General features: G+C 42.6%; 2 protein-coding genes and 1 pseudogene across 2 annotated transcripts; 1 reads left to right on the top strand and 2 right to left on the bottom strand.

Annotated features, from left to right (window-relative positions):
* The first annotated feature begins 40,266 nt into the window (after window positions 1–40,266).
* On the top strand, window positions 40,267–40,830 carry LOC147454524 (uncharacterized). The gene is made up of 2 exons (XM_086516449.1): window positions 40,267–40,568; window positions 40,690–40,830. Exons 1-2 carry the CDS (start codon window positions 40,393–40,395, stop codon window positions 40,790–40,792), a joined length of 279 nt encoding a protein of 92 aa, XP_086372575.1. The 5' UTR covers window positions 40,267–40,392; the 3' UTR covers window positions 40,793–40,830.
* Window positions 40,831–40,971: 141 nt separating this feature from the next.
* Window positions 40,972–61,624, bottom strand: LOC147454522 (AUGMIN subunit 8-like). Its single transcript, XM_086516448.1, has 6 exons — window positions 59,448–61,624; window positions 57,218–57,337; window positions 55,815–55,931; window positions 55,643–55,732; window positions 41,759–41,866; window positions 40,972–41,619 (listed from the first exon to the last, which is right to left on the bottom strand). Exons 1-6 carry the CDS (start codon window positions 61,293–61,295, stop codon window positions 41,515–41,517), a joined length of 2,388 nt encoding a protein of 795 aa, XP_086372574.1. The 5' UTR covers window positions 61,296–61,624; the 3' UTR covers window positions 40,972–41,514.
* Window positions 42,726–51,018, bottom strand: LOC147454523 (uncharacterized; annotated as a pseudogene).
* Window positions 61,625–72,089: the final 10,465 nt, after the last annotated feature.

The raw sequence follows: 72,089 nt of genomic DNA, 5'->3' as shown, positions 1-72,089 counted from the left end.
GAGGATTAGGTGCAATGGATGTCTTTTGAGCTAGTACATTCGCCAAGCTGGGTGTGAATCAACATTGTCCGCAGCTTGTTCTTTGACCAGTCTCTCCTTCACTTTGAAAATTTCATACTTGATCAGTGGGAAAGGGAGAGATTGCTGGTGCCAAGTTTTTGTGATCTGCTTGGAAGTGAGCTAGGCTACATTGGCAGAGTGGAGAATTCGATGCTTCCACACCATGGCCTCTTTCCATATGTCTTTTGTTTTTGTCTCTATATTGACTTTAAGAGCTTTTTTAGCCTTGACGGCGGTGAAGTTATCTATAGATCTTTAATCAGCCTCTAGATGTGCCTCTAGCTCGACTGTTGAGGATTCTAGGGCCACTATTGCTGGCTTTACTTCTTCTTCTAATTGTAAGAATTCCAGTGCCCTAGTTTTCTTTGGTAATGTTTTGGGCACCACTTCTTCTTGGACTTTATACTTTCCTTTCAAATGCTTTTGGGCCACTGCCAATGCTGCTTGTAGATGAGCTACCTGCTTCTGATACTACTCTTCTTTAGTCGAGAGAGAGAGAGACCTCTCTCATTGCATTTTCTCTAATTCCAGCTCTGTTTCCAGATCTTTAGTCCTCTTTTCTAGTGCTTGGTAGGCTAGGTTGGAGCCTTGCAAGGTAAGCACTTGTCGATTAGCTTTCATCTAAGAGCTCATTTTGGTCTTTCAATCTAGCTTTGGCTTGGGAAACTTGAAGATTACCAACCTGGAGTTGAGTTTGCAGCCACCACCGAGCATGTGCATTTGTATCTAGGATGGTGGCTTGGGCCTCTTGCATCTTTCTCTCTTGAGCTTCACTTGCAATTGTCAATTGTTCCACAAGCTTTGTTATCACCTTCAATTCCTCCAATTGTTGGTTGTTGGTATCTCCATTATGCTCAAGATTTCCCTCATCCATCGAGGGAGAGAGGTGGCATGTACCCTCTATTTGGTCAAGACTGAGGACAAGCACATTCAATGGTCAAAGGGAACAACAAGCAGTTGAAAATCAAGCGCCACCTGCTCCTCCAAGTAATGATGAGGTGCCTTGAGCTACCATTATTGGATTTGTCAATATTGTGGCCAACAAAAGGGCCATAGGTGAAAGGGAAACCGAGATGGAGCGGGAGACCAGAGCTAGGAAAGTGAACGAGAGTAAAGAGCAGCCAGAGTCAAGCAAAAGGAGACGACGAAGGAAGATCAAGTAGACAGACTTCCAATTACGGCACGATCATCCCAAATATGATCTGGTGAGTGATGTTCAAAACCAAAAAGCTAATATCACCTTTGAAAGGTTGCTTGCATTGAACCCCAGATTGAGGAGGCAATGGTAAACCGGTGTTAGTACAAGGCTACCCCGTGTAAGGGGTGATGTACGTGCTATGCAGAATCTAGCCTTAAGGGTGGGGAGTCCCACGGATGTGCTTCCGGTGGTGGAGGTTTTGGTGGAAAGGAAGAAGCAGGTGCCAGCCTATATCAATGGTGGTGCTCAGGTCTATGTGATAACGGAGTCTACTATGAAAGATATTGGCATCAAGTCTATGGTTAGATCTAATGCTCTAATGAGGATGGCCAACCACGTCAAAGCTTGACGTTTAGGAGTGGCCCAGGATATGAAGGTAAAAGTTATGGGTATTGAGTGCCTCATTGACTTCTTTGTTATGAAAACAGGTGAAAATGCTTATGCATTCATCTTGGGGAGGCCATGGTTGTTGGAAATTGGGGCCAAGTAGGATTGGAAAACTAGGGTTTTTACTTTGACAGATCGAGAAAATGTTGGGAAAATTGTGCTTGACTTTAAGATTAGAACTATCCGTTTTCATTCGGGGGCTAAAGATGATCATGAAGGCTTCGGTATCAGCTACAAGTCTGAGATGGAATCGACTTATGATGAAGGTTTGAGCAGTGTTAAAGAGGAGGAGAGTCATGAAGACCTGCTAAAGCTGCACATGAATTTATTTGGAGTCACGATGGATTCCACCAAGCCCATTGAAGGTATGCAAACTGCAATTTGTGGTCTAGAGGCTAAAGAAGTAGAGGATATGCTCGGAGAGGATCTAACCAAGCAGGAAAAGGAAATCTATGTGGAGCTATGTGCATAATATCCCAATTTGTTTGCTACGGAATACAAAGATTTGCGGGGAGCTAAAGGGGTGGAACATCAAATTCTACTCAAGGCCGAATGCAAGCCAAAGGCACAAAAATTGAGCAGGTTGGGAGATATTCAGAAGAATCTCTATGGAAGGAAATCAACAAGCTGTTGGAGGTAGGTATTATCTATCCCGTTAAAGAAGTTGAGTGGGTTTCCCGTGTTGTCATTACAACAAAGAAGAACGAGAAGTGGAGGGTCTGTGTAGACTATAAGCCATTAAATGATGATCACTACCCTTTGCCATTCAGGATGAGATTTTGAACCAGGTTGTAGGTCATGAGTGGTATTCTATTATGGATGGTTTTTTGGGTTACTTTCTGATTGGTATTATGTTGGAGGATCAGTTAAAGACTACTTTCATCTCACCATGGGGGTGCTTTGCCTATCGTCGGATGCTGTTCGGGCGGATGCTGTTCGGATTGGTGAATGCATATGCAACATTTCAAGGTTGGATGAATAAGGTATTCGAGTCATACTTGGGTAAGTTATTAGAGTCTTCATGGATAATATTAGCTCCCGAGCGGAGCATTTGTCCAAGTTAAAGCTGTTCTTTCAAATATTAGACGAGGAGGGAGGGTAGTTGAACCAAAAGAAGTGTAAGTTGGCAAAGTCGCAATCTCATCTTTTGGGCCATGTGGTCTCACAGAATGGTATTGAAGAGGATCCATAAAAAGTGAAGGCTTTGGTTTTGATGGAGCCTCCCACCAGTGCTACAGGTTTGGCTTCTATTGTGCATAAGCTCAAATATTTGGCCAGGTTTTTCTGGATGCTTTCATAGTATGTGTACCCCTTCAGATTTTAAGCCAACAGGTTCATGTATTCCAATGGACAGAAGATGCTCAAATAGCTTTTGATAGGGTGAAGGAAATCTTATGTCAGTTGTCTATGGTGTGTCCCCCTAACAATGAAGATTATTTTTATGTGGCCATGACGATGGGAATTGTTGCTATTGGTGCAGTGTTGATGCAGAAAGTCGGTAAGTGCTACAAGCCAATTTATTTTGATAACAAGGTGATTAGCCCGAGGGAGAGATCATATACGGAGGCTGAGCAGTGGGTGATGACCTTGGTCTTTGCCTGCTGCAAGTTTAAAGCACATTTGATTGTTTGAAAGTTTTATGTACTCACCTCTAACAATTTGTTGCTTGAAGTGGTGCTTCATCTCCAACCAGGGAGAAGGATAAGAAAATGGGTACTTGACTTGCAGGAGTTTGAGTTTGAATTCAAAATTTATCACACGAGTAGGTCTCATTTGGCACATTTTTTGGTCAACAAGGACGCGGACTTGCCCATCTATCCAAGGGTGGTGAAAGAGGATGCTACAAAGGAACTGGACTTGAAGGGAGCTTTTATCATGTGGTTTGACAGTGCTTATCAGAGGGTTGTGCAAAAATCAGGAGGAGGAGTGACCATTCAGGATCCCCAAGGTACGGTAATTTTCTCAAGAGCCTATGATTTGGAAGGTGTTCACACGAATAATGAAGCGGAGTACTTGACACTTCACTTGGTGCTCAAGCAGTGTGTGGAATTTGGCATCTCTAGGTTGGTAGTTAGGGTGATGCTCTCCTCGTTATAAAGCAGCTTTTAGAGCAATGGCAAGTAAAAAGGGATTCTCTCAAGAATTGGTTTTTTATTATAAAGAAGATGTTAAAGTTCTTTGAGGAAGTGCAGTTTAAACATGTTTGAAGAGAGAAGAATCAAGAAGCAGATTGGTTGGCTAGCAGTCGTGGGCATACTCAAGTGTCAAGTTTGTATGTGGCACCAGCTAAGTATGTAGGTAGGGAGACTTTGAAGGAAGTTGATGATTTATTGAATACATACCAATTTTCAAGGGGGGTGTCAGAACTACGAAAGAGGCGGATCATTCAAAAGGCTCAAAAGTTCACTATAATACGATAGGATTGAATGACATATGGTCGAGACGGAGTGTTGCGAAGGGTTCTTTACAAAAGAGATCAGGATGGTGCTAGAGCAATGTCATGAGGAAAGCAGACACCAAGGAAAAGATCAGGTATTGTTTCGCATTTTAAGAGGTGGTTTTTGATGGCCCTCCATTGTACAAGATGTGCACTACTGGTGCATAACATGCCATCAGTGCTAAACAATAGGTGAAAGATAATTGGTAGCTGAACCATAAGGGGCTATCATAGCTTAGGCTTTGTTTGAAAAGTGGGGATTAGATGCTATCGGTCCGTTGCCCAACTCTACAAGTGACAAGAAGTACATTGTGGTGGCTATTGATTATCTTACCAGGTGGGTTGAAGCAAAAGCGATGAAGGAGGTAAATGCTCATACAGTTGCCCAGTTTGTTTTTGATTGCATATGTTGTGGCTTTGGAGTGCCTTGGGTGCTCATTTTTTATCAGGGTCAAGGGTTTAAAAGCAAGCTAGTACGTGCACTAGTGGAGAAGTTGGGTATTTGGCACACGTTTTTGTCTCCATATCATCCACAATGCAACGGTCTTGTTGAAAGTGCAAATGGACAGATTGTCAAAATGCTCACCAAGTATATATACAAACAGGTTGAGGAGTGGGAATCTAATCTTGATAAATGCTTGTGGGCATATAGGACCTCTTACAAAGTGGCTACCAACTTTACTCCTTATGAGTTGGTTTACGACAAGGAAGCAGTGCTGCCTGTGCATGTGCAACTAGGTGCACTAAAAGGTATGTGGTGGATTGACAAGTCTCGTCAAAATGTTTTGCAAGATAAGATCACAAGTCTTGAAGCTCTATGGATCGGGAAGCAGCAACGGATTTTTATGTGAAGCAGTGGGAGAAAAGAGTGGCTAAATTCAACCAACATTTGCCGGAGAAGAGATAGAGAAGGGTGATAGGCGATGAACTATGAAAGTTATTTGGATTTCACCTTTTAGAAGAAGTTTAAGAAGAAGTGGACATGGCCTTACAAAGTCCATCAAGTTTTTTCCAATGGTACTTACCTGCTAATGCGGATGAATGGTCGTCTTCTCAAGAATCGAGTGAATGGTGTGTGTCTCAAGCTCTATTTTGACAGGGAGTTGATGCCAACATTGCATCACGTTTTGGTAGAAGGGGTTAGGCAACCAACCTAAACAGGATTTACATTTGCCACAAATAAGACATTGTACATACAATGGTTTGCTCACGGAGTTTATTAGTTTTGCACTTTCTCGGTTTCTTTAGTCATCTTTTGGCTGAACATTGAATGTTCAACAAGAGGGCTGGGCAATGATGGTGTAGACAAGTCTCGTTGGTGCTACAAAGGGTGCAAAGCAGCAGTGTACGGGCTCTCAAGGGTTTGCCAAAGTGATGAGGCAAATGTAGAGATCAAGGGCAGGCAAGAAGCATCGGCTATGTGTGTATTATATTGTTTTTAGGGCTAGGATACCATGCTATGGTGCCTACCTGAGGGTATGTTTAAAGTGTTGAAAATGTAGGGAAGAGAGTCCCAAGGGTGGCCCTCAATGTACTCTACAAGCATGTCCAGACGGCTCATCAAACGGAGCCACAGTGTGCAAGATACGGTGCTTTGAAGTTGGAGGTGTCTGCAAATCTGAGCCGAATAGGGCAGGAGATGTTAGGTGGTCAAAGACAATTATGCATGTGTAGTGCTCGAATTATGGAGCATGCCGATCTTTTTAGATCTTAGTTTAGAGTCCTTGATGCCAAGACATGGCCAATCAAAGTTTCATCGGAGGCCAGTTCTGTGCCGGTTTGGTCGCCCCGGTTGGTGTGCCATTTAAGGTTCTTGCAGCCTTGCTAGTGATTATATGTGTTCTATGTAGTATGGGAAGGCAAGAAGAAGTGACGGCACATCAAACGGAGTCCATATCAGAGAGATACTGCATGATGAAGTCAACAGATGGCAAACGTGAGAAATATGACAATTGTTTTTTAAATTCGGGCGCATCGTTTGAGGCCATCCGGGAGCCAATGTGCAATGGGAAATGTTCAATTTGAAGTCGGGGATTGGGACTCTCAGGTGGATTTAAGGGCTCAATGATCAGGCCCCCAAGCACTGAACTGCATGGGTTTAAAGCAAGAGGGGGAAAAAAGTGTCTTTTGGAGTTTTTGGTGGACTTTGAGGGGTTTGGAGGGTCAGCCATCTTGTGGGTGCCATGTGGTGCCAAACAAAACCCACATGCGGTGCGCAGATACTGGAACTTGAGTATACGGGGTAGGGCGTGGAGCCATTTGAAGCAATGAGTTGGTAGAGAGAGAGCTTGTCTCTTTCGACTATGGAAAAGCATCCAGGCGCTGCCCTAGTGGTGCGTGTGGTGTCCATTGGAGGTCGTGGGTGGCGCGCTTGTGCAAGCTAGCTGATGATAAGACGCCCGCATCAGGGATGTTCATGCGCCCTACGGGGCTCAATATTTTTGAAGGGAAGCTATAAGGGCACCGACGGTGCCGTCAATGCCTCACTCAAGGGGTGTATCACATGCAAGACTTGAAGTTGAAGGCGACTGTCAAAATTAGGGTGCTTCTCATGCAAAGTGGGTGCCAAAAATAGCAAAGGGAGCCAAAAAGCAGGGGTAGCTGCCTACGTCCATATAGGGATTTTTTTTTTGGTATTGGACGAGGGTGCGTGCACACACACACACACACACACACACACACACACACACACACACACACACACATGTTGGGGTGTAGGCCAGGTGGCCTTGGGAAACCACCCTTGTACACTTTATTTCACCTAATCAATATAGGGAGAAAAAGAGAAAGTGTTGACTCTTCTCCTTCTTCTCCACTAACCCAAACAAAGACTGTCTGTGTATCATCCCCTTCCCCCTTCTCCTGCCCTCTCTTGCACACACTTGCGCACTACGGACACAACAAATGGTATCAGAGCTACGTCTTGGATGTGAACCACGCGCACGACCATTTTTCGCCGACCGACTCGGAACCACGAAGCTCAGCTATGGCAACTTGAGCGAGGCGACAGCAATGGAGCTCGGCGCGTCACATCACCGCATCGGATTGGATCTGCACCAATTGCGACAAGGATTGAGTTCGTCGGCATCCCCGGCTATCGACCGCGTGTGCAGCCATCCCTATTATAGATTCTTCAAATAGCTTGAAGCTCTACACAGGGAAATCAAACTACGTGGACAACGAAGCAAGCATTGGCATCTTGGGGCAATAGAAAATTCCCATTGACAGTGGGTAACAAGGCTTTGCAGTCGCGAGTTTTAGAGGTGAGACGAGGGAACATGTGTTGCAACTACAAGGAGCTAAATCGACGAGCTACACATTTGGCATGTGAGCTTGAGCTCACGAGCAAGGCAAACTGTTGAGAGAACCAAGCAGAGCTTGAGACTTGGAGCTGAATCGACAGCAAAGTGAATTGAGCAACGAGCGCAGGGTCAATCTTCAATACTCAAGTAAATTTGCAATCGGCAAACAAGGCTTGGGAGATTGGGGGTCTAAATCGGCTGCAGAGAAGATATCCACAGCAGGCGAGTACAGGAGGTGTAACTAAGAACGCTTTTTCGTGGTGTGTGGTACACACACAAAAGGGAATGGTGTGTGGTGATGCACACACCCACACACACTCGGTTTACAACCCAGTGCAAACCGAACTTCGACAACAGACTACCTTTGAGACAACAATTGGGGGAAATCAAGCAACAAGTCACGAGTCAAAAGCCGAGCAGGGAGGCAGAATTGGCATTGAGGTCTCAGAGAGTAGGAGATTGGCGGTCGAGCAGTTGAAGCCAGCGTGGGTAGTGCAAATCAAAGCAAAGCAACACACACACACACACACACACACACACACACACACACACACACACACACACACACACACACACACACAGAGTTGTCGACTCTGAAGCTACAGGTAGTAATCGACAGACAAAAAAGAATCACCTCATTACACTATGTGTGTAAACCCCCATTCCCACCATACCCTTCGTCAGCCTCACACACAACTCGACAGTCCAACTCTCTTAAAGATAGATAGATAGATAGATAGATAGAGAGAGAGAGAGAGAGAGAGAGAGAGAGCTGTGAGAGAAAATATCGACTCATCCGACCCCGCTCACACACACCTCGTCCAACAACTTGAAAGTTGTGTGTGTGTGTGAGAGAGAGAGACAGCTTGATTAAGAGATTGGAAGATACTTTCTCGGAAAAAAAAGCAAGCTTGACACCGCGCTTGCGAACGAGCCCAACACTACTCATTGCGGCGGATCTCCGACATCCGACCCATACACCGGGCGTTTTCCCAGACGAGCGCATTCCCGCGATTGATGACCGTGCTTGCGACATGCGCGGATGAGGTACCTCTATCATAGAGGAGTGACACCGGGCATCGGCACCGAGCGCACCGATTGCATTGTACGATGCAGTTTATAGATACGACACCTTTGGCGGCTATTTGACTAGCATATTTTTTCCTGGCGGCAAAAATTGGCACATAGCGACACCGACATGCAGGTTACAGGTTACATGGGGTTTTTGAGCCGATTCACTCATGGATTCTCCAGGTTACCAGACAGCTGACATCTCAGGGCTTTAAGAATTTTGACGACGAACTCAAGTCTATATTCCTTTTATGCTCTCTACCCAGTTCATGGGATATCTTTTGCACAGCCATTAGCAATTCGGCTCTAAATGGCAAGTTAGAGTTCAATGCTGTCACACATGCGTTGCTCACTGAAGAGATTCGACGTAAATCTCTCGATGGTGCTAGTCATGGAGATGCATATATGGTTGGTAGTTCAACAAAATCAAGAGGCCATGACAGGAACAAATACAAAAGCAAAAGTAGAGAGCAAAATCCACGTAGTCCTAGCAAACACAAGGACCAAAGTAGAGACCGCACTACCAAAAATGTCGAGTGTTACTATTGCCACAAGAAGGTCCATTACAAAAAGGATTGTCGAGTTTCCTAAGAGATAAAAAAAATATGCAAAAAGATCATTCTGGCAGAGGCAAAAGTACGGTAAAGATCGAGGAGCTCAATGTTGTTGAGTCTCCTATACCTACCACTGTACTAGAGGATGCTCCTCCTCTAGTCATGATCATTATTCCCACAAAGATTCATGCCGAGGTGACAACAGATCACTCAGATGTTCTCATTTTCACTTTAGATCTCACTCCAAATGCTTTGGTTGCACAGGATGAGGGTTATGCACAGAATTGGATTCTTGATTCTGGTGCAAGTTTTCATGTCACACAGTGTAGAGAGTGGTTTTCCTCTTATGCATCCATGCATGGCATAGTCAAGCTTGGTGATTCCTATGAGCTTGACATTATTGGCATTGGTGATGTGAAACTTCAAATGCATAATGGCACTACTTTTGTGTTGCAAAATGTCAAACATGTGCCAAGCTTACAAAGAGCTTGCTTTCTATAGGGCAATTGGATGATCTTGGCTACACTATAGTTTTTGGTAATCGTTCTTAGATGATCTGCAAGAACAACCTTATCATGATGAAAGGTAGTAAAAATGGATCCTTGTACTCTTTGTTTGTTTTGAGTGTCGACAAACACTCTATCTATGTTGCCGAGCTGCCGTCTACTGAGTTGTGGCATAGCCGGTTAGGGCATATTAGCCAAAAGGGATTGAAAACATGTATTTTGGCTACTTACCTGTGTTAGATTACACGAACTTTCCATTGTGTGAGCATTGTCTATACGGTAAATAGACTAGGTTGAAATTTTCGCCATTAAACAAGAAACTAAGCGAGCCCCTAGACTTGGTGCACAGTGATTTCTGCGGTCCAATGCCACATAAAACTGTAGGGGGGCAAACTACTTTCTCACGTTCATAGATGATTCTACCAGAAAGGTGTGGGTGTGTCTCCTTGAGCGTAAGGAAGAGGTCTTTTCAACGTTGTAAAAATTCCTTGCCATCGTTGAGAACCAATCACGAAAAAAGCTCAAAGCTTTTCGCACGGACAATGGTGGGGAATACGAGATGGAGTTCCAATATTTTTGCAATAGAAGAGGCATTCGGCGACAGTTTACTGCTCCATACAAACCTACACAAAATGGGATAGTTGAACGAATGAATTGCATGATTCAAGAGCGAGTTGTCTTTATGATGTCTATGGCAAAGCTTACTCCAGAGTTTTGGGGGGAAGCTGTTCTGACAGCAGTGCACATCATCAACAAGTCACCTAGTTCTCCTTTGAATTTCAAAATTCCAGAGGAATTATGAACTAGGAAAACGTCAAGCTATGAGCATTTACGTGTATTTGGATGTGAGACATATGCACATGTGCCCAAAGAACTTCATCGCAAGTTAGATCCCAGGTCACACAGATGCATTTTTTTGGCTATGATGTAAATGGAGAGATGGGCTATCGTCTCTGGCACCCAGAATTCAACAGTCATTCGTAGCTCACATGTGATTTTTGATGAATAAAAAATGCACAAGAAGCCCATCAAAGAAGTTGAGTACATACGCGTTCGATTTGAGGATGTGGCCTCCGAACCAACCGAGTTCAGTAGTGTTGCACATAATCCTCAAGTGCAAGATACTACTATTGCTCCGGAGAGAGCCGAGTCCAGCAGTCAAGCACCGAGACGCTCTGAGAGAGTATCACGTGCACCCGAGTGGTTTGAGTCGGGTATACACCACATTTTGGTCACTGACAGTGGAGAGCCAACCTGCTACAAAGAAGCTTTACAAATGGGCGATAGCGTTAAGTGGGAGCACGCTATGCAATCCAAATACAATTCGATTGTGGCTGATGAGACATGGTATTTGGTTGAGTTACCAACATGCAAAAATGCTTTACCTTGCAAGTGGGTATACAAGAAGAAGTATATAGCGGAAGATCCTGAGCCTAGATACAAGGCTCGTCTAGTTGCCAAGGGTTTCAAGTAGCAAAAAGGTGTGGATTTCGATGAGATTTTCTCTCCAATAGTCAAGATAACGACACTTCGCACTATGCTTGGCTTGGTTGCTATCCTCAGATACTTGAAAGGTACAACTAGCAAGTGTTTACGCTTCAAGAACAACGATGCATCTACTGTAGGTTACACGGATGCAGATTATGCGTGTTGCGTGGATCATAGAAGATCCACATCTGGCTATGTGTTCATGTTTGTTGGAGAAGCTATCTCTTGGAGATCGTGTCTCCAAGATTGCACGTCTTCATCTACCACTGAGGTAGAATATGTTGCTGTGTCTGACGCCAGCAAGGAAGCCATATGGTTGGCTCGTCTAGTGGGAGATTTGGGCATTCATGGGGTTCCAGTACTGCATTGTGATAGTCAGAGTGCCATTTCTTTGGCAAAGAATCCGGTGTTTCACTCAAAGTCGAAACACATAGAGGTCAGATACCATGTCATACGAGATGCATTGGCTGGCAAGCGCATCGATCTTGTCAAGGTTCACATTGACGACAACCCCGCAGATGCTCTTATGAAGAGCCTAGCTTCGGAGCAATTTACACATTGTATAGAACTTCTGGGTGTAGGATGAAGCCTCGGTGATGCTTCATCAACTTTGTATAGACTAACTATACTAATGCCACTATTGGCCACCATAACCTTCAAGTGGGAGGTTGTTGGGTTGTACACTTTATTTCACCTAATCAATATAGGGAGAAAAAGAGAGAGTGTTGACTCTTCTCCTTCTTCTCCACTAACCCAAATAGAGACTGTCTGTGTATCATCCCCTTCCCCCTTCTCCTTCCCTCTCTTGCACACACTCGTGCACTACGCACACAACGAGAGAGAGAGAGAGAGAGAGAGAGAGAGAGAGAGAGAGAGAGAGAGAGAGAGAGAGCAGGAGAGCTTTGTGTCCTTTTGGAAGAAGAAGAAGAAAGCAAGAGTTCACCATCGAAGCTATGCTATCGATTCCCCCTTCCCCCCTCTTCTCTACTTTTCTTTGCTTCCCTTACCGGAGCCGTGTGTGTGAGTGTGTCGCCCTCGAGCCATTTTTTTCCTATGGTGTGGTGCAAAGAGAGAGGAAAGGAGTGGTGTTTGGGTGTGTGCAAGTGATGCAAGTTTGCATGTGCATTTGAGCTCTCCGATTTGTGTGTGTGCTTGCATTGCCCTGCTATGATCGGTGTTTTGTGTGGGAACGGCTTGAAGGTGATTATTAGGGGATAGGGGTGTTGTGAAAGCCTTGAGCTATTGAGAGGCAATTCTTTCATGTTCTGGGTGTTTTCCCACTTCCCCCTTTCTAACGTATAACATGTATTTCAATGACAAATCCATTGATCCTCCTCTCTACTTAAACTAGCAAGATATGACACCGACCAAGCTTGGGCATGGCTTCACAAAACAAGCTCAGATGAATGAAAATTCGAGTATTTGAGGGTTTGACTACCCCCGTTTTTGCTTAGTTTGATATAGCACAAGAAAGTATTCACCAACTAGAAAAAAAGGTGTTGATGTACAAAATAGCCCAAATGAAGCAAGATTGGGTGACTACGGATCTTCTTACCCCCCCTTTTCGCTTCGTGTAGGCTAGTGGCCTATAGATGCCTTTTTTTGCCATAACATCCTCTCCAGGTGTCCAAATGAGAAATGTAGCCAGCCATTCCTAAGGTATGTTGGGCGTTCTAAATGCATAGGTGATGTGAAAAGATTCAGATCTTGTTTCACTTCAAAGTTACAAATGAACATTATGTCAAGAGAGACAGAGCATTGGGAAAGCTAGAACAACGCAAAGAATTAGACAGTGAGACTATCCTACACAAAGAAAAAAAGGGGTAGATCTATGTATCCCCCTTTCTTGATACATGCAAGCAAGTGGTTGTTGGGAGCACACAGCTAGGGAGGATGTCAAAGGACGAGAATTACCATGGTTGGTGGGATGGCGTGTAGAGCAGAGAAAGGAAAAGCGAGAGGATAAGGTTGCACGAGTGAACACACTGAAAAAGAGAGATTGCATTAGGTATTTTTAGGCCTTCTATGTTGGGGTAAAGGCGCTCCGTCTTTTTCCCGCTCGGACATCTAGTGTTCGATCGCCCGCCCACGTGTGTACACACCCTTATTCTTCATTATACATGAGAATACGGAGCTCCTCATCATTAGTTCATGAGGTTGCTCCACCCACATCCTGTGTTCTTTCTCTCTCTCTCTCTCTCTCTCTCTCTCTCTCTCTCTCTCTCTCTCTCTCTCTCTCTCTCTCCGCACACGCACCGCATTCGCGCACTCACAATTGGTATTAGAGCGCATGGTGATCGCAGGGAGCACGACGGCTTTGAGAGCTTCGAGGCAATAGCTCACTCGCTTTTGTTGTTGGAGAGATCAAGAATGCTTGAAAGCTTTGTGAGAATGCAATGGAGCTTGTGAGCTCAGTTGAGAGTGATGTATGCTCTTGTGGAAGCTCAGAAAGGAGTGTGGAAGATTGTGTGTAAGTGAAGGTGCTGCCCTAAAAACTGTGTGCATAGCAGCACTGTTTTCAATTTCATTTTTCTTCTTTTAGAATGTAGATATGAGAATACTACCCATCATGCCCATCCATTTCGACGTGGTCTACAACTTTGCAGATGAAACTTTTTGCAAATTCCTCATTGTTTTGCTGATATTTTGCTCAGACTGACTGTATACAGAAATTGCAGGTTCTTTGTTTTTGCACAGTGTGCGAGTTTGATGCACTTTTGGAAGCACGGTAGGTGCTCAAAGTTAGGTGCATAAATTCTGAGCTGAAGATGCAATTTCACTTATGCGGAGCTTGTGGTTTGAGGGTTTTTGGTAGATTTGGGCAAAGAGTCACAAAGGCATTTACACATCGTCGAAGCAGTCTCTTGAGAGACACGGTTTTTGGAGCACACATGTGGAGCTTCTTTCACAGGCTTTCACAAGATACTTTGGCAGCAATTTTGTGCTTGGATTCATGTTCTTTACAGATGGTTTGCATATGGTGATGGCACATGATTGATGCCCATTATACATGCATTTTGGCGAGCACTTTCAAGTGCCGGTGAGCTCTCTTGAGAGCATATTTGTTTTTGCATTGATCAAGTTTCCAGATTGCAACTTTTTTGGCACTTGCTTATGCGCGGTCACTCCGTTGATGTACGTTGAGTGCGGATTGCCATTGTATGTGAAAATGTGGAGCCATTTTGGCATTTCTACTCATTGTCATTGAGTAGTGTTATGGTTTATGGTAGAGATTATACTCAAGTTTTTTCTCAATTTTCAGGGGAAACTCTGTCAGACTTTTCCCAGATTCTTGCCATGGTTTATGCGTATTTATAGTCCTCTCTTATGGTTTAGTGGTTGAGTTGACTCCCACTTTGGCAGTTATCTGCAATTTCTTGGCTTGTGGTTTGCGTTGAGTTTTGGCTCGTTATGCAAAGGAAACTCTGTTCGTTTTTCCCCGTCTTCTTGCCATAAAAGTTTGCAGTGTTATGCCATCTTGTGCAGTGGTTGATATATTCCCACTTTGATAGTGATCAAGTATGTACTCTCACTTTGACACTTACACATGTTTAGTGTTCTTGTATCCACTCTTGCAGGAGTGCAATTATGGTATGCTCGTAGTGGTTATAGGTTTCCTTTGATTTTGCTTCATGTTCTCACATCGACACATATTTCAAGCGTGAGACTACAACATGCAGGTTACATGTTTTCATTATTGAGCTACTGGTTAGTTTATGCTTGATTAGTGTAGTGGTTGAGTGATCTCCCACTTTTGACGCGTATGCATTGAGATGATGTGTGACACAATTGAGTCTACAATGAAGGCACATGAGAGACGAAGGTCTCGATCTTGCCAATAGTTGCGTTGTTGGCATTGTGGTCACACAGGGCACATTAGGCGTCGTTGTTTCAATCATATGAAACATCAGCAAAGATGTATGCGAGATGCAGATACGGCTTTGACACATGTTAGAGAGGCAGTTATAGTGGCAGTCTATGCCAGTGATGGTGATGTCACGCTTGCCTCTAATGTACCTCTTGCAGATTTGTCTATGGATAGCACACTTTCTCCACAGTGGTTACTAGATAGCGATGTTTCTTTCCAAGCCACACCGCATCCTGATTGGTTTAACACTTTTTCTATTGGGAGACTTAGCTGTATGCACTTGGCCAATGGTTTGGCGTTTGACATAGACGGTGTAGGAGACGTTTGTTTATCTTTGCCCAGTGGTGCGTCATACACGCTACGGCATGTGTGCTATGTTCCTCAATTGAGATAGAGCTTGATCTCAGTGAGACAATTGGTAGCTTTTGGTTGTCATGTACTGCTTAGAGAGCAGTCTTTCCAAATGCATTGTGGTTCACTAGTGATTGTCAGAGGAGCCCGTAGCGGCCTAGTATATCCTATGCATGTGTGTGAGGTTTGAAACGGTGTAGTCTTGGTTTTGTTGCTAGCATGCTTTGAGCGAGAGATGAGACGTGTCTCTTTCGCTAGTGATCTTCATCATGCTTAGGAGACAGAGAATTTGATTATGCAGGATGTGCCAGTAGACTCTATAGAGATAGAGATAGAGTGACCATGCTCTAATGAGACATAGCAAGTGTTGTCAAACTTTGTGCAGGTAGAGGTAGAGCAGGTCTGCTCCATTGACAAGCTGATTTTTGGAAGTGCATAGTTACATGGTGTAGCTTGGAGGACTTCGTGAAGCACTCATCTCCAAAGGCCACATCAAATTGCTGGATGAAGGCCGATACTTTGTCAGTGGCACCAAAGGTGCCATCATAGGTGAGAAAGAGATACTCTTTCCTTACTCTTTGAACTTCTTGAGCTTTTGTGACCTTTTGCCTTGCAGGGTATGATTTGTGATGTCCTCCCCTCTTGTATTCTCTAGGAGAATAGCCATAGCTTTCGTCAGAAGAGGAGGAAGGTGAAGAAGAAGGAGAAGAGGGTGACCTCTTTCTTGCCCTTTTCTTCCTTTGTTTCCTCTCTTCCCTTTTGGAGTGGCGAGGAGAAGGACTGTAGGTTGAATGTTTCCTCTTGGGAGGAGTTGGCAATCGTCTAAACCGCCGTCTTCATGGAGCCACTTCTTCAGAGGAACTTAAAGATTCATTACTTTCTTGCTCTTTGGATTCCTCCTCTCGTATGGGAGAGTCTTCTTTTGGGGGTCTCATCAAGAGGCCTTACCCTAAAGAAGGAACTCATAATGCTCCCCTGCTTTTAGACTCTCTTAGTCTAAATATATTCATGTTGTCCCATGAATTAGGTTCATGATAGCCAGACCATGCCCACTTGCTATATACAAAAAGCATCACCTTTTTGGATGCACCTTGTGCATAGAGTCAATGATGTAAAGTGCCCGTCACTGTAGACACATACATGATCACAAGCCAATCTACCATCCTCAATTCTTGTTGAACAGAATGGCTTATGTTATAAAATAAATGTAAACAAGGATTCAGTGAGATGAATCACATTTTACTGGCATGCCATGCATGCATATAAAAAAAGTAGCATGATAAACCCTTGGCATGCAATATAAACCTTGCTTTGCTTAAGTCTATCAAAGCACTTTGCCTTACACAACATAGAAATCTTTTTCAAATTGAATGTTGAAAACAAAAAAACAAGTAGAAGTTGAAATTGGCTAGCCTTGTCACCCCTCTTAGAGCAATTGTCTTCACGTGAATCTGGCTCCTAGCCATGTATGCTGAGAAATTTAGAGTTGTCGGATGTACCCTGCATGCCCTCGTGGCTTGGTTCATACCAACCTCCAAGAAAAAAAATCAGATAGACATGTTGCCAAGTTTCTCCAAGTTCATATGCTAATAGCATATTCCAAACTTTGGAAACTTCTATGCAACATGACCAAAAGTGAAGCCTTGCTTTGCATAAGTTCATTGAAAAAGTAGGACAAAACGCAATCTGAGTGCTCATAGCTAACATGCACTCCTCTTGACACACAAATGTCAAAGCAAAAAAGAATTGACGTTGTCGATCTTTTATAGAGAATCGGCCTTGCTGAATCATGCAACTTATTGAGAATCATGAGATTTCCCAATATTAAAAGAGATAGCTCTTGAATCTTAGCTATCAAAATGTCATCTAGCTACCAAACTCTAATTTAAGGTACTTATTGATTTTTTGTAACCACCACCCTTTGGCATCGAAAGTTGTAGCATCGTGTGACATGATATTTGATGTTGGAATTAGCTCATAGCTGTGGATGTCAAGGTGCTTTCAATGTACTTTGTGTACTTATTTTGCCTATACCCCGAAAAGCTGTAACTACTTTGGAGTGACCAAGCAGTTGAAAGTTGTAAATTGGAGGATTTAGGAGACGTCAAACATTGCACCCACATTCCAAAACTTGGCTAGAATGGACAAGTGTTGGATCTTGGATGCACTCACCCTCCAAGACTTGGTTAGAATGGCCCACTAGGGAATCTTAGGTCTACCTATTTCATGCACTTTATTTGAAATTGCAAGGTGGTGGATCTAAGAGACACCAACAATTGGATCCACACTTCAAACCTTGGTTAGGATGACCGATTGGTAGATCTTTGATGCACATACTTTTTGAATCTTAATCTGAATGGCCAAGTGATGGATTTAGGGTCTACTCATCCTATAAAATTTGTGTAAAATTACAAGTTTTATGATGGCCAAGTTTGAATGCACCTAACTTTAAGACATGCTTAGAACGACCAAGTGGTGGATGATGGATGCACCCACCTACCAATACTTGGGTTATGGATGTACCTACCTATCAATAGAATGGCCAAGTGGTGGATCTAAGGTCTACATATTACACACACTTTGTTTAAAATGAGAAGTTGGTGGATGTAAGAGAAACCAACAATTACATCCACCTTGTAAAATTTGTTTAGAATGGCCAAGTGGTGGATTTTAATTGTAGCCACCTTCAAAACTTGGTTAGAATGGCTAGGTGGTGAATCTAAGGTCTACATATTGCACACACTTTGTTTAGAATAGGAAGTTGGTGGATGTAGGAGAAACCAACCATTGCATCCACCTTGGAAGATGTGCTTAGAATGGCCAAGTGGTGGATCTGAATGGCAACCACCTTCAAGACTTGGTTAGAATGGTTAGGTGGTGTATCTAAGGTGTGCATATTGCATACACTTTGTTTAAAATGGGAAGTTGGTGGATGTAGGAGAAACCAACCATTGCATCCACCTTGGAAGACCTAGTTAGAATGGCCAAGTGGTGGATCTTGGATGCACCCACCTTTCAAGAATTGGGTAGAATGGCCAAATAGTGAATCTAGTATCCACCTATCCTACATACTTTATTTAAAGATGCAATGTGATGAATCAAAGATACACCAACAATTGTACCCACCTTTCAAAGGCTTGCTTAGAATGGCCAAGTAGTGGATCTTTGATGCACCCACCTTTTAAGGCTTGGTTAGAATGGCCAAGTAGTGGATCTAAGATGGATATGATCTTGAAAATGTATTTCAAATGATTTATTTTAAAGGATAAGCACCAACCCCCATAGAACCCACTGCCAAGTCCCCCGTGCCAAGCCGTGAGGTGCCCAAGTCATCACCATCAAAGATAACCTACCTTGAAAAACTTATTCTAGATGACTTATGGGAGCTAGGATACACCTACTTTGGTTATCAAATGTCTAAATTGGATAAATATTTGATTTTAGAATCTAAAAGTCTTGAAGAGTGTAAATAAAATATTATGTGTCATTTAGGTCTCCCCAATCTCAAAAAAATAAAAATTCTTTCAAAACATATTAAGTGCATAAGTGAAGGGTGAGTTTAGGAAATGAAAAGACGGATGAAAATGGAAAGTCAATAGACATATGAAGGTGGAAAGCCAAAAGACTCATGAAGATAGAAAGTCAAAGACACATAAAGATAGAAAGTCAAAAGACCTTTTGTGTCCATATAAATAGGTGTTTCTCTTCTCCTTTATTTTCCTTTAGCGTTTTCTTCTCTTCAAAGTGTCATCTCTCTCTCTCTCTCTCTCTCTCTCTCTCTCTCTCTCAATGTTTCATCCGTCTTTTATAGCTAACACTACAGATCTGCGTGCTTCATCATTGCCCGTGGTGGCTACGGGCTATAAACTAGCGCATCACTCTTGTTGCTGTTGAGAGAGTCTTTGAATTAGGAATACCTTTTACTTTTTTTCAAGCCATTAGTAGTACCTTTTAATTTCTATTAGTGTTAAGTTTTATACGCTTTCAAAAAATTATTACATTCAACGTGTCATTATAGATTCTAACTAGTTATTTGTGTTTTCTTTGATTTCAGATAAAGAATGGTTCAAAAATGAAAATCTGTGATGATTTTTGTTAATGTTGACTTTGCAAGTGATGATAAGAGAAAATGGTACTTAGACGTTTATGGAGTACAAGGTGTAAAATTTTATAAAGTGCATGTCTTTGTGGCTAGTGACGAAGATGAGAATAGATTTGATAATCTAGTGCAGGTAGTCTCTGCAAGTGTTTCAACAATTGAAGAACACCTTGACATTGAGTGCATTAACATTGGGATACCTGGCAATTCTGAGTACCAACTATTGGCAAATTCCTATGTCGTTGAAAAAATGATCAAAGACAAGGAAGAGACAATGTTTTCACGAGGTTGGGATGTTAATGAAGATTTATTTGATATCACTGTAGATAGGCTACAAGATGCAATTATTATTGCTTTAAAAGGAAAGCAAGTGAAGAATAAGAAATCAAATAAGAAGACCACAACCAAAATGGCAAGGGGTGTTACAACAGCTGGTGTTGGAGATGTAGATAAGGCCATTTTGAGATCAAAGGACACAAGCAATTAACCCTTATTGAGGTTTGTGGAGCCTGATCGCTTAGAGAAGAGGGCCCAAAAAGCAAAGAAGATTACTACAGGAGGAAAATTATTCGGCATACTTGCCTTTCAAATATAAGGAGTACAAGATTCCAGTCACTAATTGTTTTCTTGCTCTTGATCATTATAATTATCGTCAGGTAAAGCCCGATCAAGTACAAAATTATATGCTCTTCTTTGGAGCAAGTGCAAATCGGACTTCATCATGTGCTTATCTAATTCCTTCAAAGAATTGTGGCCAAAAGTCCGGAGTTCCAGTGGCACGTACTGAGCTAGAAGAAGAAAGACTTGTTGAATACAAGTTTAGGATCATTGATGGACAACACTCACTTTATGTAGCCAAAATGTTAAGATTTCAAGAAATGACAAAGGATGGTGGCTCCCGGGATCTAATACAAGTTTATGAGAAAAGAAAGGTGCGAATTGTTGTAGATCCATCCCCACAAGTTACAACAGTCATATTAGCCATAGCAAATGAGGAGGCCAAGGCACTATATGTTAAGCAACCTTATAGTGTCATTCTCAAGCATCTTCGAATGCATATACATAAATATTGACTCGTGCTCATGAAAGCCTTGCTTTTCCCTTTCACTGGATAGCACAAAGAGGACATCTCAAAAGAGATACTAGCCAACAAAATTTGTGGCCACTTAAAATACAAGCCGAGTTCTTGAGTATCCTGGTGTGGAGCCTTGCTCCTTAATCGGGACATAATGACGTGCCTTGCATGTATCTGAACCGAGTTAAAGGGACATGATCAAGCTTGGAAATGCCAAAAATTTCTCATAGAGATAGCCATGCTATCCTCCTCAAGTTTGTATAGTGTTTCTACAAAATGAACTCTAGATCAAATTAGCATATAAATATATTTACATAAGAGGTCAACACAAGCTTTGCTTGTGGGTAGTCTCATACAGAGTCATACTCCATAGTCATCGTGGGTAGCCTCATATGGAGTCATATAAGTGACCAATGTACCTTGGTCATACGAAGCTGCACTCCAAACTAATGACCTGTGCATTGTCGATACGCCCTGTTACCATATACATGTGGTAGTGATGTATGTGAACACACTAGGACCGCCGGGGCATTTTTTCCCTCTTTATGAGGTTTTTTCCCCCGTGCATTGTATATACGCCCATCACTCTAGGGCTATCTATCTTTCCATTGCACACTAAGTAACACACTCTCTATTGTGTGCCTTGAGCTTCCTTCGTCTTCTCCAAGCTGTGTGTGTTTCTCTGCAACCCTAATTCCAACAATTGGTATTAGAGCAGGTCACGTCCTCCAGGGCTTAGTCGCCAGCTGCTCCAGCACACGCCTACTCACTTCTACAGTTTGTGCTATTGGTGCCTTATAGTCTTCTACGGTTTGTGCTACATAGCACAGGTTGTTCCCGCTCCATTTCTCCTATTTTCGAGCAGTTTTCACATCAGGTGACAATTTACCATGGCTGACAACAACAACACAGATGTGTTCAAGATGTTTGCTGCCGAGGACAGGTTGGATGGGGGCAACCACCCTATGTGGGCTTATATGATGCAACATGTTCTTGTGTCAAAGGGTGTCTGGAACATTGTGCAGGGCATTGATGTATGTCCTGGTTCTGAGGATGTAGGCGATGTTGAGGATGTTGCAGGTCTTACTGCAAGGATTGCAGCTGTTAGAGTTGTTTTGCCTACGGCAGAACAAGCTCGTTGGGATGTTAAGGATGCGCAGGCTCACGCATTGATTGCGTTGTCTGTGAAGCGCACCATTGTTCCTCACATCCGTTCAGCAAAATCTCCAAAACAGGCTTGGGATATTCTAGCAGGTCTTTATGCAAGCCGCAATGAGGCTAAAATTTCTTTGCTACGTAAAGAGCTGGAGTCGAAGGTTATGCATGAGAAAGATGATATGGACACTTTCCTTGCTAGTATCAAGAATATCAATGAGCAGCTTATTTCTGCAGGTGAAGTCATTTCAGACAGTTCCCTTGTGCAGACTGTTCTTGATGCCTTACCAGATTCCTACCAAACTTTTGCAAGTACTTGGAGACTGATGACCCAAGGAAATCCTGAAGTTGTCAAGTTTGATGCATTATGCACATTGCTGTTGCAAGAGTCACTTTCTAGAAAAAACAGGACTAGGCAGCGTGCAGTTGAACAGGCTTTTATTGCTTGTCAAAGAAAGGGTGGTAACAGTAATGCAACCACTTCTTATGGTTCTCTTGCGAGTAGAAAAAATTATGTTCCTAATGCTTCTACTGGCAGCAATTCTTCTGGAAATTCTGGTGATAAGGGCAAAAAGAAGATGCGTTGCCATTATTGTAAAGCCAATGATCACTTTATCAAGTCGTGTCCTAAGTTGAAGGCCAAAGAGGCTAAAAAGAAAGAGGGTGATTCCACTGCAAATGTTGGTTCCACTACAAATGAAGCTATTGTTGAGTCTTCTGTGAAAGGAGATTGTGTTGCTGATGTTGATGCAGAATGGGCTTTTAGCGCAGAGTGCACTTACAATCCTGTTGTCCATGATGCATGCTTGTCAGTTGCTGCAGATTCACATGTGTGGTATTTTGACAGTGGTGCTACAAAGCACATTACCTCACATCGTGAATTGTTTACCTCTCTCGAGTCTGTCCCTCATGGGAATTCAGTCACTTGTGCCAACAACGCCTCTTATCGAGTTTAGGGAGTAGGAAAGATTGTGCTTACTGCTGCTAGTGGCAGTTCTTTCACACTTGTTGATGCACTTTATGTACCTGGGATCAAGAAGAATCTCTTCTCTGTATCCGCACTTGCTAGACTTGGACTTGTAGTCAAATTTGTGGATGACAGATGTACAATTCATGATCTCAGTTTTGGTGATGAAATTGTTGCATCTGGCCTTTTGTGCCGTGGGCTATATAAGCTCACTTTGTATGACAAGTGTGGACAAAACTTTGCAAATGCTGTTGCAGATTCAAGGGATATTTCAGATGCAAAACTTTGGCATGCACGTTTTGGTCATCTGGATTTTGCCAGTTTGCTGCGTTTGCAGAAATTTGACATGGTTGCTTCTTTGCCACCTCTTGAAGCACCTGTCAAACATGTTTGTGAAGCCTGTATTTTGGGTAAGATGCGGCGTTCTAAGTTTCCAAAGGATGGTTCAGTTCGGGCCACATGCAGGTTGCAGCTTGTGCATAGTGATGTTTGTGGGCCCATGCAAACTCCGTCCTTGGGCAATTACCTGTACTTCGTGACTTTCATTGATGATTACTCCAGGCATGCATGGGTATTTTCGCTTAAAGCGAAGTCCGAAGTTTTTATGTGCTTCAAACAATTTCTGGCTATGGCTGAAAATGTCTCAAAATGTACTATGGGCACCCTCCGTTCCGATCGAGGGGGGGAGTATATGTCTCATGAATTTAAAGCATTTCTGGCTAGTCGTGGGATAAAACACCAATGTACAGTGCCTTACACACCTCATCAAAATGGTGTTGCTGAGAGGAAAAATAGGTCACTGACGAAAATGGCACGATGTATGGTCAAAAGTCAAGCTTTACCGCATTCTTTTTGGCTTGAGGCCATCATGTGTGCCACTTATGTACTTAACAGGTGTCCTACAAAAGCTTTGCAGTCTATTACTCCATATGAAGCATGGCATGATAGAAAACCTTCTATTGAGCACATGCGTGTTTTTGGCTGTTTGGCATATGCTTTGGTGCCACAAGTCCAGCGCAGAAAATTGGATGATAAGGCTGTCAAATGTATTTTTGTTGGTTATAGTGCTGAAAGAAAAGGTTACAGGTTGTATCATCCGCAAACAAAATGTATTCTAGTTTCACGGGATGTAGTGTTTGTGGAAGATTCTGTTCATCCCTTGCTGTCATGTACTAGAGACAGTAATGTAAGCTCACAGGACATTTATGACACTTTGTTGCCTCTTTTCGGTGGTGGAAATACGAATGTAAGTTCCAATGAGGCAAATGTACAGCCTATGCGGGTTTCTGAAAATGTTCTAGATCAACCTATTACTGATGCAGATGTACATGATGTACTTGATGAGGAAAGGGTTGAAAATGAGCAGGCTAGAGGTATGCCAAAATGGCTGGTGCACACTTTGCGTGACAGTAAATTGGATGCACCTTTGTCTAGTCGTACAATTTACTGTGTCTAGCTGTGTCTAGCCAAGGCATAGATTATGAAGAGACTTTTGCTCCCACTTGTCGTATGACTACTGTGAGTTTTCTATGTGCATTGGCAACTCATTTTAGTTGGGATGTACATCAATCAGACATTGTTACTGCTTTCTTGAATGGTGACATATTTTAGGAAGTTTATGTAACGCAGCCTCGTGGTTTTTTCATAAAAGGACAAGAGGACAAAGTGTGCAAATGTAACAAGGCTTTGTATGGGTTGAAGCAATCTCCTCGTGCTTGGTATGAGAAAGCTGACACTCATTTGGTCAAACAAGGCTTTCGTAACAGTCCAACAGAAAGCACATTGTATGTAAAGCGTGAGGGTGATGTACTTCTCATTGTGGTTCTTTATGTTGATGATTTGATGATCACTGGACCAAATGAGAGACATATTGCTGAATTTAAGGCTGATTTGAATGCTACTTTCAAGATGAAAGATTTGGGGCTGTTGCATCATTATTTGGGTATATTGTTTAAGCAGTGTGATGGTGGTATTGCCTTGTGTCAGAAAAGTTACATAGAGACATTGCTATGTAAGTTTGGACTTGAGGATTGCAAACCTATTGCCACTCCCATGGAAACAGGTTTGAAGTTGAGTCTACATGATGCTGGTGATCCTGCTGATGTCACTCTTTACGAAACTGCTGTTGGCTGCCTCATTTATGTATGCAACACGAGGCCGGATATTCAGTTTGCAGTCTCACAGGTCAGCAAATTTATGCATAGCCCAGGGTCTAAGCATTGGCAGGCTGTCTAGAGGATTTTCCGCTACGTTAGTGGCACTTTAAATCTTGGCTTGTTTTATCCCAAGGGGGGATCATTGCCGCCAGACTTACATGCTTTTTCGGACTCAGATTGGGCTGGTTGTTTTGACACGCGAGTGTCCACAATTGGTTTTTGTTTCATGCTTGGTAGTTCATGTATATCATGGTTGAGCAAGAAGCAACCTACTGTGGCCACTTCGAGTTGTGAGGCTGAGTACATGGCAGTCTTCACAGCTACGGTTGAGTGTGTATGGCTCAGACGCCTTATGGCTGATTTGGGTGTTGGACGGGACACTGCCAACACTATCTACACTGACAGTCAGAGCGCATTGGCAGTTGCGAGGAACCCAGTTTTTCATGCTCGCACAAAGCACATTGAGGTGCATTACCACTATGTCAGGGAGAGGCTCTCAGCAGGAGAGATCAGCTTCACTTATGTGCCAACACAGGACAACCTTGCAGATCTTTTCACAAAGGCATTGTCTCATGAGAAGCTTAAAGCTTCCTGCAAAGCTTTGGGCTTACTTCCCTTTGTGGACTGATCCTGTCCTCAGGGCATGGCACTTCCCTTTACTCATGTGCCATCTCTCGTTCACCGCATCACTCCAGGGGGGATTTGTTACCATATACATGTGGTAGTGATGTGTGTGAACACACTAGGACCACCGGGGCATTTTTTCCCTCTTTAGGAGGTTTTTTCCCCCGCGCATTGTATATACGCCCATCACTCTAGGGCTATCTATCTTTCCATTGCACACTAAGTAACACACTCTCTATTGTGTGCCTTGAGCTTCCTTCATCTTCTCCAAGCTGTGTGTGTTTCTCTGCAACCCTAATTCCAACACGCCCATATGCTACCATGTGATCAAAATCAACACATAGTTTAAAGAAAATTGAGCTTGCCGATCCCCCACCTTGTCGGATAGGATGACGTATCAAAAACATAAAATTTGGACAATCAATATCAATCTTAGTTGTATGAAGAGAGCATACGTGGGGTGCAATTGTTGTCATTGCTAACCTCTTATCAACAATTTGTTGTCAGTTAATAGGCTTGGATCGTGTCACATTGTTTTTGGCATGCGACATCTTGTCGACCCTGTATTTTGGCTTTGCTTATCCATTGCATGCGGCCCTGAGAAGTTCAAAGAGGGAGGAAAGAGTATCTCTTTTATCACCTATGATGGCACCTTTGGTGCCACCGACAAAGTATTGGCCTTCATCCATCAATTTTATGTGGCCTTTGGAGACAAGGGCTTCACGGAGTCCTCCAAGCTACACCATGTAGCTATGCACTTCCAGAAATCGGCTCGTCAATGGTGGGCTAGCCTTCATAGCACAACGGAAAAGCCCCAAAGACATGGAAAACTCTACGAGTTTCCATCATGAAGCAATTCCTTGCAAGTGATGCAAAGGACAAAGTGTTCACCGAATGGTGCAGTTTGAAGCTTCTCTCCCATGAGTCTATTCACAAATATGTGGACAAGTTTTGGGACTTACATTACTGTCTTCCAAAAGATAGACTTTGCCGAACAAAAGCAACAGTTTTGTGCGGGATTACTTGAAGAGATAGCCAAGTATGTCAACTTCCAATGGCCTGGTTCTATCATCGAAGTAATCCACCACACCATTGCTGCTTTAGCATGGTGCCTGAGCTTGAACCGGTACTCATACTCTTTAATTTGCTGATTTTTTTGGGCTTATAAAAAATTTGTAGGTTTTGTCATTCTTGGTAGTCGTGCCGACCCCTTGTCATCCCCATGCACAAGCTTTTCTAATGGAGATTGGATAGATTTGTCTGTGGGATAAAGCTCTTAACTTGGGGGGGGGGGGGATTTGGGCTCCCACTCGAAAAGCTTGAGGGAAAAAAAACATGGCTGCAGCAATACAGGGCACATGCCAGGGGGAAAAGGGTGATGGCACTCTCTACATGCCTCATTTGTTCATGTTGTAGTGATGAGAATCACTCCCCTCCTGCCATTATGAAACAACAAGCCCACCCATGGGCAATTTCGTGGTGATGCTTGGTAGTAAGGTTGTGCGCAAACTATTGTTATCGCGGTCGGTTGGAGCCCGCCTTTGTCAAGCCCGCCATGGGAATTTTCCGAGAGAGAAAGAGAGTTAGATACCACCGAGAGTGAGGCCATGCCTCCATGATTCTTCAGGAAGGAGAGATAGATCGAGAGAGAGTGAGGCCTTGCCCCTTCTCCATAGATGCCCTTAGATAGAAAGAGAGTGAGGCCATGATGCTCTCCATAGCTACCCTCCCCCAAGCTTTGATACCAATCTAAGATAGAGGCGATTGGCAAATGCAAATTACCACCCGACCATGCCCTTTATAGGCCCTTGGCCATGCTTTTTATAGGACCCCCTTTATTGCATGTTCGTCTTGGCCCTTGGCCTACCCAGTCTTACCTTAGGCCCGACACCCACCTACCTTGAGACGCTCTGCTTTTGTCAAGACATTTTTTTTAAATGCAATACGTACTCATGTACATCTTTATGTGAACTTAACAAAAAAAAATCCTTTTAGCTAATGCACATGTCTTCGTCATACCAGGATGACCTATACTGAGAGTGTCATGACACTCAAAAAGAATATGGTGCTCAGTGTCTAAGTCCATGGACACTCATACCCTCCCCTTGTGGAGTGAATACCCATTTTTTATTTTAAAAAATCTTCCACCATTGTAGTTCTATTCGTGAAAAAGTAAAACCGTGTGTAGGGTTAACGTTTGCACTCTTGTTAGAGTGAGAAGGATCCCTAATTATTACATGATTCCACATCTGACTATGTAACGGATCATGCCTGTATTTTCCATGAAAGAACGAGCGTTTATCTTGAGGATGCAACTTAAAGCATCAACTAACACGTTGTAGCGATCTTTGTGACACCATAAGAAACAATCATATTCTTGAAGGATCTTTGCCCAATGGGCTTTATGCCTCTTAAAACTTGTTTGAGTTGTAAACCATTTAATGCTCTCATGGTTAAACATAATCTCAAACTTTGCACTATACAATGCCGCCATTTGTGAAGGGTATGTACAATGGCATATAATTTGTGCACGTAAGAAGAATAATTTTACGGAGCATGACTTAACTTCTTACTTTCAAAGGTAGCAAGTCTACCATTTTGAAGTAGAACTGCACCAATGGCCTTATTACTAACATTGGTCTCCAAAACAAAAGGTTTTGCAAAATCCATGATGTTTAAAAGAGGAATAATAGGTAAAGATGTCTTAAGATTATCAAAGCTACTTTGTTGCTCGCCTTGCCAAATAAATTGATGACCTTGACCCTTGAATTAATCAGTCATATGCACATCTATCCTTGTATCATTCTTAACAAACTTGTGATAATAGCCAACTATGCTAACAAAAACTTGAAGCTCTTACAAAATTTTGAGAGGCGACAACTTCACACTCTTTATAACTAGGATCCATATTAAGATCATTAATTTATAATTATATTTAAGCGTGTGAGGCACTTTGTTCTGGAGCAAAAGGAAGGGAGGTGGGGGTGGGCTATGGGGTACCAAACGTGTTTCGCTCCTTTGAGGAGCTCATCAGTGGTAGTAGTAGGGAGAATTATAAATAGAGGGGAAGAGGATGCTCTTTATATAAGAGATAAGGGGGGGGGGGGAGAGGTGTACTTTGTAGAGGCTATGAGTTTGCCTACCTAACTAGAGGTAGAGAGTGGTGTAGAGTTTCCCAAGGGTAAGTAGTAAGAGATTGAATTTTACTGGGGGGGAGTTTTCATAGACTGTTTACCGAGGGGTGGTTTAAGTGAAAGAGGGTCATAAAAAGGGAGGAGAGGGGGGGGTGTCGAGTCCAAAATAAGGGGGTTATATTTCTCAAAAAGAGTATCGGTGGAGTGAAATTGGGGTTAGCAAAAAGAGTATTGGAGGGGTTAAATTTTTGGGGGACTAAATAGCGGCAAAGGAGGGGATAGAGGGTAGGGAGGGGTTTAAAAATAACACGAAGAACAATGATGAATTGGATTCCAAAGATGCTAGACTTCGGATCACATAAAATCACACTAAATGTTGTTGGAATATAATGCATTCTTCTTAGGTAGGTCAAAGTCTTTTTTGAGATACTCTAAACATTTCTCTTTGAAACGACCATAAATGAAGATGTCATTCAAAAAGACACAAATTCACTTAAATAAGGATGTAGAATTATTTCCTCGTCTATCATAAACAAAGCTTGAGAATTTGACAATCCAAAAGAAAGAACAAGAAACTCAAAATTAGTGAACCATGTATAAGAAGTTGCTTTAAGAATATCACTTGGACTAATTTGTAACTAATGATATCTTGATCTTCAATCAATCTTTGTGAAATATCTAGCCCCTTGGAGTTGGTCAAATAGCATAAGTTTTTTTTTAATAAATTGTGACCTTATTTAAACCATGATAATCTACACATAAGTGCATAGAGCCATCCTTCTTCTTCACAAAGAGCAATGTACTTCTTCTTCACAAAGAGCAATGCAGATGCCCATGGAGAAGAACTAGGTCAAGAAAAACCCTTATTTGAGATAATTAGTAAGTTGATGTTTTGATTCTTTAGCTTGGAATTGACTAGGCCTATATGTTGGTTTGCTTATTTGTTGGAATTAATTAAGCTTGTATGTCAGTTTGCTGACAGGTCTACTATTTTGGTGCACATCTATACGATGTTGAATTTCTTGCTTGAGAGGTAACCCCAAAGGAAAATCATTAAGAATCATGAAAAACTTGATTTTCATCACTTTGAAAAACAAGATCCAACTTAAAGCTTTTACCTTCATGTACAAACAAGAAAAACACACACACACACACACTAACACACAAAAAATTGCTCTATCTCATTTGCTTATTGTACTCTATCTCATTTGCTTATTATACATATGACAGGAGAAGAGAGTATATCATGCTCTCCAAGAGAAGAACATGGTTTCCATCAAATTCAAATTGACTAGTGTTCTATCGATAGCCACGTTTCATGATAGGTCCAATGTCGTACAACCACACATATCCGAGAACCACTTCAACTCTTAACATGTTTATAACTTGATTTTTTTTTTATTAGTAGATTTGTGGAGCTTGGCTATGGCGACCTTGGTGGGCGTTGTGACCGTGCGGGCATGGCGGTGTTGCTCTCTGTTCATAGCGCATCTGTGCGGTGTCCATCCGATTTTGGTGTTATGTGTTGCGGCCCGTTGCCATTGGCGTCACTCTGAGAAATGCTGGCGTGGCACAGACCTGGTCCCGCGGCCCCAATGGACACCCATCTTTTATTGAAGGCAAGGGGGGGTCCCACCCTTGTCACGGCGCCATGACATCCCAAGGGGGGGCCTCTCACAGGTCAAAGAAGAGCACGTCGACTCAAAGTTGGAACAAGGGTCCTCCACATGCAGTGGAAAGTTGTCGGTGTGTTGGTGCCATGCAAAGGTTACTAAAGGTGATAGTGCCAAGTGTGGGCAATGCAGGGATGCTAAAATGAGCTAGCTAGGTGTATGAAATGCAAAAACAATGTTAAAGTGGGCTCAAGTTGATTGCACGAGCAGATATAGCCCACATTTTTTTCTTTTTTAAGCTTTGTAAACTCCCATAAGTGGGGATTCTCACGTTTTTGTAAGGTCTTTTTGCTGATTTGGGGCTTGGGCCATGGATTTTTGTTGGGGAGAGACCGCCAAAGCTCTGGAGGTCTTGCGGAGCCAAGAGAGCTACTAGTTTATGTTTGAGGTCGTCGAGGAGTGTGTCGGCTTGGAGCATCTTGTATATGGGGTCGTTTGTTGAGAATTGAAGCCATCATTGTCATGTGTATTGGTGTCGATTCCCCCTTCCCCCTTCTCTTCTTTGCTTATGTGCGTGCGTTTTTCGGTGTGTGTCAGCAAGTGTGCCTCCCTGAGGGCTATTATGTAAAGAGAGATTAAGAGAAGATATGTGTGTGTGGAAGGATGTGATTTGGACAGTGTGGATTGATTGGGCTTGTTTGATGTGTGGTGGTAGCGAGTGCGTGTGTGTGTGTGGTTAAGTGAAAACGGTGGTTTGCCTTTGAGATTGTGTGAGTTTGAAGGTGAACTCTAGTGGATTGGGGTGTTGTGTATATCTCAAGCTATAGAGAGGCACTTGTTTGTTTTCTGGGTGTGTTCCCCTTTTGTTATAGAATTGACATTTTATTATTTATTGCAGCTAACAGGTGGAAAAGACTTTACCAAGCTAGGCTACTGCAAAAGGATATTATATTTATGTATATTTGATTATTCAAGTGCTCTTTATGAGCTTTGGCCATTTATGACCGACCGGCCAGTTTGTACTCACTTTGACCATTCAAGAATCTATAAATTAAATACGTGCAAAAGGGAAATGGTCACTCTTGCACGGGGGGAGATTGTACCCAGTGCTTGTGTCTTGTTCTCTCCTCTCCTCTCTTCTCTCTTGCCGTGTCAGGCGTAGCACTCCGCTCTAGGAGGTGCGCCTGCACGTGCTCTCTTGCTCTATCTCCCTCTCTGTCTCTTTCTGCTCGTGTGCAGCTTGATTATGTGCAAGGATGGTTTTCGGGTATGCCGATTAGCTTGTTTTATGATGTTTATTGTGTTATTTTGAGTATTTCGTAGGGCAGCCACGCACCCTCTGTAGCAGTGGTATCAGAGCATAGGCTACGCTCCCGGATAATGGATTTAGACAAACATCAGCTAAGTATTTTGTTCTCTCATGCTTGTTAGTGTTGTTAGTTGCTTCAGTCTGCAGTAATTAGTGTTGATTGTATAATACAACTAGTCATCATTGAAATTAAAGAGAATTTCTTCTTTATATTTATGATATAGTAATCACTAGTGTAAGTATGATAATTAAACGTCATAATTGAACATATTAAACTTTATGAAAATACTCAACAATAAGAAAGGATTAGCACACGGCCTTAGATAGGATATTATGAAAGATTAAGTAGTAGAGAGGGGATTAAAAAGGATTAATGAAGTAATTATGATTGTTAATATCATTAACACTTGCTAATATGATGCAAGTGTTCGAATTTGAGTACGGAAAGAAAGAGATTAGAGATCGAAAGTTGCCCACGTGCAAGATCAAAGAAATTAGAGATAGAATTTTGGGTGCTCATGATCATATTGTTGATGAGATTAAGGCAGAAACAGGCATGCGATTAGCCGATGTCCTGCAGGGCTCTTGCATGAGTAAGGCGAGTTCAGCAGACGATTTGTATCATAATCATGCAATCATAGCGAGCTCGGGAATGCGATTTGTTCCTCAAGAGAAGGAATGAGTCCCTAACTCATGCAGTGGGGCAGACGATGAGGCGAGTTGCCGCAGTACGATCAGCAAAGTGATTGCAAGGTCCTATTCAATGCCGGCGCCTCGCGAAGAATATGCAGCAGCTGCGCCAGCTATAGGCCTTCATACTAATGGAGCCAAGAGGTTTGGATACATTGGGGATGCCATGCTACAGACGGCGCAGACATTATGGCAGCACAACCTCTCGATGCCCATGCATGCGGCTCCCATTTTTCTATCGCAGCCACCCAATCTCTCCTTTTTTTTTCTCTCTCTCTTTTTCCCCACCCCTTGTGCGGCCGTGGTTTGCCAACCACACACACACACACACACACACACATAGTGTGCTTTCCCTCTTGCATGGCGGCACCAACCGCTGTAGCCAACTCCACGAAGCAGCCACCAGTTCTCTCTCTCTCTCTCTCTCTCTCTCTCTCTCTCTCTCTCTCTCTCTCTCTCTCTCTCTCTCTCTCTCTCTCTCTCCGTTTCCAACTGCCCCCCCCTCTTGATGCCATGCAGCCAACTAATCACCCCCACCACTCAAACCACAATTGCCACGAGTCAGTGTCTCTCTCCCTCTCGTTGTCATGCAATCGTCCACCATTTTCTCTCTCTCCCACTCGTCAGTTGACGGATTCCAAGAGCTGGCTGCGCACCACCCAGCTGCCATGCAGATTTTCAAACCAGGCATCCACTCTCTCTCTATCTCTACACAGTAACTGCCTCGAACTCTCTACATGCAGCCCTTGGCCACCTACCGAAGACCTACCCACCTCGCATGCTGAGGCGCTCCCACTCCAGCCACACACTTCTAGGAGTCGACTTGAGTCATTCCACCCTCCCTCTGTCTCTTGCATGGAGCCGGGTCTCGTCAACAACTGGTAAGGTTGCAATTCGATTCTAGGCCAGCAGTCCAATAGCCTGTAATTCATTTCCTTTGGCAACGAAAGCACATGATTCAAATTTTCAAAAACATCTCCCAGGCCCTTCTCATCCGTTGGCGGCCATCCAATCCTCGGGAAACTATCAACCTCCTGTCACAGGAGAGCTCCTCGCTTGCGACTGGCACATCTGATATGGCAGCCTCCCCCTCATGCACTTGGAGACCATTGACAACGCTCTTGACCATTGGCGAAGCCCTTGCGACTGCTCGAAGGCCTTTTTCACGTTTTTTTATTTATAAAACTTTAGGCTTGCCATTTTATTTTGTATCCAGACATTGGATTCGATTCACACGGATTATCTCAGTTTAGCATCATATGTAGATTTGGCCTTTTGAAGCCGAGTAATATAGAATTTCATTTAATTTTTGCTCTATCTCTCTCCCCCCTCCGAGAATGACTACCTACCGCGGTAGACATGAGGAAGCTCTGTAGCGACCGTTGTAATACTTTCTTAGACGATGCCCAATGTACAACATCCTCGGGCATTGACACCAACGCTGATGACGATTTTTTCAGTCTTTTGTTGTACTTCATTTTATTTTGTACCTAGACATTGTATTGGATCCATAAGGATTGTATCAATTTGGTCTCATCAGCTTTTTGCAGACCGTTAATACATTAAGGAAGTCATGCTGTCTTTCGTAAGCATATGTGCTTGTATTTTTCTTTTTGTAAAGCGATGAATAGAGAGCCTATATTACCAAGACCTAAGTTAGGGGTTGTTATTCAAAATTCTATTATGGCTTTTGGTGTCAAGCATGAGGTGCTCTAGGACGACGTCTACTGTCAAGTTTTTTCTCCTTCTCTCTCTCTCTCTTCGTTCCTCACTCAGAATTGGCTACTATGGCTAATAGAATATCTCTATAACGTGACCAATATCTCTGATATATGTTATTTTTCAATAAGGGTTTTCTTCTTATTCTCTTTATTTGGCATAAAGATTGCCCTGCTAAATCATTTTTTCCTTTAGAGCTCAAAATACGAACCCGGAATTAGAAGTCATAAGTAATTAAAATTTCCCTTTGCACTTGAATCCAATGGCTCGTGTAGCCCATAACTCTTGAACAAAATTTGGTTTGAAAACATAGCTATATATATATATATAATTTTTCTTGTAATGACAGCACTCTTCTAGCACATATGATGGTGCCATTGTTCATAAAACTCTTTCTAGAAAATCACGATAACCTACCAGCTAATTGCCTTCCTAAGAGAAAGGTAATAGACCGTGAAGTTAGTGGTACTTAACCGCTTGCATATTTCTAGAGTTTCTCATGAATATCGATGTTCCATACTTCAGTGGTTCGTGATTTTTAAACTCTATCCGTCTCAATGTAAACAAAACTTTGCTTCTCATGACTCATGTTGCCTCTTAATTTATTTTGATACTATCCTGCCCTACATTGTCCCCAATTATCAAGTATAAACACAAAAATCTCTCTCTCATCTTTCCTTGCAGGAGCCATTACTTCCATAATATAAGTTTATCCCCATTAGTATTGACGTAATGAAATTCAATTTTTGGTTTACTTGCTCTTCGCATTGTCTTAAATGTTCCCTCATATGTCAGTCAAATTGTTGTTGCATATTACTCCATATTGTTTCATTTAATTCCTTATGTACTATATCACTCCCAACATTTCCAATACTACTTCTCAGAGGACTATGCTTACTGACGAATACTTACCTCTAGGCCCGAATTTCCAGCCAACTATTTAGGAGCCTGCTTTTCACCTATCCTAACATTCATACATCGAGTATGGCCTCACTTTCTTTGACGATCGATATCCACTGATCATCCTAATCTTGCAAACCACCTTGTCACTTTATGTAACACCTCTATTATCCGCTCATTTGTACTTCAAGTTGTCTACTTTCATTCTCTTTTCTTGGCAAACAAACTTTGCATCAAATTTTTCCTTCATGGCGTGTCAAATGTTAATGCATTTAACCTGCAATTATTAACGTCTTCTTAAATTTAATAATCAATTGTTTTTAGTGCTTTGTTTTTTTATAGAAAAGTTATGCAGACCATAATGCGAGGATGTCAGATAAGTAATCTCTTTACTTTATTTTGCAAACTCATTTTTACATCTTTCGTACTAATTTCCTAACCATATTTTATCCAATTTTATGATATTCTATTACACAGCTAAGGTCATGCCCTCTAATTGTATTAAAAGAAATTTTTGTTCAGATGATTTGTCAGTAAGCTATGCAACTAGTCATGTGAGCTAAGATACTCTGGGATAGTGCACAACAATTTGTAAGTGCTTTGATATACTGCACTGTGATGTCAACAACATAGTAAATATTTTTTCCTTTATGTCTTGCCTAGTCCATTGGTCATGCACACACAGATTCGCCGATCTAGGAAGTGTGTAGATACTCATCTTGGTGCAGATCTATCGATTTAGACAGCACAATAATAAACTTCAGATCTATGATTTTTAAACAATATCCAATGCAGATCCGCCGATTTAGGCAGCATTAGTGCAGATTTGCCGATTTAGGCAGCACGTTTTATTGGTGTAGACTCGCCGGATGAGGCAACACCGATCACAAAATCATGCTACAGTGGCTGGCCACCACTGTAACTGGTATGATTTTGTTACCCGGGTACATAATGAAAGTTATTTGGATTTGGACTTATATTGTGACATTGGAATTGGATTGGAATTTCGTATCTGATGATCATTTTGTCACGGCAGTGTTTATGTGATGGGACTTGACATTTATGAGATTGACGATGAGAGTGACCAATGATATCCTGATTCATCAGGGTATGACATATACTGCTTATTCTAGTGGTATGGGACACTAGAATAGGTAGTATGTGGATGACGGCAAGCATAACCAATGTGTCTAATTTTATGGATTTTTTTTTTACTATTTGATACAGATTTCTAATCATTGTTTTTCACAAGTATTGTTTGCAGATTTTCATCTTCGCAACTGAGGACAGTTGCTTTCCAGCAGAGAGGTATGTTATAGAATTGACATTTTATTATTTATTGCAGCTGACAGGTGGAAAAGACTTTACCAAGCTAGGCTACTGCAAAAGGATATTATATTTATGTATATTTGATTATTCAAGTGCTCTTTATGAGCTTTGGCCATTTATGACCGGCCGGCCAGTTTGTACTCACTTTGACCATTCAAGAATCTATAAATTAAATACGTGCAAGAGGGAAATGGTCCCTCTTGCACAGGGGGAGATTGTACCCAGTGCTTGTATCTTGTTCTCTCCTCTCCTCTCTTCTCTCTTGCCGTGTCAGGCGTAGCACTCCGCTCTAGGAGGTGCGCCTGCACGTGCTCTCTCGCTCTATCTCCCTCTCTGTCTCTTTCTGCTTGTGTGCAGCTTGATTATGTGCAAGGGTGGTTTCCGGGTATGCTGATTAGCTTGTTTTATGATGTTTATTGTGTTATTTTGAGTATTTCGCAGGGCAGCCACGCACCCTCTGTAGCACCTTTCCATATTCTGGTGTCCCCACAAAGGAGTTGACTGATGCTCGGGTTTGAAGTTGAAGCGACAATTTTGTCGGTGTTGAAGATGCGAGTTTTTAAGAGCAGGTGTTTATAAGGATGGCCTGGTCGCAATTCTCGATTTTCACTGGGGTTGAAGACGCGAAGAAACAGCTACAAGATTATGAATTTTTCTTGCTGGAAAGCGGCTTGTCGAGGGAAGATGGTGTGGTGCGATTTTTCTGCTCTTGGCTCATGGAAAAGTAAAGCGGTGGTTTGATGGTCTACTAGAAGAAGTGAAGAGAGATCATGAAGCGTTGAAAGAGGATTTTTAAAGCGTTGTAGCATATGCACAGGTGGATGAAGTAAAGAGAAAGCTCGATGGATTGAAGCAAAGCTTGGAAGGAAATTTTCAGGCGTTCACATGGGAATTCGAAGCTCTTTGGGAAAAATTGGTTGAGGTAACTATTGCTGCAAATGTGGATTTTCTTAAGTTGAGCAAATTTTTGGATTGCTTGCATGAAGAAGTGTGAGACAAGGTAGAGATTGATGGCTTGGTGTCATATGAGGAGGCGGTGACTCTAGCAAAAGGGCGGACCAAGAAGATGTTGAAGAAGTGGCAGGCGAGGCAGGGTTTGCTAAGTGTTGTTGTGCTGAAGAGGATTGATGCGGTAAAGGTGGTTCATAGAGAGGTGCCAGTACGAGAAGAACCAAGGGTCTTGTGGTTGCAAAGAGGCATGGTAGTTTCTATGCCGAGAAGGCCAGGTAGAGCGGCTCCAATTGTGGAAGAAGTGAAGATTGTTCCAGATCGAGCAAGAGACGTGCTGCCAAAACAAGGTATGGCTATTCAGGTTCCTTTGAAGAGTAATAGAGATCAAAGGGTACAGTTTGCAGACAAAGTGGTAGCAATGAAGCTGGAGGAAATTCCTCGAGTTGAGACAAAGGATGAGGTTGAGTCGAGTGATTGTAGCTCTATGGATGAAGATACGAGTTGGAAAACAAAGTCATCCTAGTCAATGTATAAAGAGTTTGATCTTTTGCATGTGCATGGAGATGCAATAGATATGTGTGAAGAGCACGGAATAGTGCAAGCCGTTATGTTTGATGGAGACCAAGTGGAGGAGTCCAATCCTAGGGATGATGGCCAAGATGATGCGGTGTGGGGAGAGTTTCTCTCTACTTTGGCAAAGCGTGATGCAACGGTAGAAGAGGTGATTGAAGAGCGGCCAGCTACAGCTGATAAGCAGGTAGTGATGATTGACCTTGAAGAAGAGGTGGTTGAAGTAGAATGGATTGATGATGTTGGGATCAAGTGTATTGCTGGTGAAGAGGAGAGCATGGAGTCAAAGAAGGTGGAGCTTTTAGTGGAGTAGATATGGCTAGTGATGGATGAAAGGGAGTTAGAGGTGGTGGCTTTGCTTCCCTTAAAGGTATGTGAGCTCTGGTTGATGGGTGTGTTGGTAGAGACAACCGTGCAGGTGTAGGTGCTTGGGTCCTTGGAAGAGGCCTCCACTTTACATGGTTGATTTAATATTGTTGGCGATCGAGATAAAACAAATTGTGTAAATTTTTAGAGTGCAATATCTCGTAAGTTATAGCTAGTCATCCTCATGGTGATGGACAAAATGAGCGAGTAAATGGAGTGCTAGAACATATGCTACGAGCTTATGTCAATAAGAAAAACACATATTTAAAAAAAAAAATCATCTTTGAATTTGCTTACAATAGTGCAAAGCACATATGTTTCCACATGATTTAGTCCATTTACGTGGTTATCAACTTTAATCATCAATTATCATGGGTTTGGCCAATGAATGCAAACATTGGGCTAAGGATTTTTTTCATTAAAAAAATGATATGATACATATTGCTGAAAGCAATGTTGGGCAAGCTCAAACCTCTTACAAAAAGTTTGTGGATGAAAAATGGCGATAAGTCTCTTTCACACAAGGAGAGTTGGTTTCCAAAACATTCCAAAAGTTTAAAAACGAGATCTACACCTCAGCTTTCACCACAAGTTGTGGTCCTTTCAAAATTCTTAAGATTGGTGAGTGCGCTTATAAATTCAATTTACAAGCATAGTTAAGTGAAAAATTTGACCTAACGAAAGTTCCGCTTGGGAAAACATTGGCACTCTTCGTAAGAGGTTTTCCACCTTTGTTTTTGAAGACAAAAACACTCTTTCAATGAGGGAGTAATTTAAGGGCAAAGGTCCTAGGGATGATAAGATTTGAATATGTGGGTAGGAGTAAAGAAGTCCTAAAGAGAAGGGCTAGGGCTACCTATAAGAGGGAATGTTGAGTGGAGATCAAGACACAAAGTTCCTAGACCCTTTTGAGGATATTAAATTTAATATAGTTTTTCCTCATATTCTCTCTCTCTCTCTCTCTCTCTCTCTCTCTCTCATTTGTTAGCAGGTCATCTCATGAGATCCAACCTTGTTTTCTTTCATTCTTATCATCAAATAAACACACAAAGATTCACCTTGTTTTTTATTATTTTTACCAGAGAACAAGTATGTGCGCATACACATCCACGCACGCACACACAAGGCCCAAAAGCAAAAGGACTTCATGAAATCACAAAAGAGTCACATTATCAAGATTTCAAATATCATCAAGCAATAGAGCAATCACTAAGAGGCTTTTAAAGTGTTCTCAAGGTTAGGGTACGGGACTTTACTATGCCCATCAATGCAAAGCTTGAGAGGATGTGAGGCGTGTGTGAATTGGAGTGTGTGTCTCCTCTCTAGTGAACTCAATAATGGAAATATTGCATTAAAACAAGGAGAAAAGGCACAATGGTCTACCTATGAGGCAGATCATGAGTAAAGAGTGCCCACTACACAATGTGCCTCTAGGAAAACAAATTCAACTATTTTTCACAATGGCCCACATGTACATGAAACTATGTTGATGAAGAAGAAAGGAAATAGGTTTGACATAATTACCTTGCCATGTGGCACTACTCAACAAGCTTTATCCTACCATCCACAATTGCTTCCTAGACTTGCCAAGATAAAGGAGCTCCATGCTATACCAAGGCTGCAGGTGCCCCTAAGTTTGAAAAAGCCATTCTGTCCTTGGAATCTTGTTTAAAGTTTCGAGGTTAGACTCTCTCTCTCTCTCTCTCTCTCTCTCTCTCTCTCTCTCTCATGATGGTTTCCTACAACTTTAAAACTATCTTCTTCTTCTCTCTCTCTCTCTCTCTCTCTCTCTCATTTTGTTGGCATTGTCTGCTTGCAGATAGTGATATAGACGTGGTGCCTACCAAATGATGTACACATTTTTTAGGCATTCTTTTAGGCTTTTTAAGTTATTTCTTAATTTTACTAAGAAAAATAGCATCTCTTTGTCTCTCCCTCATCTACGTTGTCAAATTAATCTCTCTCTCTCTCTCTCTCTCTCTCTCTCTCTCTGAGCAAGCAATGACGTCGTCTGCATGTTAGTGCCAGCTTGTTTAGGTGTTTTGCAATCTCTCTCTCTATGTCTCACCAAGCAAGCAAGTTGTCACCAACATGCAATGCCAAGTTTGGGGTGCAAGTGCCTCCACACTATCTCGAATGGGCATGCACAAATGGGATCGACGGCTGAGGTGATCTAGGCCGTTAGATGCACATTTGGTAAATTCGGGAAGAAAAGTAAATTCGCACAGGCTTGTAAATTCAGGTCGATCCGCACCCCATGTCTGGAACCCCCGACCTCCCCACCACGAGCCATGTGCACTAACCACTACGCTCTCATGCGTACGTTGAAATATAGGGGATTCGAGTATGTCATATTGTACATGTGGGCCGATTAGTAAATTCAAGGCAAATTTGTAAATTCGGACAAACTGATAAATTCGAGGCATCGTCATATTTGACGGTCCATGATTGACACGTCCCGCCTTTTCCTCCTCCACGTTAATCCCATTTGACCATGCCCGTGTGATATAGCGATGAGAGGAAATCTGCAGAAGCAGCAGCGGCTATGTGGCAGTGGAATCGTTGGAGCCAGATCAGCTTCTGTGGACGCTGCGGCTCAGTTTAGCGCACGCTTTGAGGGACGGAGGTTCGGCTTCTCTCTCTACGAAGTGCAAGTTGCAACCCATTGTCATGACCCAGCAGAAAAAGAGTAGGAGCTCTCTCTCTCTCTCTCTCTCTCTCTCTCTCTCTCTCTGCCTGCATGTACGTGGATACTTGAAAGTGATCGGACCTACCTCTCTCAGTAAGAGATAGAACGTACTGTGAAACAGACAAACCTTGCGAAAGGAAATGAAACGTGAAGTCATTTATGGGCGCCCATTCACAATGCAATGCTGGCCACAAACTTTGCATGTGACTTACCCAGACGAGTAAGGACGTATAGCTATAATGCACCCAGGATAAAAACAGATTGGACAGGCAACAGGGCATCGTACCAAAGGAAAAGCACTGAAAAGCATGTCGTGATCCATCCGGTGTCAATTAAGAGACTTCACCACATTTTTCTGTCAGTATCATTAATACAAATTTGCCTTAAAACGTTTACATGATGATTGGAGGCAAAAACACAAGGCCCTCTCTTCTTTTTTGACAATCCTCTTTACATGGTCTTACTTGTGATACATATATGTAAGCCTTGAAAACAGGTCTCACTCGTCGTGCCTTACAAAAGCCTCTTTTGCCAGAAAAAATTTGGCATTTTAATGGTAACGTAAGGGAAACAACACTTCTAGGCCAAATTTACACTCTCTTTCTCTCTCTCTCTCTTTTTGCCTCTGCTGCTTTGGTGAATTTAGAGTTACAACACTGGATATTTGCAAAGTTAATACCTGCATATTACAGGTGTATACAAGTCTTATTGTCAGGAGTACCCCCTATATATTTCTGTATGTGTGACCTCTCCATACATGTTTGTATGAGATCCCCTTTGGAAAAGGGCACTGAAGTTAAAAAGTGTATATGTATAAGTATCCACACAGGCAAGCATGATTGGTTGAAGCCACAGGCACTGCAGCAACGCAGATGACGCTACGCCGGATTAGCATAACATAATGCATGTCGTTTTTTAGATGGAGCCATAAACAAAACTCGGAATCCTAGATGGAGTCGTCGCTGCCATTCCCCACCATTAAATGCCCTAAAACCCGTGCTTTTTCCTGCTCAAATTGCAACAATTGCATCCGCAAGCTGCGCTCCTCAACCTGGCCTCATCAAACAGATAAAAATTCAATTCTCTCCACCTACTTCCAAGAAATACACATGATCTACATGCCTTCAATACATATTCCATATCATATTAAACAATCAGAGATTTGTTTCAAAGTGAAGAAAATAGCTGACCTCGAGTGAAGAAGCCACCACAAGCAAATCTCCGCACTCTTCAAGGATGGTCCGCTCTTGGTCAGCTACTTGTGCGAGCTCCGACATTAGCGTATTGGTCTTCTCCATCTGAGAGTGACAAGAGAGTAATCACATATTATAGAAGCAATGCTGACAGTTAACAGAATGATGCAGCTTCCCAAAAAACTAAGGCACTTCTCTGCTCTGATTTAAACGAGACTGATCAGGAAATGATATGGCTTTCAAATGAATGGTATTCTCTCCCTAGATCATGGTCATCCCCCCCAAAACAAAAAAAAAAATTGTTAATGTGAGTCCCACATCATCGCTCATCATATCACCGTTTCCCCCCGCCTCATCCTTCTACATTTTGGCCTGACACTGACATTAGCTGTAATTGTTGCTTCTCCCCTTCTTCAAATCACATTGTTTCACCATTTTCCTATTCAAGCCTTGACCACTGTGTCTCATCCCTGGGCATGGACATTAGTATATTTATCTTCTGCATCCGACGGGTTACAAGAGACTGGTCATGCTAAGAGAAAAATGTAGAGTAGCTTCAAAAGGAACCAGCATGCCTCTCTCCTCTACATTATGTTCCCAGGACCCAACATACATCTGAGGCGTGAACAGAGATTTTCCAGGTACAAAGATTAATTACAATGCTACATGCAAAGATGAGAACATGATCACTAACTTTGAAGTTGCGCAATACGGACAGCTTTCTGAGAGCTCTGCTCCCGTTGTCCGCTCTAATGGCATGAGATGCGATTGCAAGACCAGTGTGAGGGAGACCTATATATAGGCCGTGAAACAAAAGTCAATAACAAAGAAGTCTGCTTTTCAGAGTGTGTGTGTGTGTGTGTTTCGTGGGGTGGAGTTTCCTTACATATTGCACCCCTTCCTATCCTTTCTTTGAGTTCTATCCTAGCAATATTTTTGACGGGTTCGAGGAAGGTGCTTGGAAAACAGCTCTAAACAAAATGATTTCGAACTTTGTATACTCTCTCTCTCTCTCTCTCTCTCTCTCTCTCTCTCTCTCTCTGGGAAAAGGAGCTTTATATTAAGTACAAGTAGCTATCTTAATCTCTCCAATGACCGATGAGAGATATCCTGTGACTTCGATGATCATACACCCCACCCATTATCCACTCACCTCCGTCGAGATTGTATCACTCATTGTTTCAGCCCTCACTCATTATATCAACTGTTACTAATACCCTACACTGTTCCAGTTAGCTGCTTAGCTCACTTCCAGCAGTCTTAGATATTATAGCAGTTTTGGTACCCCTTAGTCTTTTTTTGGTACTTTGACATTGTATTAGATTCACCACTTTGTAACTTTTTGGTCTCAATAGGTCACTTTGGCCTTTTGAAGACATTAATATATCATTTCATCTCTCTCTCTCTCTCTCTCTCTCTCTCTCTCTCTCTCACACACACACAGAGTTCTCGTCCTTGCCTTATTCTCAAAATGGACTTCTCACATACATGTATATTCAGAATAAGGAAGGCTATGTAGAAACACACGTAGTCCACTCTCCATGTCTTCTTAGAGGTTGGGAAGAAGGGAGTATTTCTCTTGCGCATTATGTATGTAATGAATATACCTAGATGAATCTAGGAAGAGCCCAACCTATGAGGGACAGTGCAGATTAGACTCATGGTAGTCACCCATAAAACAATATAACCATCAACTTCATTATGCAAGTATCGACTAAATACTACATCATCCCCACTAACATCATCAATGCCCAATTGTGGGTGTAGAACTAGGTACTAACATATGCTCCCAACACACACACACCACGCGCACACACATGAGCATACATCGACATCCCCACTAACATCATCAATGCCCAATAGTGGGTGTAGAACTAGGTACTGACATATGCTCCCAACACAACACACACCACATGCGCACACACATGAGTATACATCAACACAAAGTTCAGCATTATGAGTTTCTGTAAGAATGAAGCCAGGATGAACCCTAGCACTAGAAAAAAAAAAGCATTAATGTAAGAAAAAAGGTCGTTGGTAGGGAATGAACTTTAGTTGGCATTGCCTTGAAACGGGGTTGTTCTCGTTCGTCAGACGGAACGAGGCGTATGGTGGCGTCCCATCCAGTCAAGGCGTCCGATCCGTCCGGTGGTTTTTTAGTCCGTTTGACCAATCAACGGTCAGTTTGACCGTTTTGAGAATTGTTGACTATGCTTTTTTGGGAGGTTTTTGGGTTACCTTTTGGCATAGAAGTATCTCCCTTCGAAAACGCGCAAGGTGGGGATGAAGAGAGCCCAAGAGGAGATAGTGGCACCCGACATTGATGTTACCGACTCGAGGAGGATACAAGCGGCCCTTCTCCCTCTACCTCCATTGCAACCGGTGATGCGACGGCAAGCAATGGCTACCAATAAGAAGAAGGCGTCGGCAAGTGCTAGTGGCCGTTCTCCAAAGCAAGCAAGGCAAGCCTCTCTCTTGCAATCGGTGGGTTTGAGCTCTAGTCCATTGTCTTTCCTCAAAGAGAGACAAAGGCTTGCGGACATTGAGATTGCACGCATCATCATTGAGTGTAATCTTGCTTTCAACATCCTTCGACTAGAGCGGTGGAAGAGGATGGTGAAAGCTATTGCGGCCGTCGGTCCATGTGAGAGGTGGACGTGTCCATCCTATACAGACATGCGCACCAAGAAGCTCGACGAAGAGCGGACAAGAATCGACAAATCCCTTGAGCAAGTGCGAGCTGGATGGGCAAAATATGGGTGCTCCATTCTCTCCGATGGGTGGAGTGATCGTAAGAAGAGGGGCATCATTAACATACTCATGTCATGCCCTCTTGGCACCTACTTCTTGCGAGCCGATTGATGCGGGAGCAAAGGCAAGAAGGTCACGGGAAAATTCATCTACAAGCACATCAAGGGGTCAATAGAAGAGGTGAGAGTTTAAGTTGTCCCCTCTTCTTGTGCAATGTGTAGTATGTACTTACTGCTTTTTGCCCTCTTGATAAGTGTTCTAAATTTTTCTCTCTTTAATGTAGGTTGGGCCCGAAAATGTGGTGCAAGTGATCACTAATAATGCATCCAATTGCACTAGCATGAGCCGACTACTTGAGGCCGAATACAAGAACATTGTCTGGACCCCTTGTGCCTCCCATTGCCTTGATCTTCTCATGGAATACATAGGAGAACTAGAATGGGTGAAGGCCATTCTCACCCAAGCCCTCACTATCGTCAACTTCATCAATGTCAAGGTGAGAGTACTTGCAATTTTTCGCACGTACTGCGACAAGGAGTTGAAGAAACCCTCGGCAACACGATTTGCATCTATGTGGCTTCTTCTTGAGCGCCTCTACGATGTCCAAAACAAAGTGCAAAAAACCATGGTGTCCAATGAGTTCAAGCAATGGTGTGAAGGAGAGAACTCGGCAACCTCACAAGAGACAAAGGCCATCCAATGGCTTTCCCTCAAAGAAGAATTTTGGGAAGAGGTGAAGGGTCTTGTGGTAGCCATCTTGCCCATCTACAGAGTGCTCCGAATGACTGACATGGAGGGATCTACCATAGGCCTTCTTCAGCACTTCATGAATGAGGCATACAAGGAAATAGAGGCATCAACCATTCTTGATGGTCCACCCGATGGGACACGGTATCTCCTTTGCTCTCCGTTCTCAAGTCGACCTTTTGTGCTAATTCGTACTATGTTTCACCTCTCTCTCTCTGTCTCTCTCTCTCTCTCTCTCTCTCTCTCTCTCTCTCTCTCTCTCTTTTTGTAGTAATGTCTTCGAAGATTCCCCCAAGAGGGATGATATCCTCTTTTTCTTTCCAAAAGAGGTGGGATTTTATGAAGAGGCCCATTGACTGCTTTATAACTCTGCAATTATAGCATAGCCATGCATTGTGTGTTCCATTCCTTGAGTCTGCTCTTTACTTGACCTTTGGATTGTCTTTATCTTCTGGCCTTATTAGAAGCTTTACCCGATATCTTGCTGCAGAAGTTCTTATTGACTAACTAATTGTTTGAAGATCTAGCGAAGGTGAAATGGAGGCGTCACAGAAAGGAAAACGGCTCTTCCAACAGAGTGATATCTGTATATTGAAGAAACAAGTAGCACACAAGCGCATAGGCATTGCCGGAGGAAAAGAGAGCATTCTCCAAAGAAGGTTTGCTAGAGAATCCAAACTCAAGTGTCATTCGCTCGATAGAAATCAACGTTATCTCAAACTATGGATGTGGTCACGCGTGCATCAGTTGTCAGTAAGATGTTTACTGTAGTTACAAAAAGCCTTCCATAGTTACATATAGCACAAATATCCGGTGCACACGTGACCATGTATCAATCGCAGCTATCGCAAAAAGTAATTGATAACTATAAGTTGTCTATTTCAAAACGCGCTACAAAACAATGCACTTCCTTTCAAGGCAGGGTGGTCTCGTACGGTCACATACGTTTTGTCCACGTACAAAGACGTACGGTACTCATCGAACTAGAAAATTTTATGTCGTACGACATGGTTACGTACGTTCAAAAATGAAAACAAACAATTCTTAACCCTAGATTTTACACTTGGGACAATTAGACAATTGATTATTGCATTGGACAAGAAGGCAACTTGCAAGTGCCAAATGCCGACACTCAAGAGTTGAGAATCAAGACAATGAGACACAATGAGCATGAGCCGCGATTCGTATTACGTCATAAATCAAAAAGCTAAGTTGAGATTTGATAATGGAGATGATACAAAAAAGTAGGCCTTTTAAGCCTCAAATCGTGCAAAAAGTGGAAGTAGGGTCAAAAAAGATATGAGAGACACTAAAGTCTAAGAGCTTCCTCCGCTCTCAGCATCATCATCTTCCTCTTGTGAACTATGCTCGTCGATGTCATCTCCATCCTCACATGAATCGGATTGTGGTGTGTCATAATCTCCCTCACTAAGGAGATTTCCCTCCTCGTCATACTCCGGCTCTCTAGGGTCCATAGTGCTGCATCTACGAATAGGCACATCCTCCAAAACGGAAGCCGCCGCAATGGAGCCGCTTCCCGAGCCTCGCCGCACATAGGTTATAAGAGTAGTAGCCTCCATCTCAATCTCAGCCTGTGTCTGAGCCTCTATAGGTGTTATTGATGCTCTACCACGGCCACGGCCACGAACATGAGAAGCTCTTGCACCTCTACCTCTTGTAGTTGAAGGAGTAGGGACTCCACGCACAATGACCCTCTTGCGTGATCGTGTGCGAGAAACCCGTCGGTCAATCCCCTCTAGCTCCAAGTAGAGCTCACGGAATGATTGCTCCTCCATCATATCACTCTCTTTGTTGACACTTTTGAGAGTATCAATTGAGAGCTTGCAATCATCAACATTGACCTATTTGACAAGTTATAGAAAAGTTCAAAAGCGGCAAGACTCAAGACCAAGTTAGCACACGTGAATTAGAATGCAAAGCCATAGCCCATATGAGTCAAGAAGTAAGTGTGTAGAAAGAGGGTTTACTTGTCTAGCCATAGGCATCTCATGCATGGAGCGCAATATTCGGAGATTGGAGCGACAATAGATGAGCCGCTCTGTTGCGAATTTTGGTGTGGATAAGCCAGTATGCGGACCAATTTCGCTAGCATGCACCGGATGAGCAATCCTATATTATATTCAAAAGATAGTGAGCATGTAATATAATTCATGAGAGAGAGAGAGAGAGAGAGAGAGAGAGCACGCGCCAAGGCCTGAGGCTTAAGAGGGTTTACTTGTCCAAGAATCCTTAATGCAACTCTTTGAAGGTGAGGTAATTGGTACCCAAAGCTCTCCCACCAAAAAAGAGGCTTCACCGAGGACTCCCTCTTCCAACATATGGTGGAAGTAAAAGCCGTGCCTCTTTGGTCTCCATAGTTGATTAGCTCTTTAAGGAATGCGGCTCTCTTCTTGTAGCATTTGGTTTGTGAAAAGATCTAGCTTCTTGTAGGCCGGATGCAAGAGAGCTGCAAAGTGGTGTGGTTTGGACCTGAGCTATTGCTTTTTGGTCAGCATCTCTAACTCTTTATATTACCCAGAACACGCTAGCGTCGCACTATGACACAAATGGTTTGGGCTTGAACTGTGCTCAATGCAAAAATCAATGCTCTCCTCTTTGCGGACAGTTATGCATGGTATGAAGCATTTGGTGACCAAAGCAAGGATGACCTGCTCTTGATGCTTGACCCAACTTGAGAAGGATAGCTACATCTTGAGCACCTTGCAATTTGAACTTGTTTTATAGGCCTACATAAGGCCCGAAGTATGTTTAACACCCCTGAATTTGATATAGTGAGGGCTCAAATCCCAGTCTCCCCTTAGAGAAAAATTCCTCGGACTCGGAGGCAAGGATGGGATCACGAGGAATCTCGATGACGTTTAAACTTTGAATAAAATGCAGAAGCTGCTAGTGGTTACGTAATCGTAAATGGCCCAATTTTTTTTCATGTTTTACTAGCAAGAATCGGGGAAAATCCCCTTGGTGATTGAACGAGAAGGAAGGAAAAGAGCATTGAGAATGACGCATGCGGGTGATGCGCCAGCGAATAGGGAGTATTCATCTTCCCCAATATGTGCCAACGGCCAACGTTTGTGGATGTGCCAACGTTTTGTAATAAAGAAAGAACGAGACGAATCTTTTAAGATGCGACGGAGCGACAGAAAAGAAAGTTCAACGAGTTGGGTTGGGGAGCAGGTCCCTTTTTTTTCAAAGAGTGAGCTGGATTACAGTAGCAGCAAACACCTATGTGGGCTGGTTAGAGTTGAGTCGCACTCGGAGGTAGTGGGGACCCAAGCTGCATTTCTCTACTTGTGCGGCCCGAGGTCAGCAATTTCTCTCTTACCCCTGCAAGATTGGGTGCGACTCGGCTCTTAGCACAGTTCTAACATGCTGTCATCGTCCACGCACTGCAATGTTGACAGTAGTGCTAACCTTATTTCTTCAAAACTATTACAGTCGGGTCGCACCTTGTGTTAGTGGAGGCAAGTTGGAAATTTCATCCCACCGGGTCGCACCCAAACTTGAAATGGAGGAAGAAGGGAACACCTAGTTTTAAGGGAAACATGGGGAGGATTTGAGTGGAGAGGAGAGGCCTAGAAAAGAGAACAACTCACCTCTATTTTGAAGTACTAGTGGGGAGCTTAGATATTTCAGGAGGAAAACATGGACTTGTAACCCATGGTGCAACTCAGCTCTTTGCAGAAGTAGGATGTATATATAATAAGTAGGCCAACGTAGGAAGAGTTGACATTTGTTTGCTATTTTTATAAAGAGGGACATTGAACAGTGGTTCACACTCAATTTCTCATCCTTGTATGAGGCCATTGTGACTTTTCACATTGATTTTTAGGACGGATTTTTTTCTCTTTTTTCTTTTTTGTGGGTGGGGGGAACTTAGGCTAGATTCAGATGAGCCTTGACGAAAACTCAAGAGTTCTCGTTTGCCTCCAGTCTTCTTGTTCACAAGGGACGGTAATATTTTTATTTTTTTTCCAAAAAAGAAAATCTTTCTATTAAAATCACCTCAAGGGCACAGACCCCAAGGTAGAATTACATCATAATAATACAGAGAGAACACCATAAATGGTATCACCAAAAGATAAAATCCTAGGGCAATCTAAGATACAAGATTGCCTCGAATCAAGGCTAGATATGGGGGTTAAGTCTTGAAGACCTCCTAGGTGTCTTCAAAGACTCAACAGACTTCTTAGCACTTTCTACCAAAGAAGGAAAATGCCGCTCATAACTGAATTTATGCCTTCAGAATTGCTGCTGATATCCAAATCACTGCCCTGAGAATCAACCAGTGGCTGCAAGCGCCTATTGTGACTAGCGAGAAATCGAGCTACAACCTCCGGATTTTGCGTTGCAAAGTGTACGGCAGCTTCTCATTTTCGCCTCGTGGGGGGTGGGGGGGGGGAGGGGGCTAGGTTCAGATGAGCGTGACAAAAAGTCAGAGTTCTCGTTTGCCTCGAGTCTTCTTGTTCACAAAGGACGGAGGCAGTAATCCTTTTAAAAATCAGCAGGGTTCAGCCAAATATATATTATATTGTAAAGTGCACGAGAGAACGCGACAAAACACGGCTTGCCTTCACGAGTGATAGACAGCTCCTTATATTGAGAGCGAAGGCTACATGCCAAGAACACAACGTCCTTGTCCTCCCAAACTAGGTGGTCGGACTTGGGCTACATGACCGCACACCACACCTCCCCCCTTAGGGAGAAAAAGATGGACATCTTTTTATAATTTTGGGCTGAGAAAGGAACTTGTCAAGGGTTTCAACTCCGGCACCTCTTCTGGGGGGAGTGATCGTACAACAGCTTAAGGGCTAGGGACTACACTTGGGAGTTAGACTTGACATCATGCCAATCATCAACAAGGCATGGAACTCGTTTTTACATCTCGCTTATGCAAACATTAGGTCGCTATCCCAATGTAATAAACAAGACGAGGAAGGAGAAACTTGGGGCTGGGTGGGATAATTTTTGCGACATACATCCATTTCCATAAGGGGCTTAGTGGGCTTGACTTGATGCTTTAACACAAAGTGCTGCTAAGAGCTAATTGAAAGTACTGCTAAGAGCTAAATTGAATAAGTGCTTGAAGGAACTAGTAGTGAATAGAGACAAATGACATCATAAAAAAAGGAAGTAACTTAAAATGTTGAATGGTGAGGTACTAGCCGAGGCAACCGGACAATTTTGAATCCAGAATGTTGCACCGCATCCGATATAGCTTGAAATTGTAGAATTTTGTGAAACACGTGATCTTCCAATTGTTCTACAGACAAAAAAGTCATTGTTGCTCCCAAGATAGTCCGAGAGGCCAAACAAATAACCACCACCAATCGTAAGAATTGATGTTGAAATAGTAAAAACTACCAATGGTATACTATAAGCCAAGGCTCGTCGAACAAGGTCCCAAGGTCCAAAATTGACATGAATCCAGATTAGAAATCCATTCAACATCTTGTCAATGGGGAGCATCTTGTGAAGCATGCAACATCAACGACAACAAACAGTGAGACTATCAAAGTGAGTTGGAGGGTTGTGCTGCAAGAAGCTGCCATGCTAGATCGTCTCTGCCATACCTTGAAATGAGCAGTCTCGTCCTCTAAAGGAATCTGCTTGCTGTGAATTCGAGCTCGTAGGACCTGCTTCACTGTTGCAAAGCACCCGTCCTCTTCTACGGGGAAGGCTTTGTGTTGTAATCCATAGTGGTGCTAATGGCGATAATGTCTCTCTTCGTCACAACACATAGCACCCCTCTTGCGGCATGTATACACTCTGCTCTCTCTACCCAATGTCGAGTAGGAACGCCCTTGTCGCCAAGGAGGTTCCCCAAGAAAACCAAGAACGGGAGCGGCCTTCACCTTCTTCTCTGCAGGCGGTCGAGGAGCCAAGGAAGATTCAAGGACAGCCACATGATAGCATGATGACAACACCTGTAGACGGGAGCTACGGTGAGCTATGGCTATAGCGCGTGTGAAGCAAGAGGGAAGCAGAATGGCAACAAGAATGCAGGTATCAACTAGGGTGGGGATATAGTTGCGCAACTGCAAACAGGTGTATGTTGATGGCAAGAACAGAGCAATGGACTCCTACCTTGGCTCATAGGTGAAACTCACCATAGCTTTGTGAAGCGACAAAGAAAATGATCACAAAGAAAACTTCCTAACTACCTAAAGCGTGCCCGTCTCCTCCACCAATGTAAAGTGCACAAGAGAACGCGACAAAACACTGCTTGCCTTCACGAGTGATAGACAGCTCCTTATATTGAGAACGAAGGCTACATGCCAAGAACACAACGTCCTCGTCCTCCCAAACTAGGTGGTCGGACTCGGGCTACATGACCACACACCACAATATTAGCGTCGTGAAAAGCTGCAAGCGCGTCTAGTGAGATCGAGTTGCAACCTTTGGATTTTGTGTTGCAAAGTGTACGGCAGCTTCTCATTGCCCTAGGTTCAAAAGAGGAGTTTTTCTCTACTGCCCAATCATTTTGTGGCAACCTGGACCCGTGCTCTTTACCGTCGGGTCGTCTAAACCCCCCCTTTGAAGTAAGACTAACACAACTACGATATTTAAGCTATCCAACACTTGAAGGAGTCTATTGATGTTCATTTACCATTTTGTTTGGGAAATCGCCTTGGACTATTGTCGCTTGCCCTACCAGGGATTACATAGAACAACTTCTAAGCAAGACTTACTTTGGATTTTCTTCTTCAACATACTTGTGGACTACCCATCTCGCACTAGGGAGGAGGGATTTGAGAATTGTGTTAGCATCATCGATACTTAGGTTGTGTTGAATCAGGATCTCTACAATAGGATTTGATGCACGTTTGCCCTTCTCGAGGCCCTTTTCCAATCATATAAAGGGTTAAATCTTCATGGCTTACTAAAGAATGTCGTCCTCAAGGAAAGTGAAATAAAATAGAACATTTGTCAATGGAAGGAGAATACATTAAGAAGCCCATCTAACTTAGGAAATAGGGGCATGCTATGACATTGTAGACATGAAAATAGTATGTAAAATCAGAGTCTTTTTAAAAATTCACGTACTTTCAAAACCCTAGTGGAGAATGCTTTGACGTACGCTAAGGCATGTAATAGAACTTCTACTTATGTCGTTCACCAAACACTCTCTCTCATATTCTTCACCAAATATGTCGTCAAATTATTAAAATTGACGTAGTTTTTCATAAGGGTAACATGAAAATGTGCCCTTCCATAGGGAAAGTTACTGCTACCTGTTGCCTATCTTTTGAAAGAATAGGGAGCCCTTCAAATCATTCCACTACTAGTGCTGATGGCTCTATGGCTACTTTTGTCCTACATATGCATTTTAGCATATATTTTATATACCTAGATGAATCCAAGATAAGCCCAGATTGACTCTTAAACGGAACTGCAAGGTATAGACCCATGGTAGTTACCCACAAGACAATATAACCATCACCTCCATCATGCATAGTATTGACTAAATACCACGACATCCCCACTAGCGTCGTTAGTGGCCAATTGGGTGTAGAACTAGGTATTAACATATGCTCTCTAACACAACACACACATGAGCATACATCAACACAAAGTTCAAGGTACTAACATCCCCACTAACGTCATCAGTGCATAGTTACCACGAACAAGAAACCGGAATGGGAAACGCAGAACAACAACCGCCACAAAATGCCATTCCCTGTTACGGGTACTCATGTTCTAAACACGGAACGGGGATTCGAAACGAGAACTTAGAATGGGAACGAGGAACGGAGACGGCCATTCCCTCTTACTATGCATCAGTGGCCAATAGTGGGTGTAGAACTAGGTACTAACATATGCTCCCATACACTCACACACACATGAGCATACATCAACACAAAGTTCAACGTATTGAGTTTCTGTAATGTCTCCGAAGGTCAACCATAATGAAGCCTAGCACTCTGCACTTAAAGAAGCATTAAATCGAAAAAATTAGCACAAAAATGAGGTAGTTGATAGGGCATACGCACCACAAAAGATACAAAAAATTAGCACGATATCAACTCATCGTAACTCTGATGAAAACTTCACAATGTGAAGTTTGCATGTTCGCTATAAGATGAATCCAGGATAAGCCCAGATTCACCCTTACAGGAAAGTGCAAGGTACAGACCCATGGTTTTCACCCACAAGATAATATAACCATCAACTCCATCATGCATAGTATTGACTAAATACCACGACACTCCCACTAACGTCATCAATGCCCAATAGTGGGTGTAGAACTAGGTACTAACATATGTTCCCAAACACAACACACACCACACGCACACACACATGAGCATACATCAACACAAAGTTCAACGTACTGAGTTTCTGTCATGACTCCGGAGATCAAGGGCAGACTCAGTCATAATTTATGAAGACTTTAGCAGGTTTTCTTGTTTAAGTACATATGCCTACATAAGGTATTTCTAATGGCTTCAAAAAATATATATTCACTACCTATATAAGTAAAAGGATGCTCTAAAGAGAAGAAAACGCTCACGGGAAAATAAGCAAAAGAAAAACACAAATGTATTAATGTGCACTCGACCATCTCTTTAAATGAACACGAATAGTCTTTTGACTTTCCACTTTCATAAGTCTTTTCATTTCTAAACTCGCCCTTCACTTATGCACTTGAGATGTTTTGAAAAGCTTTTTATTTTTCCGATTTGAAAGGTTTTTTATTTTTCCGAGATTGGGGAGACCTGTCATAGGCATTACAATCATAAGTTGGTCATCCACTTTCTTATGTCTAGTGGCCGCACTCTAGACCTGGTCCATTTTAGCTAATTCTAGATATATATACACCTGAACATATTAGTCAAGAGCTAAGAGAAGAGTCCTTTAGCAATGATAACGACTTCTATACTCTCACATCTTAAGTGTTTTGAGAGGGCTAGGCTTCTTCCATAATTGAAAAGAAACTTAAAAAATTCAAGAGCATTTCAAGACGGAAAAGTGGACAGTGAGAAAGGAGTTCCAAGGAAGAAAAGTAGAATGGTGCACAAAGTGACAGATCTAACTAATATCATGTGACAGACAAAGGACTTTGTACTAAGTAGGGGGTACCAACTGTAAAAAAAAACAAAAAAATTTATGTGAGCAAAGACAGAGACGTCAGGCGAAAGCCGAAGGGTAATGGTGGGCTTGGTAGCACGCATGGAAATCTTAGAAGCAAGATACGCATGGGGGGCACACCGGAATGTTCATACCTTGCCTTTTAGATCTTAGAGAGAAGTTTTCAGCACTGAGTTTGGAGCATTGGAGTGGCCAATGACAATTGTACATCCGTCAATCTTCTGTAGGGGCTTGGTTCGACTCTCATGCCAATCTATTTTAGAAGGTGAAGCCTCAATTAAGGCTGGGAGAAAAGATATCATTGGGGGTGGAGGCATCTTGCTATAGGATAAATCCCCCATTGGGTCACCTTGTGCTCACCTGGTGTTCATGTTGCTAGGGCTCTTGTCCTTGAACACTCGAGTGCATCCTCCTCCTGGGGTGAGTCACCCGAGGAGGAGGTTCCTAGCTGGTTGTTCAAGTTCTCTCCATCGTTCCCAGCACGTGATGCATCAATTAGGTGGCCATGGTGATGCCTACACGTGGCTCTTGCCCAAATGGTGGCTCTTGCCCAGATGGTACTCGGCCCTTGCCCGACCATGTTTCATGGCTAACATTTGGAAGGCCCATATTTGGAAGGCCCCAAAAAAAACCGCTATGAGAGCCCACGTGATGATTCTGCTCTTCGTTTCTTTTTTGCCAATCAGGCTGCTTCCTTCATTGCTACAAGGAAAGTAGGGAGGACAAGCATGGCAGAGGTCTCCATGGGAGGGTGAGGAAAGCCGCGACCTAAGTCTTCTTGGAAAACTGAAGCTTCCGAGTTCGTCGAGAATTTGGATTGTGCTTCCACGGGAGCATGGAATCTGTACGGGAATCTGTACATATTCCGTATAATACAGTTTAATTTGCAAAAATTCCGCTTAAGGATTGGCTGGTGTGGGGTGCTAAACATTGCTGGTGTGATCTCTATAGTGCTACAATACATCTAGTGTTTGAAGCTCACAAGATGAAGAGCGCTGGTCACCGTGGCAGTATGAGTATGAGACTTCGACAGCTGCCAAGCAAGCCCCTCGTGGTTAAGCAATACCACCATCGCCAAGCATAATGGCAAAACTCTTTCACTTGGCACAGTAAGACCATGTACCTACTGCACAAGGCTTAATTATGGCACCTAAGCGAAGGTAGTGCATTGAGGGTGAGATAAAAAGTACAAAAATGAAAACTTTTTGTCGTGAAGAAACCACAGAACAAAAGTTGTAACTTAAGAGAGGCACACAGGCACTACAGTGTCACTACCTTAGGAAGCAAACGATTGACAGAGGACTCCACCATGTGCACCAAATCCACTGCAGACGTCAACGCTTCTTTTACTGCGTGAGTATCTGCCTGCATGCAGCAAAAAGAGTAAAAGGTTACCACCATAATACCAGAACATTAATGCCATTTAGGTAATGTAATTAGAACAAACCTTGATACCCTCGTTCACAGGGACTCTCAAGACAGCAGCTTCAAGTGCCTCAACAGCTCCCGACAACGCATTGCTGTGATCTTGCTGAACACTGGCCCACTCTTCCAGCTTTGCTCCCTGTGCAGTAAGGTGGCCAAGGTCAGGTAGGTTGTCATCATTATTTACAAGGTTCGCATGCATTTAAAATGCAACGACCAAGGAAAAAGGGCTGCCAGAAACTTTGTTTTAAAAGAACGATAACTTTATGCAATTGCCTCTCTTCTTGATGACATTCTCTCACGTCATGTAAACACAGCCTTAAAAGACAGTTCTAAACCGAAGGTTGGGCAATATGACCCATCAACCTAGTGTTTCTCAATTCCTGAAAACAACTAAATTCAGGAGGCATACTAACCAGCGGCCACCACCATAACGATTGTACAGATGATGGTCTTATCTAACCAAAATATATTTCTATGGATCAAATTCCACCTTAAACTCACTAAATGGTTGCACAACACCCAGACCATGTACATGGATGACCCATCAACCTCGTGTTTTTTATTTCCTGAAAACAACTAGATTCAGGAGGCACACTAACCAGCGGCCACCACCATAAGGATTGTAGAGATAATGGTTGTTATACGCCCAGACCATGTACATGGATGCAGAGAACTATAATAAGACCCAAAATAAAATCGCCATCTTCCTTCTAGATAAGAGGACCTTTGCTCTCTCCAAACTTCAAAAGAACAAGCATGGTGCAAGCATACTAGAAATAAATGGACCCATGTACTCATCTTATTCGTATAGAGGTCATACATGTCCGTGGTGAGCTTCATCCATGTTCTTGTGTCCAAAGTCTCAGCCACTAGTCATTGTATTTGCAACCCCCACTAGTCCATCATCAGCACACATGGAATCTCTTCCTTTTTACCAGTTTATTGGTAAACTCCAAGAAAAAAATATACAGTTTCAGGATCACGAGAGCAAAGGGTTGGTTTCTCCTTAAAACACCAGGATAATTTTTTGTGTGTGCGTGCTTTTCTTCTGTGAAGACAGATTGTTTGACCTTATTAATGAATTCACCATTTGTGGGCCTATTGGATGTGCAAGATCCACTGATGCACAGCCTCTTTTACATACCTGAGGTTTACTTCATGGCAGGCCTTGAATGTGTGCCAGTGTTTCAAAATTGACTATGCTTAGTTTGTGCACTGAGCCACTATGTTTAAATTTTCAGGGCCATCCCTAGATGTCCTGATAATTAATTAAGCCTTCTGATGCAGTAGTTCACTGTTCCACAGCAATTTATTACTGATAGCTGAAAAAGAGAAACAGAAGAATGCAGCTTAAACAATGTAAATGCATGCCTTTCTGTTGCCTCAATAATGGAGTCGTTGAGTAAATGTGTCAAACCTTACCTGGACCCGTAAAATTGTGTTGATTTTGTGTGCTTGACGAGCTTGCTGCAGCTTTATCCTTTTGGAAGTGACAGATTTTCGAATCTCAGCTGTCTTTGCCCAAACACTGAACAGTAGTTTCTGGAAACATAAGAGGTGCAGAGCAAGATATTAAACATTGGACAGCAATTACCACTCTAATCACAATAAAACCCTAATAACTTAGAAGATCTCAACTACAGCTACTTCTGTATCTGCAAATAATTGAAAATCTGAATTAAAAGGGCTGCTTGAGTTCAAGACCACCCAGTGCACAATGCCATGCAACCCGTTTGCGGGGGGGGATGAGAATGGGAGACTAGGCTCTAATGGCCATAAAATTCCCAAAAATGCCCAAAAGGAACGGACATTACCTACAAAACCCTACAACAGTGAAACGATACCAACCACATCCTGGAATGGGGCCAGAATGCATTCCCTGTTTGCAATGCAAATTGAAGCCCCACATGGCCGGAAAGGTGCAGGGCTGTAGCACGTTCTTAAAATGGAAAGGTCCCAGGGGCCAGAACAGGTGTTCCCTGTTTTTCTAAGAAAGTTGCGTATAGATTGTAGGAGACATGGGAGGCAAAGAAAGTATCAGAATTGAGTCTTAAAAGAGAACGTATCAAACTTGCCTTGTCAACCCACCCAAAGGGTTAAAACAAACGGGGGGTTCCTTTATCCTTCCAGAAATTAGCTTTCACACAAAAGATCTTGCAGAAGTGTTTCTGAAACCTTGCATTCCTTGAAAGACCAAAATTTTCGATTATACGTGGTTGCTATCTAATCTATTTGACAGTAAGTACTACAGCTAACTCATATCTTACTTTGACAACTCCTGCAATTTCAGGCATGGCCCGAAACCTCTGTAACCCGTTTTGAAACTACATGGCTACCATGAGCAAACTCTAAAAAGATCTTAATGGAATTCTCACGCTCACTTAAGCTACCTAACCAGGAGAATATTCTCCATTATTACAGATAAAAAGCCCTTGTGAACACGCCAAGAAAATGAAAGTTTTCCCTTTCCCCTCAACGACACTAAACTACAAGGCTTACCAATATATGAGATCGATCAGTTCGTGACTACTTCACAAGGGACAACAATGCTCTAGCTAAAGCAAATGTTTTGGATAGAACATGTGGCACAAAATTTTCCAATCATGAAGTAGCCTATTCATAAACCAAAGTAAGACTAAGAGCTGTTTGAACTTGTAATAGTCCTGACGTCTCTAAATGCTATGTTTCATTTGCCATGCATTTAGCATATAAACAAAACATATAGCCCCTGATAATATCGATCAGTTTGTTCAATCGTGATTTTGACAGTACAATCATTTTCCTTAATCTTAAAGCAGGTAATGGCGTTATAGCTTACATCATAAAGATAAAAATGAAGAAATATAGCCAGGATTAATTGAGGATGTCTGTCAGTTTCTGTAATATTCCAGCACGCATTAGACTCCTAACATTTGCTCTGCCCAATGTCACAAATTACATGACATTGCCCTATTATGCTTGAGAGGAAAGTCGGCCTTGAGCCCCTCCATCTTACTCATGCCAGCCCTTTCAAACCCCAAATCTTCGCCCCACCATTCTCATAAGGGCTTGGGCCCCCCCTGCTCACTCACCGGCCCTTCCCCTCCTCCTTCCACAACAAGTGGAATTTTTGGGAGTGTTGAGAATAGGCTTGGTAATGGGCGAGGGTGGATTTGGGATATAGCTCCTCTAACAAGGTCTAGGAGAGCTGACCTCAACAAAAAATTGAAGCTTGAATTCTGGACACGGTCAACTGGAAATAATCCCAGGTAATCTTTAACAACAGTTGAATCTCCCTGCTGAATCTCCCCGTGTCTTTTAAAAATGGAGTGCCATTTGAGAGGCAGCATCCATCTGAAAAAAACTATTACTCAACATAAATGAATACTGGGTATGCAATGAAGACCCATTTCAGATGGGTGGTTGCCTTAAACAGGACTGTCTACATAACGAAGGTTACAGGCTATTGTCACCAAACACTTTTCATCCACATCCAGGCGCCCCCTACACCAATCCTATGGATAATCCAACCAAATTCTTGCAAGAACTCTTATTGAGATTTGCAGTTACGGTCCCAACTGGGTGATGTCTGCATGTATTGTCCATTTAACATGACAGGGCATATGAACAAAAAATCATGCATTGTACTGGGCATGTAGCTTTTAAATGGTACCTCTCCTGCTTGTCTATGAGTAGTGTTCGCAAAATCAGCTCGTGCATTTGCAAATCGCCACTGAAGCAACCTGTTGTGAAGTATGCGATGCAAGTATGTTGCCTCTACTTGAGAAAGCCCCCTTCTGCTCTTTCTTAAGTCAGCTCCAAAATGCAATACAGATGAATACCCGTTTGAGCGACTCGGTGAAGAGACACTACTCAGGGAAGCTAGGGATGACATCCTAGAGCCTGCTGGGCTTGGCCAGCTTCGCAGAGATGAAGACACGGGGGGCATCCTGATAGGAGAAAGGGATTGATGATGGGATGGCTTGTATGCCGAAGCCAAATGGTGGGGTAATCCTGGCCATGGAGGTCCTGCTGGGTAACCTGCTCTCGTCTCCGATGATGGAGTAAGCCTCTGGCGACTAGCTAGCTGCCTTCCACCCATAGCTCTATTATATCCAGATTCGGGTGTTGAAATCTGCAATCTGTAGGCATCTGATGAAACCCTTGGCTTTACAATTGAGGCATCTGGCAAAAACCTGGCTGGCACTGATGATCCTCTTGTCATATTGCTAGAGGTAGGGGTGGAAGATGCACTCTTAGCTCCACACTGTGTGTCATCTGTTGAATACTCTTCAGACGCAAGCTCTGCTTCCTCCTCTGAATGTCGCACAAGATCTATAGAGCTTCCAGACCGAGAAGAAGCTGCACTTAACCCAGAACCATCATCTCTTGCAGGAGTAGCTTTTCTGCTCTTGACAGGCGAATCTCTACCGCTCACCCTGGATTTATTTTCCATGCTCAACTTCCGTGCTGCAGTTCTAAATACAGATGAAGCAGGACCCTCGTTTATGCTATGAGAGAAAACACCTGCAGAATTGGGGAGAGCTCGTGGAATCACTTGACTGCTGAAGGAGGTAGGTCTAGAATGTAGCATATTCAGAGACCTAGCACGTCCTGTTGATTTTTCTCTGTCGCTTGCAAGATCTACAGACTTACTCAAGGCAGTGCCGTACAATTTCAAGATGCTCAGAGAGCTGGGCCATCGATGCTTCAGAACCTGCTCGGGCTTTGGCTGAACACCTTCAGAAGGTCTGGCATTCTCCAGCTGATCTGAGCTATGGCGTCGCAAAGGTGTACCCTTTCGTTCGGGTGTCTTTCTGCGTTGATCTGAAAGCCTTTGAGCTGCATTTGGAGAGGGCTTGAGCGTGTGATCTGAGGACAGGTTGCTCGAAGATCTCCCCCTACTGTCATGACGAGTCTTGGCTGGGCTTCTAGTAGAGGAAGAATAGGGTTCTGCTTGCATGGACGAGTAAAGATTTCTACTGGCAGGCCAAAGAACGTCTGATCGAGCAGCACTACTGTTTGAATTAGAAATACGCCGTGGATGCAATGCGGAATTTCCATCGCCATTTGCTACAGACGCAAGCTTGCTTTCAAGGCCTGTTCTAGTTGGAGAGGGGCGGCGACGCTCTGCAGAAACGGCTCTCTTGGAATGGGGTGTAGAGTCTAGGTAACTACGTTCTACGCTGGGGGAAGCAAAACGGCGAGCTGAGGTGGAAGAAAGATGAGCAGAAGGGGGAGGGGACCTGTACCTCGATGCGATATCCGGAGTGGGAGACTTATATCTTGAGGTGACTTCTCTGCTGCGCGGCTGCACTTTGCTGCGAGCTGGAGCAGGAACTGGAGATGGGGATGGAGAAGAAGAAGAGGATGAGGATGATGTCGAAGACAAGCTCTTATCCAGGATAAATTCAACAGAAGCTCGTCCATGGTGATGGTGGAGGTGGTGGTGGTTGTCGATGCAGTGATCAAGAAGCGATGATCTTGCGGGAGCGACACAGAAGGGATCTGCAGAGACCATGCCAGGCGCACACCTAACCAGGAAGAGATTTCTTTCTTTCTGAGCAAGAAGAGGAAGCTTCTGCGGGTGGTGTGCGTGTGTGTAGGTGCGCGTGTTGAAGAATCAGTGCGTGTCAGAAAGAATGCAGAAGAGAGAGGAAAAACATGGGACTGGAGAGGATGGCGGGGGGAGGAGGATGTCGCTGTCGGAAGGTGTGCACTGTATGAGAGTGTGTGTGTGTGTGTGTGTGTAGGTGTGGGGATGTCTGCGTGCGGGAGAGTGAGCGAGCAAGCGAGCGCAAGCGTGTGAGAGAGACAACGGGCGGGCTTATTCCGACAACGGCAACCTGCCTATCGTCAAAGTTCAACGGCTTCCCGCCGGTGGGGACGCCATCCTACGTGGATCTCTGCATGACATGGCAGCAAGAAGCACACATGTGTGGCGCATTATAAAGGACCCAAGAAAAAATTTGGCAATTTATTAGGCACCACCCTTGGTCTGCCAGGAATTAGTGAGTGTATCCATGGTGTGCACAGGTTGGGCAAAAGAGAGTAGGCTTATTTTCGAGCCCAACACACTTCTGACACAAGCTTCTTCTTAGCGTGAAATGCAGGCGATGCAATTTGAGCTGAGATCATCTAGTTGCACAATCAGAGCTTTACCACTAGGCTTATCCTTATTGCTTTGCAAAATACCTTAAGAACAAGAAGACCAGAAGTAGAAGAGTACTCTTTCCTTTGTCGGTGGGCTCATTCGAACTAGTGTGAGAGTGCTTTGTTAGCTGCATTCGCATTGAATTCGAGCTTGAACAAAAAAGAGCAGCAAACCATTTGTCATCCTCACAGGCACGTATTTCATATTCACGTAATCATGATTTTCTTTTTATCACATTGTCAATTATCAAAACTCTCAATTCACAACTCTTCACATTCATAGAAAATGACAATTTGACATGAAGGGAACGCGGCGGGCCGGTTAGATTTGTTCGCCGATTCTACGATCTAGCCTAGCGAGCCCCACCGAGCAACCTTAGCAGCCCGTAGGACAGTGGCGCCCAGGGGGCCCAACTCTCTATCGGTAGGCCCTCTGGGTGGGTACTATATAAGGGGGCCTTAGGGGCCCCCTTATATAGTACCCACCTCTTCCTCACAATTTCCAAGCCTTTTGAACTTCCAAGCTCTCCCAAGCCAAATAAAAATTAACAATATACTCCTTACCTTAATTTCATGCATTCTATATTGTAGTTACTTTTGTATAAATTTTTGTTTTAATGTTTTTTCTAATTTTTAAAGTGTGTCGGTCTTGCATTTCATGTTGGTATCGAAACTATTGTTGGACTGAAAGTGTCATTGTGAAACGTTGACCAAAAGTCACTCTTGAGTTATAGTTGTCAATCAATTTGTCTTTGGCATTGGTTCTACTTTGGATCGCGATAGTGTCGTCATGCAAATTGGTGAAACTACTTTATTTTACAACATGACCACTATTTTCACTTAGGCATCGGTTCTACTTTGGACCGGAAGTGTCGTTTTAAACATGGTAATTACATTTGACTTAGGGGTAGTTTTATAAGTTTTATCGTTGCATCAGTTCTATTATTGAATTGGGAGTGTCGTTGTATAAACTAATAGGCTACTTTATATGTCGTGTGTGTGATCTATGTATACATGCCTTTAGGCTAGTTCGGTGTTGCTTTCGACATCACCTCTACTATTGGGCTAGAGTTGTCATTAGTTTCATTGAATGATGCCCTTCTTTTTAAGCTAGTTCAGTGTTGCTTTTGGCATCAAGTCTACTATTGGGTTGGAGTTGTCGCTAGTGTTACCATATACATGTGTAGTGATGTGTGTGAACACACTTAGGACTGTTGGGGCATTTTTTCCCTCACTAGGAGGTTTTCTCCCCCGTGCATTGTACATATGCCCATCACTCTAGGGCTATCTTATATTTCCATTGCACACTAAGTAATATACTCTCTGTTCTGTGCCTTGAGCTTCCTTCGTCTTCTCCAAGTTGTATGTGTTTCCCTGCAACTCTAATTCCAACAATTGGTATCAAAGCAGGTTGCATCCTCTCGGGCTTAGTCGCCCAGCTCTAGCATACGCCTGCTCACTTTCTTCGATTTTGTGAGCTTTGGCGAGTGTCAACAAGTCGACAAATACTCTGGGATTTCTCATAGAGCTTTGGTCTGCTCAGATTTCTTATTCGGGTTCGTTTCAGCCTCTGTTTCCACTACAGGAAGTATTACGCAGGCTATTTCGTCATTTTGTGCAAAATTTTTGTCATGTTCATTTTTTTGCATAGCAAGTCCCTTACCGTCTTCTACGGTTTGTGCTATATAGCACGTGTTGTTCCCGCTTTGTTTCTCCTCTTTTCGGGCAATTTTCACATCAGGTACAACATTTTCCATGGTTGACAACAACACATATGTGTTCAAGATGTTTGCTGATGAGGATAGATTGGACGGGGACAATTGCCCTATGTGGGATTGTACGATGCAACATGTTCTTGTGTCAAAGGGCTTTTGGAATATTGTACAGGACATTGATATACGTCCTGGTTTTGAGGATGTAGACGATGTTGCAAGTTTTGGTGGCAGAATTGCTACTACCAGAGCTGTTTTGCGTATGGCTAAGCAAGCTCGTTGGGATGTAAAAGATACATAGGCTCATGCTTTGATTGCGTTGTCTGTGAAGCGCACTATTACTCCTCATATTCGTTCAACAAAATTTGCAAAACATGCTTGGGATATTATGGCTGGTCTTTATGCAAGTCGCAATGGGGCAAAAATTGCATTGCTACGTAAAGAGCTGGAGTCGAAGATTATGCATGAGGAAGATGATATGGACACTTTTCTTGTTGTTGTCAAGGATATAAGTGAGCAACTTATTTCTGCAGGCGAAGTCATTTCTGACAATTCCCTTGTGCAGACTGTTCTCAATGCTTTGCCAGATTCTTACCAGACTTTTGCTAGTACTTGGAGACTTATGACCCAAGGAAATCCTAAAGTTGTCAAGTTTGATGCATTATGCACATTGTTGTTGCAAGAGTCACTTTCCAAAAAACACAAGGCGAAACAACATGCAGTTAAACAGGCTTTTATTGTTGCTCAAAGAAAAGGTGGTAACAACAATATACCCACTTCTCATGGTTCTTGTGCGAGTGGAAAATCTTCTGTTCCTAATGCTTCTGCTGGAAGCCCTTCATCTGGGAATTTTGGTGATAAGGGCCAAAAGAATATGTGTTGCCATTATTGTAAATCTAATGATCACTTGATCAAGCAGTGTCTGAAATTGATGGCAAAAGAGGCTAAGAAGAAAGAGGCTTGATCAACTACAGGGTCTAATACAAGTGCAACTATTGTAGAGTCTTCTGTGAATTAAGATTGTGATGATGATGTAGATGTAGAGTGGGCTTTTAGTGCAGAGTGTACTTATGATCCTGCTATCCATGATGCATGCATGCCAATTGCTAAAGATTCACATGTGTAGTATTTTGACAATGGTCCTATAAATCACATTACCTCACATCATGATTTCTTTACCTCTTTTGAGTGTGTCCCTCATGGGAATACTATCACTTGTGCCAACAATGTCTCTTATCCGGTTCAGGGAGTTGGAAAGATTGTGCTTACTACAGTATGGCAGTTCTTTCACACTTGTTGATGCATTGTATGTACTTGGGATCAAGAAGAATCTTTTGTCTATATCTCCACTTGTTAGACTTGGACTTGTAGTCAAATTTGTGGATGACAAATGTACAGTACGTGATCTCAGTTTCTGTGATGAAGTTATTACATCTGGCATTTTATGTCATGGGCTGTATAAGCTCAATTTGTAAGAGAAGTGTGGGAAGAGTTTTGCAAATGCAATTGTGGATTCTAAGGCTATTTCAGATACAAAACTTAGTCTTGCACGTTTTGGGCATCTGAATTTTGCCAGTTTGTTGCGTTTGCAAAAATCTTATATGGTTTCTTCTTTGCCACCTCTTGAAGCACCTATCAACATGTTTGTGAAGGTTGTATTTTGGATAAGATGTAGCGTTCGAAGTTTCCAAAGGATGGTTCAGTTAGGGCTACTTGCAGGTTGCAGCTTGTGCATAGTGATGTTTTGTGGGTCCATGTAAACTCCGTTATTGGGAAACTACCTTTACTTTGTGACTTTCATTGATGATTACTCCAGGCATGCATGGGTGTATCCGCTTAAGGCAAAGTCCACGTGTTTTTGTGCTTCAAGCAATTTCTAGCTATGACTGAAAATGTCTCGAAATGTACTATGGGCACCCTCTGTTCTGATCGAGGGGGGGAGTGTATGTCTCATGAAGTTAATGCATTTCTGGCTAGTCGTGAGATAAAACACCAATGTACTGTGTCGTATACACCTCAGCAAAATGGTGTCGCTGAGAGGAAAACCAGATCACTTATGGAAATTGCATGATGTATGGTCAAAAGTCAAGCTTTGCTACATTTGTTTTGGCTTGAGGCCCTCATGTGTGCCACTTATGTACTTAACAAGTGTCCTAAGAAAGCTTTGCAATCTATGACTCCATATGAAGCATGGCATGATAGAAAGCCTTGTATTGAGCACATGCATGTTTTTGGTTGTTTGGTATATGCTTTGGTGCCACAAACACATCACAAAAAATTGGATGATAAGGATGTCAAATGTATTTTTGTTGGTTGTAGTGTTGAAAGCAAAGGTTACAGGTTGTATCATCTGCAAACAAAGTGTATCTTGGTCTCACAAGATGTTGTGTTTGTGGAAGATTTTGTTCAACCCTTGCTGTCATGTACTAGAGACAATAATGTAAGCTCACATGACATTTATGACAAATTTTTGCCTCTTTTCAGTGGTGGAAGTTCGAATGTAAATTCCAATGAGGCAAATGTGCAGCCTATGGGGGTTTTTACTAAAAATGTTATAGATCATCCTATTACTGATGCAGATGTACATGATGTACTTGATGAGGAAAGGGTTGAAAATGAGCATCCTAGAGATATGCCAAAATGGCTGGTGCATTCTTTGCCTGACAGTAAATTGGATGCACATTTGTCTATTTGTACTCGCTCCGGTTCTTGCCATGCATATTTTGCATAAGATTGTTATGCTTTGGCTGTGTCTAGCTTATGTGACGTTGAGGAAACTGTCTTTTGATGAAGCACATAATTCAAAAAATTGGATGGCTGACATGCAATCTGAATATGATGCACTTATAGAAAATGACACATGGACTTTATGTGATTTGCCTCTTGGCAAAAATTCCATTGATACAAAGTGGGTTTACAAGTTGAAATGCAAGCTAGATGGTGAGATCAATCACTATAGGGCTCAACTTGTTTCAAAAGGCTATGCACAACAGAAAGGCATAGATTATGGAGAAATTTTTGCTCCCACTTGTCGTATGACTACTGTGCGTTTTCTATGTGCATTGGTAGGTCATTTTGGTTGGGATGTACATCATTCAGACATTGTTACTGCTTTCTCAAATGGTGACATATTTGAGAAAGTTTATGTAACGCAACCTCGTGGTTTTGTCAAGAAAGGACAAGAGGATAAAATGTGCAAATGTAAGAAAGCTTTGTATGGGTTGAAGGAATCTCCTCGTGCTTGGTATAAGAAAGTTGATACTCATTCGGTCAAACGAGGCTTTTGTAACAGTCCAACAGAAAGCACATTGTATGTAAAGCATGAGAATAATGTACTTCTCCTTGGCGTTCTCTATGTGGATGATTTGATGATCATTGGACCAAATGAGAGACATATTGCTGAATTTAAAGGTTGATTTGATTGCTACTTTCAAGATGAAACATGTGGGGATGCTCCATTATTATTCGGGTATACAATTTAAGCAGTGTGATGGTGGTATTGACTTGTGTCAGACAAGTTACATAGACACATTGCTATGTAAGTTTGGACTTGAGGATTGCAAACCTATTATCAATCCCATGGAAACAGGCTTGAAACTAAGTCTTCACGATGCTAGTGATCCTACCGATGCCACTCTTTACCAAATTGTTGTTGGATGCCTCATTTATGTATGCAGCACAAGGCCAGATATTCAATTTGCAATCTCATAAATCAGCATATTTATGCATAGCCCATGGTCTAAGCATTGGCAGGCTGTCAAAGCGGATCTTTTGCTACTTGAGTGGCACTTTACATCTTGGGTTGTTTTATCCCAAGGGGGGATCATTGACGCCAGATTTACATGCTTTTTTTGGACTCAGATTAGGCTGGTTGTTTTGACAAACGAGTGTCCACAAGTGGTTTTTGTTTCATGCTCGACAGTTCATGCATATCATGGTTGAGCAAGAAACAAACTACTGTGGCCACTTCCAGTTATGAGGTTGAGTACAGGGTAGTCTTCACAGCTACGGTTGAGTGTGTATGGCTCAAACGCCTTATGGATGATTTGGGTGTTAAACAGGACACTGCTAACACCATCTACATTGATCTCAGCAAGAGAGATCAACTTGGCTTATGTGCCAACACAAGACAACCTTGCATATCTTTTCACAAAAGCATTGTCTTGTGAGAATTTTGAAGCTTTCTACAAAGCTTTTAGCATACTCCCCATTATGGAACGATCGTGTCCTTAGGGCATGGCACTTCCCTATACTCTAGATGTGCCAGCTCTCGTTCACGGCATCACTCTGTGGGGGGGGGGGGGGGGGGGGGGGGTTTGTTACCATATACATGTGGTAGTGGTGTGTGTCAGCACACTTAGGGCTACCGGGGCATTTTTTCCCTCACTAGGAGGGTTTTTCCCCCATGCATTGTATGCCCATCACTCTAGGGCTATCTTATATTTCCATTGCACACTAAGTAATATACTCTCTATTGTGTGCCTTGAGCTTCCTTCATCTTCTCCAAGTTGTGTGTGTTTCCTTGCAAGCTTAATTCCAAGTTAGGACCATCGGGGAATCTTTTCCCTTACTAGGAGGTTTTTCCCCCCGTGCATTATATATACGCCCATCACTCTAGGGCTATTTTACCTTCCCATTGCACACTAAGTAATATACTCTTTGTTGTGTGCCTTGAGCTTCCTTCGTCTTCTCCCATCAGTGTGCGTTTCCTTGCAACCCTAATTCCAACCATTAGTCACATTGAACGATGTCCTTATTTTTACACCTAAGACTAGTTCGATGTTGCTCTTGGCATCAGCTCTACTATTGGGTTGGAGTTGTGGTTAGTCTTATTAATTGATGCCCTTCTTTTTAGGCTACTTCAATGTTGCTCTCGGCATTAGCTCTTGGGTTGGAGTTGTCGTTAGTCCCATTGAATGATGCCCCGTATTTTAGGCTAGTTCAGTGTTGCTCTTGGTATCATCTCTACTATTGGGATGGAGTTATCATTAGTTTCATTGAATGATGCCCTATTCTTAAAGCTAGTTCAATGGTTGTTGCAGTTTTCGCTAGTTTTATTGAATGATACTCCTATTTGTTTTAAGATTTCAAGTTATGTTGTCCATAAAAATCATGAAAAATGTTGTCATTGTAGCATAGATGAATCCTATGGAAACAAAGGAGTTTAAAACAAGGATTAGAACTCTGATGGTCACATATATCTGTGCCCTCTCTATGGAGGAGATCAACTCCATATTGGAGAGTGAGACATGCAAAGAGCCTTTCTTTGACAACATAGTTGAAGCAATTAAATCACACTTCTCAACTTACAATGCAAAGGCTATTTGTAGACTGATAGACAGTGTGGTGGGCAATATGACACAGTGTTTAAAAGACTTGGACGCCTAGCAAATGCAGAGAGATCCAAATCTAAAAGAGCATGCAACATTGATGTGCAAGATGTCCACACTCACAAAGCTAGGACCATCTTTTATTATGTAGCCTCCTCTCAAGATGCGCTAGTGTCAAGGTCCGATGCACAAGTTGGGACGGACCGCGAGCATTTAATGCACACCCACTTCATGTCCCAGTGCACCATCAATATTTACCTCATACTGAGGCCGTCAAGCATGGTAGAAATCTTGGCAAAGGAAGCTACAGAATTGTGTCAAAGTGCACTATCAAAGGCGTCACTTGCCACCCAAAGTGCAATATGTAATGAAGGACTTCAAAGGAGATGAAGTAGTAAGGCACCACTGTTTTGCTCTAGAGGCGAGTGGACAATTGTTTCACAAGGGCATTGTAAGATGTGTAGCACAACACACAAAGAGCCATGGTCCCTCATCTTTTCACGCTTTAATGGAATGGATTTGGGTGACATGTTAGAGTACATCCCACCACCTAAGGGCATGTTTTCCAGCATATTGGCGGCTCAAAAGGAAGCTCCTAAACGTCCTCCCATAGAGCAAGATTTGGAGATGTGCAAGCAAATGCTTGAGTGGCTACCTTCTTTTATGGATACCCAAGTGAAGACCATGTCACATGCACACAACAAGGGAATTATATAATATGACATGCACCCATGGAACATCATGACTAATTTCACAAAAGAGGTGTGATTCGTGTTGGTGTTATTCATCGTGGATTAGCACTACGAGTGGGCATTGAGAAGCGAGCAACCAACTTCATAGACTTAACGGAGCACGCCCTGGAGGCCCCCTAAGCTCTATAATCCAAAATATGTGTGCCCAAACACTAAAGCCACTGACACCTATGCATTGGATTTCTGCATTTAGCAACTATGTGGATGGTCCAAAGATTTTTCAACGCATTATAATGTGCCTTGGCAAAAGCGGAAGCAAGTAGACGTTGGCATGATCTCCAATACACTACACAAAACTATTTGAAGTAACAGCCCAAGCAAAGAAAGACTTTGCAGAATATGAATGAGCATTTTGATATGTTAGAGCTCAATCCAGAAGTGTGTATGCGGTCTCTTAGTGAGATGATACCTAGATTCTAGTTTATTATGTTGATGTATATCCTATGAGATTTGTAGACATCGGACTTGTAAATGGATTTTGTCATATAGTGATGGATTCTATTTGTATCTCTCTCACTCATCCACTCTCTCTCATTAGTTATGGACCATGGTGCAAAGTGATTCAATACAATATGCATTGTGTTGGGAAATTTTAAATTGATTTCTAAACTCTGGATTTGCAATCAAACTTTTTGTATAGTGATGGATTCTATTTCTATATCTCACACAATCATCGACTCTCTCTTGGTCTTCATGGACCATTTGGTGTGGCATGGACATGATTTAAATCGGTGTCATGCAGTAATAAATTGATTCAAGTGATGTTTTCAAAGTTATAAATATTCATTGACTATTAATTGTGTATAACCAACAAGGTGGTTTTAGTGTTAGTGCCATTTTTTTCTTGTGATGCTTAATTACCATGCAATGGTGCCGCATGTGATGCACATAAATTTTTGTTGTTAAACTTTTAAGTGTAATAAATGTCACTCAATGAAGACATTGTAAATGTGTTCTTGTTAGGAATGGACGAACTGGAAAAATCCAAAATAGTGTATAATCGCTTGGGCTTACTTGCAGATGCGATTGACCCAAACAACAAAGCGAGAGTCGCTATATGGACCTCTGAGTGGGCACCGGCCAACGGTAAGCAATGAAGGACATCAATAGAGACGTCACCACACAAAGATGGTTAAGGAAGCATGGCTGACTATATCTGAATTCTCCATCTGTGAGGGGAGATTGAAGTTGGAAAGATGCATTATGCCAGATATTCACATGCACACCGAGGCCATATACCTTGCTTGCACACACAATACCTTGAACCACACACATTTTCCTATGTGTTTTGCAAACACTACCACACGTCATGCAAATACCAACGCCTATGCCGACAAAAATAAACTAGTTATAAAAAACATGACTGTCGGTATGATCATTGATATAAGCGTCGATACCATCACGTCACTATGGCCTTCGATATGGTCATCAATATACAAGGTGTCGGTATACAAGGCATCAAATATAAGCACTAAAATATAACATATGCATACTGACACCCATATCAGTGGGCAAACCAACACTTATATAGACACTCATCCGGTGCCAAAACTTGCAAACTTTTTTTGAGCATAGAGGGCTGGCATCTGGTGTTGCATGTACTACAACACCAACAGAAACCCTCTCTGCTAAAAAAAAATAATGCAAAAGCATTCGCACTTTACCTTCGCTTTGCCTGAAAAGTCCACAGATGTGTGAGAACATATTGACCATGATGAGATCCACAAAACATAACAATAACAATAACAATACTTGCAAACCATAAGCATAATCATTACCTCAAACCGTAACCATAACCGAATATTGAAACCATTACCGAATACTGAAACCATGATCAAATTTTAAAACCATAACCATAACCTCAAACTGTATTTGTAACCGAATTCTAAAACCATAACCATAAACAAATTTTGAAACCATAATGATGACTTCAAATCATAACAAAATTCTGAAACCTTAACCATAACCAAAGTCTGAAACCCTAACCATAACCAAAGTCTAAAACCTTAACCATACCGAATTTTGAAACCATAACCATAAGCATGACCATAACCATAACCATATTCTAAAATCATAACCATAACCAGATTCTAAAATCATAACCATAACCATAACCATAACCTAATTTTGAAACCATAACCATAGCCTCAAACCATAACCATAACCAACTTCTGAAACCATAACCATCTTTAAACCATAACCATAACCGAATTTGGATACCATATCCATAACCAAAAATTGAAACCATAACCATAACCATAACCTTAAACATAACCATAATCAAAACGGACATAACCTTAAACATAATCAAAACTTAACTATAATCGAATTTTGAAATCATACACTATAACCTTAACTTAACCAACCA

The sequence above is a fragment of the Adiantum capillus-veneris genome, chromosome 7 (assembly GCF_014529385.1).
Source record: "Adiantum capillus-veneris isolate H3 chromosome 7, ASM1452938v2, whole genome shotgun sequence".
Taxonomy (NCBI): Eukaryota; Viridiplantae; Streptophyta; class Polypodiopsida; order Polypodiales; family Pteridaceae; genus Adiantum; species Adiantum capillus-veneris.
The sequence above is the reverse complement of the archived record's forward strand: the minus strand, read 5'-3'. Positions and strand labels throughout refer to the sequence as shown.

Bases quoted from the DNA above. Each gene is read 5' to 3' on its own strand.
- LOC147454524 (XM_086516449.1), top strand. From the start codon at position 40,393: ATGAGAGGAAATCTGCAGAAGCAGCAGCGGCTATGTGGCAGTGGAATC. The intron at 40,569-40,689 runs GTAGGAGCTCTC...ACTGTGAAACAG, and splicing joins CATGACCCAGCAGAAAAAGA to ACAAACCTTGCGAAAGGAAA.
- LOC147454522 (XM_086516448.1), bottom strand. From the start codon at position 61,295: ATGGTCTCTGCAGATCCCTTCTGTGTCGCTCCCGCAAGATCATCGCTT. The intron at 57,338-59,447 runs GTACCATTTAAA...TTATGTTTCCAG, and splicing joins CTCATAGACAAGCAGGAGAG to AAACTACTGTTCAGTGTTTG. The intron at 55,932-57,217 runs GTAAGGTTTGAC...CTTACTGCACAG, and splicing joins ACACAATTTTACGGGTCCAG to GGAGCAAAGCTGGAAGAGTG.